This window comes from Diplotaxodon limnothrissa, linkage group LG23 (genome assembly GCF_057381915.1).
Source record: "Diplotaxodon limnothrissa isolate DT_005_m linkage group LG23, D_limnothrissa_male_GT1.1, whole genome shotgun sequence".
Taxonomy (NCBI): domain Eukaryota; kingdom Metazoa; phylum Chordata; class Actinopteri; order Cichliformes; family Cichlidae; genus Diplotaxodon; species Diplotaxodon limnothrissa.
Window position 1 is genome coordinate 2,771,832 of NC_140617.1, and position 71,595 is coordinate 2,843,426.

General features: G+C 39.8%; 4 protein-coding genes across 5 annotated transcripts; 2 read left to right on the forward strand and 2 right to left on the reverse strand.

Moving 5' to 3' along the window:
- Nucleotides 1-3,587: 3,587 nt before the first annotated feature.
- LOC146607245 (cytochrome P450 2J4-like) lies at nt 3,588-15,181 on the forward strand. 2 transcript variants are annotated; one of them, XM_085348832.1, is made up of 10 exons: nt 3,588-3,815; nt 6,920-7,161; nt 9,494-9,656; nt 9,752-9,901; nt 9,980-10,140; nt 11,354-11,530; nt 11,653-11,794; nt 12,039-12,226; nt 12,320-12,461; nt 12,667-15,179. In XM_085348832.1, the coding sequence occupies exons 1-10, from the start codon at nt 3,677-3,679 to the stop codon at nt 12,843-12,845; spliced, it is 1,683 nt and encodes a 560-aa protein (XP_085204958.1). In that variant the 5' UTR covers nt 3,588-3,676; the 3' UTR covers nt 12,846-15,179. The 2 variants fall into 2 exon arrangements, with proteins under 2 accessions (XP_085204958.1, XP_085204959.1); XM_085348833.1 differs by lacking the exons at nt 3,588-3,815; nt 6,920-7,161 and adding an exon at nt 7,187-7,789 and having other exon boundaries at nt 12,667-15,181.
- Nucleotides 15,182-24,404: 9,223 nt separating this feature from the next.
- Nucleotides 24,405-39,776, reverse strand: LOC146607246 (uncharacterized). The gene is made up of 22 exons (XM_085348231.1): nt 39,726-39,776; nt 39,165-39,296; nt 39,006-39,072; nt 38,703-38,879; nt 38,137-38,262; nt 37,852-37,992; nt 37,549-37,674; nt 36,697-36,819; nt 36,399-36,521; nt 36,181-36,303; nt 34,530-34,652; nt 34,094-34,216; nt 33,592-33,717; nt 31,111-31,239; nt 30,912-31,004; nt 30,648-30,743; nt 30,285-30,380; nt 30,008-30,103; nt 28,105-28,206; nt 27,922-28,027; nt 24,826-24,942; nt 24,405-24,487 (listed from the first exon to the last, which is right to left on the reverse strand). Exons 2-22 carry the CDS (start codon nt 39,285-39,287, stop codon nt 24,409-24,411), a joined length of 2,415 nt encoding a protein of 804 aa, XP_085204357.1. The 5' UTR covers nt 39,288-39,296; nt 39,726-39,776; the 3' UTR covers nt 24,405-24,408.
- A 2,994-nt stretch (nt 39,777-42,770) lies between these two features.
- Nucleotides 42,771-59,367, reverse strand: ghrhrl (growth hormone releasing hormone receptor, like). The gene is made up of 13 exons (XM_085347828.1): nt 59,347-59,367; nt 54,628-54,733; nt 53,970-54,077; nt 52,473-52,564; nt 51,551-51,654; nt 50,536-50,668; nt 50,201-50,354; nt 48,731-48,791; nt 48,366-48,435; nt 48,099-48,190; nt 47,252-47,381; nt 46,911-46,952; nt 42,771-42,872 (listed from the first exon to the last, which is right to left on the reverse strand). Exons 1-13 carry the CDS (start codon nt 59,365-59,367, stop codon nt 42,771-42,773), a joined length of 1,215 nt encoding a protein of 404 aa, XP_085203954.1.
- A 6,891-nt stretch (nt 59,368-66,258) lies between these two features.
- LOC146607248 (uncharacterized) lies at nt 66,259-68,303 on the forward strand. Its single transcript, XM_085347830.1, has 7 exons — nt 66,259-66,316; nt 66,480-66,566; nt 66,770-67,023; nt 67,190-67,318; nt 67,401-67,541; nt 68,033-68,156; nt 68,242-68,303. The coding sequence occupies exons 2-7, from the start codon at nt 66,524-66,526 to the stop codon at nt 68,301-68,303; spliced, it is 753 nt and encodes a 250-aa protein (XP_085203956.1). The 5' UTR covers nt 66,259-66,316; nt 66,480-66,523.
- The last annotated feature ends 3,292 nt before the right edge of the window (nt 68,304-71,595 follow it).

Genomic DNA, 71,595 nt, shown 5'->3' on the forward strand with positions numbered 1-71,595 from the left:
TGGTGTCGTAAGTCACCGCCTCTGTTCAAAGGTGGTCGCTCACAGTGGACATAGATGGGGGCAGGGACATCTCAGTAGGTAGGGTGGTGACCCCATGATCGGAAGGTTTAGGGTTCAAATCCATTCAACGGCAACCCTGAGGTACCTCTGAGCAAGGTACCGACCTTATATACTGCTCCCCGGGCGCCCAGTGGCTGCCCACTGCTTCACTGAGTGAATGGGTTAAATGCAGAGAGGAATTTCCCCAGGGGGGACCAATAAAGTATACATCATCATCATTAGATGGCTTCTTTCACTCCTCTTTCAAACCATCTTCTCTGTCCAAAATGTGAACAGTGGCATCCTTGAAAGAGTGACCTTTGTCCTTTAGATGCAGATGGACAGCCGAGTCTTGTCCTGTGGAGGTGGCTCTTCTATGTTGTGCCATGCGTTTATGAAGTGGCTGTTTGGTTTCTCCAATGTAGAGGTCTGAGCATTCCTCGCTAAACTCTACAGCATACACTACATTGTTAAGTTAAGAATGGCCATCTTTGAACAGAGGTGGTATTGTGCAAGTCTGGTGAGGAACTTTGTCGCATGGAGTCACACAAACCACCTGCAACTCAACACCTCAAAGACTAAGGAACTGGTTGTGGACTTCGGGAGGTCTAGAGCAGGTCCACTGCCGGTTCAGATAGAGGGGGAGGAGGTGGAGGTGGTCAACAAGTACAAGTACCTCGGGCTGTGGGTGGACAATAAACTGGACTGGTCATGCAACACAGAGCACCTGTATAAAAAAGCCCAAAGCCGACTGTACTTCCTCAGGAGGCTGAGGTCTTTTAACATCTGCAGGAAGCTCCTGAGGATGTTTTACCAGTCGGTGGTTGCTGGAGTACTTTTCTATGCTGTGGTGTGCTGGGGGAGCAGCACAGCAAAGAAGGACTCATCCAGGCTGGAGAAACTGATCAGGAGGGCTAGCTCTGTGGTCGGCATGAAGCTGGACACTCTGGTGACAGTGGCAGAGAAAAGGACATTAAAGAAACTGATGGACATTATGGACAATGCTAGGCATCCTCTGCACACGGCCATTAACAACCAGAAGAGTCTGTTCAGTGACAGGTTGCTTCTCCCAAAGACAAGAACTAACAGACTTAAAAACTCCTTTGTCCCACACGCCATCAGACTGTTTAACTCCTCTCTGGAGGGGAGAGGGAGGGGAAACAGGAGGACAAAGGAGGGGGGAACAACTAAGCTGTAGTGCCTCTTCACCTCACTGTGCAATACCTTTTGTGCAATACTTTTGTAAATAGTCAACAGTGCAATAGACCTCAATACTTTAAATGTGCAATTCACTTGTATTTTTATTTTTTATTCCTATTTATTCTATTTATCCCCTTCGTATATTTTATTTATATTGTCTCTGTATTATATATGTGTGTGTGTGTGTGTGTGTGTGTGTGTGTGTGTGTGTGTGTGTGTGTGTATATATATATATATAATATTCTGTAACTCTGTAACTTCTGTCGGTGCTGTGCTTTTTTGGAAATCGAATTTCCCAGAGGAACCCACCCGAGGGATTAATAAAGTTCTATCTAATCTAATCTAATCTAATCTAGGTTAGTGCAAGTCTGCCGTTAGGTTTTGTACTCACGGTTGCCTTTTGTATGCGTGTTTCCTCAGGAGGAATTGTGGCGACCAGGAGGCAGCACACGGACAGTACACAGGGAACGGAGACAGAGCATGGGATAAGGGAGAAGACACGGAACGGGAGTCGGGATCGCACGGGGGATTTATTGTTGTTTGGATTTTCACCCCTGTAAATAAACGCACTGCCTTTAGCGTCAAGTCCTGCATTTTGGGTCCTCATTTCTCACATCCCCACGGTCTGCCAGCCAGACCGTGACAGAACGATCCAGCCAACCACCATGGACCCAGCAAACTCAGGAGTTGCCACGGAGGAGAGATCGCTCGCGCAGCTATGGGATTATTGCCGGAGCGTAGTCCAGGCCGTAGATCCACACAGGAGACACATACAGGTAGTGTTCCTTGACCATCACCTCACATCCACTACCTTCACCACGAACATTCTGGACATTAACAAACTTAGGCACCTGGTCACTAGGTTAAGGGAGAGCTCGAGTTTTGAACTATTTGGCTTGGGTGGTCCGAGCAGGGACAGTTTGGCCGCTCTCCTAGAGACTCTAGCCGCTTGGTTTTTCACGCATCGGCGGAGGGCTTTCCCGTCGATGCTCGCGGCACAATCGTTTGATCCACCGTTACGGAAGGCATGCCGCACTCTCTACCATCATCCCATTACGCCTCAACCCACTCCTGCGGTTTCAGCCCGGTCAGCTGGCAACGGACCAACAGCGCTCATCACCGCAGTGAGTAAACCCGACTCATTTGTGTCTATTAATCATGTCATTGAAAATCAAAACCCAGATGAACAGCAGAAGACAGTTTCCTTTTTTTTTTTTTTTTTTTTTTTTAAGTTAACATGTTCTTTATTTCTTTTTTTCTTTTTTTTCTTTTTTTTTTTTTTTTTTGGCCTGTCCCGTTTGGCTCTTTTGCCATCAGAATTGTTGTCTAAAGGCAAAGAAAGATGCCCAACGGATTTACTTTACCAAACTGACCATCCCAGCCTTGCCGTAATGGTCCATTTGATTCACCTTTTATTGTTTATTTTATTTTCACTTACTGAATACGGGACAGACTTGACTGGGGGAAAGAAGGGGAGAAAGAAAGAGGGAAAGAGAAACAGCTGAGAAGAGGGACGGGGGAGAAGGGCAAAAGACAAAAACCAACAGAACGGGCAGAGAAAAAAAAATGCATATATCAATCACCTGGATCACCTGCTGAGAAAGAAAAAAGAAAGCAAGCAGAAGAGAACAAGAGTAATAGAATAAACAACATCACAATGATATATGGGAATATGACAGTAAATACTAAATGTTAAACATTATTGTGCAGCACATAAGATCAACAGAACACAGTGTGCTTTGAGGTAGGAGCCAAAAAGGGTGTAGTTTGTGGGTGTGATCACCCGTGTGTACACCTGTGAGCATGGACGCGCTTGTTTTTTGTTTTTTTAAAAGGTTCCTTCATGTAATAATCTGCTAGAGGGTGTGGGGGGGCCACAGCCCCGTCCTCCAGGGCGTGAAGCAGGTGTGGAGGAGATCAAAACTCCAGACATCCAGAGGCCCCCAGAACACAAGAGACCAAGGAAGACCAACAGAGGGGCAGCTGCGCCACTGTCCCGGAAAGAGCTGAGGAGAGTCCCAGATGAGGGCTCACTCAGCAGCCGCGGAGCAGAAGCCAGGGGGAGTTGCAGTGACGCGCCCGTGAGCTCCGCCAGCAGCCAGCTGCGCCTGAGTGACCGAGCCCCAGGCCGAGAGGCCGGGGGCACCCCACCTCCGAAGTGGCCCGAGCGAGCCCCAGGCTCCAGGCCCCGATAAGCGGCCGCCAAGGAGTGAGCCAGTGTGTACCTGGACGCCCATCCCCGGACACAAAGAACCACCAACGCACCGATGTCTGAGGGGGTCCGCCACTGGCAGGGGATAGGGGGGGTAGGGGGAGATAGGCCTCCAAACCTTGGAGGGCATGAGATGTCCCCAGAGAGGTGGCGCCTGACACCCAACCTGACATATAGACACAGACATACAGGCACACACAGATACAAACATCCATTCCCACCCTCATGCTCTCAGAAGACAGTTTCCATACACCCGGCCCCGCCTTCACGGAGGAGAAGGCGTCCTCGCAAGCAGCGTTCAACTACATCCACACTCACTCCTGTACTGGTCGAAGACTCAGGACCAGCGGCTCTGGACGCCACAGTGAGTAAAATGGACTCTGCCGGTGCTATAAATTCCCTTCCTGTAAACATGAAAATAGAAACTGTTTGCTGTACCTCCAAAGACTCAGAAAATATTCCCTCTGAGACTGTAAGCTGGGAGCTAGGGAGTTCCGAGCATACAGACCCGAATGACTTTTTGGCTCAGTCTGGCCGCATGGAGACTGAGGTTCTCCCCAGGGCTTCCCCAGAGACCGAACTGGAGGTCTCAGTTGCCTCTGGACCCCTGGAATTTGTTGAGCCGGCTGTAACATTTTCATCCTCTCCACCCTTCATAACAGCCATCTCACCCTCACTTCAGCCTGCTGCCCAGCTGGTAGCTCAGTCTCACAGCTGTATTTGTTTCCTGGGATTTCAATAGTCTGCTGCTCTTGACGTTGGAGTCTTGGATTTCTGTTCTTAGCTGAGTGGAATGGCACATGGTGTGGTCTTCTACTACTGTAGCCGATCCACTTCAAGGTTCACCATGCTGTGTGTTCACAGATGCTCTTCTGCATACCTTGCTTGTCATTAGTTGCCTTCTGCCTACAATTCAAAACCTGTACAACGCCAGGACCATGTGGTGGGTAAGAAATACTGGAGATGAACCTTTCACCATGGACATAAACTCCCCTGTACCAGGAGCTGTAGCCCATCAGGACCAGTACCCCTGGAAATAAGAACTGAATATGTGAGTGTGTGTGATATAACCATAACACACACTTAAACGTATTTACTCCAGATTTAAAAAGTTTGCTCACTGGATTCATTGCACTGAGCTGTGTACTTTGCACATTATGTTCACAGACTTTGCACAACTGTCCTTCCTAGTTTATAATGTTTATGTACCCTACTCTTCTAAATATTTCGGTTTGTATATATACAGTTGTGTGAAAAAGAACATTTTCAGTGAATTTGCTGCAGACCTGTGAAAAACTAAGCGTAACCTATCATTCAGGAACTTGTAGAACCATCTTTAGCAGTAGTAACTAATTAACATCTGAGAAATCATTTACAGTGTTTAGTTCACTGAGGTTGGCAGGCATTTGTTTATACACAGAATTCTTAAGTCCTGTGCATAAACACAGCATTTCACGCATTTACTTTTTCAACCATTCTGTTGTAGATTTGCTGCTGTGGTTGGGATCACTGTCCTGTTTCATAGGTCTTACTTACAGAATGCCTTACTTTGGTATGTTTGAGGAGTTCTTGGTAGACTCAGGGACTGTGACGTGCCCAGGTCCAGTGGCTAAATCATGTCCTCTCTACTACTGTGTTTGAAGGTTGATATTTTCTCTTTTTGGAACATTGTCTAAAAATAGACTTAAATAACCTTTACTATCCATTGTGATACACAGTTTGAACTTCAGTAGGTCATCTTGACAGTGTCAGTGCCCCTGAATGCACTGATATTTGCATCAAGAAGGACTTGAAGAAAAGGTGTACGTAGTGGTTAGAGAAAGAAACTATTTGCCAGAAAATGTCAGGTTGGAATACCCAAAAAAGACTCAGTGGATTAAAGGTGGCACTATCTATGTAGGTTTCTATTGAAAACACACAATTTGTCTCAAATGCCCCAAATAACTCATTTGCCTGTTGGTCCCCTGGAGATCTAACAGGACCTAACTAAGCCTTCTTCTCAGATTTTGGAGACGTTATGCAATCAAAAGGCACTGGGCAATAGGCTAGCGAAGGCACACACTAGACTTCCAGTTGCTTTACTTTCAAAATTAAACTTCAGTTCGTTACCTTTGTCGACTCATTGCCTGGGGAAAGGTGAACATACGTATTGCAAATTTTAAACAGAGTGCACGTTTAACATATTATTTAGAGGCCACCTCGAATCCAAGCGGATTATTTGGTGGCAACACAATTTGGGATCCTTTTTATACTTCAGAGGCAGGACACAAAATGCTCGATAAGCAAAACATTTCACTTCGACTCACAGATCAAAGCTCCAACTGTTTTATTTAAACGACCTGTATTTTATTTTGAAGTCAATCCTCTACTCCCCCCGAGGGTCGGATTTCCGAGTTGGGACGGCGTCTCGTTATCCAGACGGTGTTTATGAGTTTCAAGTTAGATTAACGTGAAAGCAACGTCGACGTTACAAAGACACTGTATTTTAATACCCATCGTTTAAACTCTGTGTTGATGTTTAAAATTGCTTTATCTCACTTTTAATCAGTCCGGGTCGCTCTTTATGGACAACAACGAATTTTGCATATTATCCTAACATAACAGATCGTGCAATCGATTCATTTGCAACATTAATCAAAATGTTAATGCATTGCTATTTGGAACTTTACTTTTAATACTCTATGCTACCACCTTGTGCTGAAAAGTGTTGCAACATTAAGGAAAATGAATTTGGCCATGTTCTTAAAGCCACTGTTTTTGTACTTGTCCTACTTTTGTTCGCTTTTGTTCCCACCACTAACACATGACCCTACGCTGTGTTCACTGCATCATTCCATGTTTGGCACTGATCACCAACTGCACTCATGTATATATCTAACAAATTTCCCACGTGTGGGACTAATAAAGGTTATCTTATCTTATCTATCTACTTAGCACTTTTAATTCTTATTTTTATTTTAATGTCTATTTTAGCGTAATTTATGACAGTATGTTTGCACTGAAGCACCGCCGCAATTTCCTAATGTTGTAAACCTGCTCAACATTTGGCAATAAAACCCTTTCTGATTCTGATTTAGAGCAAAAATCTCACATCTTCCACTCTGTCAAATGGCAAAACTACAAACTCATCTTCAAGATTCTAATGAGCAGTTTTTTTTTTCTGTGTATGTTAGTGTTGCCCCAAAGATAGTGGTTTAAAAGTGTTTTTTTTTATTCATTTTCATCTCTATTTCTTAAATCTAATCAAGCCACCCTCAAGCCAAAAAGATTCTCTACTGTTGAGCAACAATACTTGATTTTAGCATCCTAGATTAAAAATGTTTTTCACATTTTTTTTTCCCATGAAATAAGGCCAGAGTTCAGAGTAAACTTTATTTGCTTTGCCAAGTGATAGTAATACTGAGCTTCGCCCTCACTGCAGTGATAGCACTTGTTGCCTACTCTCAGACTGAGTCATCTGTCTTACAGGAGAAATCGTACCCACGTACAGTGACTGTATTTACAGAATGGATTCAATCATTTCTGTAATTGGAACCTATGTTTCCTGGGATCTCAAGAGTCTGCTGCTCTTCGCTGCAGTTTTCATCATCACTGCAGACTATATTAAGAATCGTCGGCCAGCAGGCTATCCTCCAGGACCCCGGGGTCTTCCAATTATGGGCAACCTATTCACTATAGATCAGAACAGAGCCCATGAGAGTATGACACAGGTACCTGTGAATCTTAAAATTTTACTTATTAACTCATATTTTCATCTCAAGCCTTGTGTGCAGTGTTGGGGAGTAACGGAATACATGTACCGCCGTTACGTATTTAAAATACAAAATATGAGTAACTGTATTCCGTTACAGGTACCGTTTAAAAAGGTGGTATTCAGAAAACAGTTACTTTGTTGAAATAAATGGATTACACTGCGGTACTTTCCTGTTTCATTTTGTCGCGGGTCAGGACTGTTTGGGTTTTGTTTGACAGCTACGTTCTGTTGTTCCAGGCGGCAGCGTTACAGTTGTTACAGGGCGACGCTCTCTCTCTCTGCGACTGTGTGTTTCCTGGGTGAGAGAGCGCCTTTTCGTTGTTGTTGTTGTTGTTGTTGTTGTTGTGCTAAGCTAACAAGCAGAATGCTACAAGCATAGCTCTAAAGAATGTAGCATCATGGGCAGTGTAGTCCGTGCTGCAGGGAGAATGGACTGCCATACACGTTATGGGTCTGTGAGCGCGAGGAGGGAGAAAAAGGGGAGTGGAAAGGTACGAGTTATCATCGAGCAGAAACGGGAGCTGGAAGCATGTAAATATAATAATAACCACTTCAGCCAAGAAGAGTGCCTGACGAGCCCAGTTGTAAGTAAGCTATTAAGACTCGACTGTACACCGTGTTCGTGTTTTCCTCCGAAAACAATAAGTTCCGTTGGAGCAGTCTTTCAACGCCTCTCTCTGTCTTTCGCAAGAAAAGTTGACCCACACAACAAAGTAAAGCTATTTTTCGGCTACGAGCCGACAGGGACCCCGCCGTATTAGTCAGAGGTCCCTTTACTACAGTTCGGAGTCGCGGACCTTCAGTAATAGTAATAAATCACACGGCAATAGTAGGGGAGACCGGGGATAGTTGTAACATTTTTGACATTTCTGTCTGTAAATTGGAGCTCGTTTAAGGTAGTGGATTCAAAATGTAATGGAAAGTATTTACATGTCTCTGCTATTAAATAGTGCAGCTATTTTCTCTGCAGCACAATTACCCATTGCATGGTATGGCCTCAAACACAAAGAGTGAAATGTTACAATTAACCCCATAGTCTGGGTTAGTTGTAACATATCCTGGGGTGAAATGTAACACAATGAAATAAGGGTACTGACAAAATATTAACATGTAATCTTTGTTTATTCAACACATGAATGCACTTAGAGCCATTTATGTAGCTGTGTGTGTGTGACAGAATGCAGACATCTAGCTTTTGAACATATTCCAACCCCCCAAAAAAGACAAATTATGGAATTTTCTGCAACTGAATATTTCATTAATTTTGGTTGGTCTTCCTTGAGTTTGGCCTCATTGGCTCAGTGGGCATTATAACCTACAACTCTTGCACCAATTTTAAACATAACAATGAAGCTGAAAAAATGTAGTTGTTCACCAGCATCGCAATTCCATTACTTTTTATCATGGCTTACCTTGGTGTGGTTTGCAAAGTGCTTCAGAAAGATGAGGAAATCTGTTTCTTGCACCCATCCTGACTTATTTCCACTACCAGTACTTCCTACTGGTCCATCTCTGACACAGTGGTCTGCATAATGTATGTGTGGGGAACACAAACAGTGAAGTAATTGTGTTGCCAATGGCATTAACCGCATATACAAAAGCGACCAGTGAACCTCTCTCTGCTGATGTCGTTGCCCCAACTTGTTTAATATAAGTTAAAGTAATAGTGTGGTAAGTTGCAACATCTGCATTATTGTTACAACTAACCCAGACTGTTGCTGTTACAACTGACCCAGACTCCTATAGCCATGAACTAGCTAACATTACAGCCAACGGCTAAAGCATTAGCACTAAAGACCTGCGCAGAATATATCCCCATAGACATACAAATAACATAATTTAAATTTGATGAGTTTAACTGCAAAGCAGATAATGCTATTAAACATTGAAATAAAGTAGAAAAACTTACTTTTTGGCATACAAATTACTTTTTTTCATGTTAAATTGTCTGTGTTTGACAAAATGTGCTGATTTTTCACATGTGATAGCAGAACTGAATTGGGCATCATTTGAAACTTAGCCCTGATTGGAGAAATTGGAAGTGTTACAACTGACCCACGTTACAACTATCCCCGGTCTCCCCTACATTCACGTTGTTGTAAAAAGCATGATAATATATTAAGTAATCCAAAGTATTCAGAATACGTTACTGTCATTGAGTAACGTAACGGAATACGTTACAGAATACATTTTGGGGCATGTATTCTGTATTCTGTAATGGAATACATTTTAAAAGTAACCTTCCCAACACTGCTTGTGTGTATCTTCTTTGATAAATCCTTTACCAGTTAGCAGAGAGATATGGAAATGTGTACAGTCTACGGATGGGACAGGCACGGATGGTGGTTTTAAACGGGTTTGATATTCTGAAAGAAGCTCTAGTGACGCAGGGAGACAGCCTGGCGGACCGCCCGGACCTTCCTTTACAGACTGATATAGCACATGGACTAGGTAAGACTACTATAGATCAAAACAGACCCAAAGCTTGAAAGTTCAAAGTTTTAAGGTTCTTTTTTGTTTGCTTTCCCCTCTCTATTTCTGGTCAGGTGTCTTTACCAGTAGTGGAAACCTCTGGAAGCAGCAGAGACGCTTTGTACTTTCGACCCTTAGACAGTTTGGATTTGGCAAGAAGTCACTTGAATCTGTGGTCCTGGATGAATTTACATATTGTGCAAAAAACATCAGAAGCTATAAAGGTACGTGCTTATTACACAGTGAGATTTTATAATGAACAAATTCACAGTTTACATAAAAGTTTCTTGTCTATTCTGGAGGTAAGCCATTCGATCCACACCTTATTCTCAACAATGCTGTCTCCAACATCATCTGCTCCCTGGTGTTCGGCCATCGCTTTGAGTACGGTGAAGAGAAGTTCATTAAAATGATGCAACTGTTTGACAAAGCGCTCCAGATTGAAGGCTCCATTTGGGGACAGGTACAGCATTTAAATATACTGATCACATCCTAAATTCATGTGCCGCAACTGTGAAATGTATTCGTTACTGTGATACAATTTATAGTAAGGTCAGTGAATGATGTTTTTTTGACACAGGTATGTAAAGTTTATTAATAATGAACTCTCACTACTTGAAGATTATGTAAGTGTCTGTCATAATTAAGACCAGTCACCATAGAGAGGTGTGGAGGTAACTGTAGATGGTTTATGTTAATGGACAATTGGACAAACAAAACAAAACATGCGATGAAGTCACAATGCTTTCCAAGAGCGTATGGGATCAAAATAAAGGCAGAGTCTGGAGATATTCTGATCATCTTCTAGACATATTACACACACATATTACAGTACGAGTGAATGTTTTTGACATATAAGTTGTAACAGTGTTTCAGTCATTTACAAAAACACAAAGACAAACGATTTTCCCAATCAGAACTTCACCTTATGGGCTTTATATTCAGCAAAATCATTGACAGCAATGATCAAAGTCATAATCCTGCAGACTTCTCTCCTGTTTCCCTTGAGCACTGTTTTACTTTGCTTGGTAAATATCATTTAAAATGCCACTGCGCCAACAAACCAATATATATCGTACTTGCCAAAAACCAAATTGCTTCATAGTTAACAGCTTAGGGCACATTTTCCACTTGGTACCCTGTCAGAATCTACACAGAATCTACAGAATCTACAGATATCAGGCTCTTGTAGAGCAAAATTGAATATTTTGGTCTAAATAACCCAAAATGTGATGTCCACATAGGTGGACACCAGGTCCTAGGAGGTTAAAGGTGAAATGTAGACGTCAAATCAAAAGTAGTTTAATGGCCAGTTATACCCTGGACCCCAGAGGGTTAAACCTTTTTTTTTTTTTAAGTAACGCAATAGTTGCTTTTCAAGTAATTAATTACTTTTAGAATCTTGTAACTCAGTTACTTTTTTGAAGTAGTAACTAGTAACTATAATCAATTACTTTTTCAAAGTAACTTGCCCAACACTGGACATAAACAGGTTGCTTTAGTTTAGACCCCCAACCGGTTACGGTAGATGGCTGCCCCTCCCTGAGCCTCCTTCTGTAGTATTAACCAAACTTTTGACTGGTTCTGTCTGTCTGGTTTTCAGACAGTTTATTTAGACTGAGGCATGGCATTTGCACTAACGTGAATGTATTGTTCCAATCTGTTTCTGTTTGTAGCTCTACAATGCATTTCCTGTCCTGATGAGACGTTTACCAGGTCCACATCAGACTGGCAAGCAGATGTGGAATGAAGTGAAGGATTTCATACGAGTAGAGCTAAATGAGCACAAGAAGACCTGGGATCCCTCAGAAACACGTGACTACATTGATTGTTACCTCAGTGAGATTCAAATGGTAGGAGATTAGACTTAATTTGCCATTATAAATTGCCATGTAATTCAGGTAACACTGCCAATAAAGGCACTTTTTTAAATCATTTCCAATGTTTTAAAATGTGTGTTTGCATGTATTTTCAGAATAAGGGGCAGGACGACAACACTTTTGATGAGGAAAATCTGGTTATTTGTGTTTTGGATCTTTTTGTGGCTGGATCTGAAACCACATCCACCACCCTGCGTTGGGCTTTCCTCTACATGGCAAAATATCCTGAGATTCAGGGTAAGAGTATTGACCAGGCCTGGAAAGCTCTCTGTTTTTATTAAATAATCTGGACATGTGTGGCACTAAAGGAACATTCTGGTCATAATTTAAGTGTAAACTTTACTATTTCCAGGTTATACTCAGCTTTTTAGATGTATAATGTATTGTGCAATGGTGCACAAATCTCTTTAATAATCAGCGCTGTTGCACTACGCTGTAAATTTCATTGCTGAAATACTGTTTTCTTTTGTCTTTTGCACAGAAAAGGTACAGGCTGAGATAGACAGAGAGATTGGAGAGTCCAGACAGCCTTCAATGGAGGACCGTGCAAACCTGCCTTACACTGATGCTGTTATCCATGAGATCCAGAGGATTGGAAACATAGCTCCTCTTGGCGTGCCGCATGTCACCAACAGAGATGTCGAGCTGGGGGGCTACACAGTCCCAAAGGTCATTGCTCAAACCAATTTTCAGTAAAAGACAAACATGGTTTATGTCATATTTCATTTTGTGTGTTTTATTTACCATTATTCCAATTGCCAGGGAGTTATAGTAATTCCCAATTTGACATCTGTGCTGTTTGACAAGAAAGAGTGGGAGACGCCTCACACCTTCAATCCAAATCACTTTCTGAATGAGGAGTGCAAGTTTGTGAAACGAGCAGCTTTTCTGCCTTTCTCTCTTGGTAAGGAACGACTCTGTAGATATTTTATTAATGTCTGTGCAAGATTTTTCAGCAGCCTCTCCAAACATGCACTGTAAAATGTGCTGTTTAAGAGATGGCTGGTGAAGGACAAAAAGAGATCCTAAGTAATTCTATTGAATCAGTAACTGATCTGTGCACAGTCATCCAAAGGAAATCTAGGACTAATGTCAGTGTCTTGTCTCAGGTAAGCGGGTGTGTCTTGGAGAGAGCCTGGCCAAGATGGAGCTTTTCCTCTTCTTCACCTCCTTCATGCAGCACTTCACATTCTCCATGCCTGCCGGGGTGAAGCCTGATATGGACTACCGCTTTGGGCTCACTCTGACACCGAAGAATTATGAAATCTGCGTAACCCCACGTCATTAGAAACTCTGATATAGTTCAGAGTTTAGAGAATATGACAAGTTTAATAGTTGATTGCATATTTTGATCTGAATTTCACTACGCACCAGTGAAATTTCTCTGCTTTCTTTAATAATAAGTGCATTATTTCCTTTAGTTGTTTTTGTTAGTTACATCAACGTCATTGTCTCCATACAGTCTTTGGTTTTGGTCCATTTTTTTATGTCAGTCCTTTTTTAGGGATGAGTACCGGTTCTGACATAAACGGTAGTAACCAGACCGAAAAGCAGCGCACATTTCGGCGCTTTATTCCGGTGCTTTTTTTTACTGAGATGTCATACACTTTGGATTCTAGCCAATCATTTTACCTTTGCAATCGTAGTAGGCGGGCCCAGGTACGTACGTTCTTTTAGAGCAGAGCTACAGATTAAAAATGCCCAAGGCGAAGCAGTCAAAGTCTGGCTGTACTTCACAGCAAAAGATGCAAACTCAGCAGCAACAAGTGCTTTAAGCTGATACTGTGATACTGTCAAAGGAGGTAACACCTCGAATCTGATGAAACACCTGGCGACGCATAGCGGGGGTTTTTTAAAGCCAAGAAATGCACCGTATTTGATAGCTTGCTGCAAGCCCTCACACCGAGCACATCTACTGCGGGTGTGGTGCCTGTTATCAGACCTGGAGTTAGCAACATCCCCCAAGAACCCGAAGAGGAGAGTCCTGGCCCCTAGCCCTGCCAGTGTAGCAGAAATGATGACGGATGATGATGGCAGCAGCAGCCGTTCTTCTCTGCATGAGTAGCTTAATGTTGTTCGTGTGTAATTTACATTGAGTGGGCTAACCACGTTATTACATTAATGCATGTAAGGTGAACTAGCAAACACCGTCGTAGTTACATGCGGCTGTCTTCTTGTTTGATGGCAGATACTCCCTTCACCCTGGCCAAAAAGGCTAAAATGACCAAAGAAAAAGAGGGAAACAGCTAAACATGAGAGGGTTTTGGACAAAGTTTGTGTTTTTCATTCTTTAAGCACTGGTTCGAGCACTGTTTAAGCACCGGCACCGTTTCAAAAGTACCGGTTTGGTACTGGTATCGGATAAAACCTAAATGATACCCATCCCTATCCTTTTTTCTTTACCTTTTTCTTTTTGATGGACTTTTATTATGCAGCTAAAGAGAGGACAAACAGGTAGATTGGGTGTCCTTTAATGGCCTAAAAGCAAAACCAGAAAACAAAAAGTATAAAAATTAAATAGGAACCAAATTGGTAGCTAAATACGGCAGCATGCACAGTGGTTAGCTGCATGTTCTCAGAGTCTTTGTGTGGGTTCTGTCCAGGAGCTCCTGCTTCCTCTCACAGTCCAAAAACATGCAATTAGTGGGGTTAGGTGAACTGGTGATTCTAAATTGTCCATAGGTTTTCAAGACTCTGTCAAACAGTCTGTGTGCATCACTACTGTCGTACATACTGTAGTTCCTAAGTTATATTAAAATGGAAATTTTACTCACTGCGTGATAGGAGTGTTGTTTATTCCTCCAATAAAATTCTGCTTACTTGACCTAGATGAGATGTAGTATTTACTTTGACTTGCTGTATTTGTTGTATAGATTCAGTATTTTCTGTAATCAGATCCTGTCTTTCCTGGGATTTCAGTAGTCTGCTGCTCTTTAATACAGTTGTCCTTGTCATAGCAGACTACATCCAACACATAAAACTACATACAGCACACACTTGCATTTAATTTTGGTGAGCCCATGGAAGTTGGAGTCTTGGTTTTCTGTTCTTAACTACTACTGTAGCCGATCCACTTCAAGGTTCACCATGCTGTGTGTTCACAGATGCTCTTCTGCATACCTTGCTTGTCATTAGTTGCCTTCTGCCTACAATTCAAAACCTGTACAACGCCAGGACCATGTGGTGGGTAAGAAGTACTAGAGATGAACCTTTCACCATGGACATAAACTCCTCTGTACCAGGAGCTGTAGCCCATCAGGACCAGTACCCCTGGAAATGAGAACAGAATGTTTGAAAGTGTGATATTACTATAACACTGAGCTGTGTACTTTGCACATTATGTTCACAGACTTTGCACAACTGTTCTTCCTAGTTTATAATGTTTATGTATTTTTGTACCCTACTCTTCTAAATATTTCGGTTTGTATATATACAGTTGTGTGAAAAAGAACATTTTCAGTGAATTTGCTGCAGACCTGTGAAAAACTAAGCGTAGCCTATCATTCAGGAACTTGTAGAACCATCTTTAGCAGCAGTAACATAGTCATTTTATCTGAGGAATCATTTCTTATATATAATTTACAGTGTTTAAAGTTGGAAGGCCTTTGTTTATGCACAGGTTTCTTAAGTCCTGTGCATAAACACAGCGTTTCATGCATTTACTTTTTCAAACATTCTGTCGTAGATTTGCTGCTGTGGTCAGGATCACTGTCCTGTTTTCAAACCCAGCTTCAGCCAAGCTTTACCTGTTGAGCAGAATTCCTTACTTTGGTATACAGAGGAGTTTATGGTATGGTCCTTTCTCTAAAGACAGTTTGCCTTGATATCTGGTCATCTGTGCAGTCATCATTATACCTCTTCAGATCTCTGGTTCTCCTGCTCTCTGGTAATATTTGCTATGCCCCTAAAGCGTCATATCTTTTAGAGCTCATTAACTGGTCAGAGACCAATAAAGTTAAATTATTGTGAAGTTAAGCAATAATTGTGGTTTGATAGAACTGTAGGCTGGATGCAGTTATTGTTTCCAGGATCATCTTGGAGAAGGACTTTGTAGGAGAATATATTTTGCATTGTGAAGATTGAACTTCTTCCATCAGGGGCAGGTGTGTTGTATTCATTAGTACACTTTTTTATTTGCCTGTCTAAGACTGGGGGTAGATTTTCATCTATATTACACAGTAACAAGAAATCCAGGTCATTAAAGATATAACTGCAATTAATAATAGTTTTTTATAGCACCTGGAGCTGGACTGAACTGATACACACTACTCCTCATGGTACACCCATCTTTGGATGAGAGTAGATAAGAGTCCCATCAAAAATATCAAACAAAAATGATCAAAAGAAAAAAAAGATTAAAAAAAAGATAAAATATTTGCATCTAAAATGCAAAAATGTAATCTTGTACAAGTGATATACAAGAAAAACAGTGAAGGAGTACATAAATATTATGCGTAAGCCAATGTTATTTTTACTTTCCGCTATTGAGCATCGTGAAAATCAACAACAACAACAAAACGTCTGCTGTACCTCCAACTTCAGCTTGTTTTTTTCTTAGCTTGTACTAATTTAACTGGATTTTATAACACAATGTAAATTAAAATACTAACTCTCTAAAACACACTGTCCTCAGTACATCGGACAAAACTAAGTCATCATTCTGGTACCTTCTTTGTTATCTGCACTTTAGTGCAAATTCTCAAAGCTCTCTTAGTTAAATCAAAAACCAAACTGTAATTCATGGAGCGCGAGGCTTTTGTGTCCTCAGCTGTCTGCTGCTAATAGTATGCTAGCAGACAGCACAGAGTAAAAGGCACAGTATGAATGTGAGTATCAATGGAGGAATTTTGCTTTTAGTGGAAGAGCGGTCAATAAGAAAAAGCTCTAGAAAGACACAAGCTGATGAATGCCATTCAATTTAACACTCACCAGTTAACTGAACTCACCTGAGTTAGTAGTAGTATTATAGTAGTAGTACAAATACGCTAGTATTTGTTCTGGTAAACAGAACATAATTATAAACATACAAAGTAAGTACTAATTTATTATGAATGAATGAATTAGGAACATGCTCAAGGTTATTTGTCTCCAATTGACTCCAATTCACTTCTTAAAAACTGTATTAGATTTATTGAGAACACAGGAAAAAGAGTCCATGTGTAGTATAGCTTTGATGTTTGACATCGGTGGTGTTTATTTTCATCTTTAAGTAAATCTACCTGCTCCAACTGAAGCTAAGTATGTTTGTTGCGTGCAACGTGTAGCCATCTTGTTACTGGTTAATCTTGAAGGCTGAAGCTGAGCCTTTTTGATGTATACATGTTGTATACACACAAGCCCCCAGGCTCAATGCAAACTCAAGACTTTTCCCAGCTTGCTGCAATGAAAAAGCATGTGCATCAAAATAAACTATTTCCAATAGTGTGATTTGAGTTCTAAGCATCCCAGAAACGATACAGAAAAGCATGAAGTCAAACATAACTTTTAAAAACACCAGCATAGGCTTATAAGGCCCTGAAGGTAAAAAAATTACATTTTCCGCGCAAACGACGTCACTTCCGGTTTCGGGCAGATAATGGCGGACACGCGATAGTTCGCGCTGACCTATATTCCAACGTAGGAAGTGTTATGAACAGCTGATCGGATCAGCAAAGCGTGTTTCTGGAATATTATGTTTTTGTTGCTGCAAGCATTTTTTTATGCAATTTTTGCAAAGCTATATGTGCAAGTAACCCGTGACCTAGGACAAGCTAATGGCATAAGACGTAAGTACAACTCCTTCGGTTTAATATGCAAAAAAAATTATTGCGCTAGCTTACGTGGTTCCAGTTCTACAGGGATTTAAAAATAGTTAGGCAAAACGGAGCGTGCTGCTCCGACCAGTTTTAAAGGGTTAATGATATATTTTATGTCATAATTTATAAAATTAGGTTAGAAACGATAGAAGACAAATGGCACGATAGACACTTTTCTATCGTCCACAAGATATATATCGTCATATCACCCAGCACTACTGTGGTGATGTGCAGAGGACATTGTAGTGTCAATATCCAAAAACTTACTGACCTAAGTGTACTTGTCAGGGGACTGAGTGAGCCATATGTCGATCACCAGCAAACCCAAGCAAACAAACACTATCAGTCAGATAGCTGGTAATTTAAACTCTTGCCAAAACCAGTGGAGAGAGGAAAGAAAGCCTTCAAGTAACATTAATCGATCCATTTTCTGTAAGGATATTATGGTCCACTTATGAAATAACAGATGCTGTAGCAGCATGACAGCATCTAGCCTCTTTACATGATCATCACACCAAAATCATGACTGTGGATCCTAATATACAATAGGATCTCATATAGAAAGAAAACCCTGACAAAGATGGGTTATGCCAGATCTTTTAAGTTGAAGTAATAAGATGGTGTTTGAAACTATACACGATATGTCTGATGATTACAACTTTACACTTCATCCTACTTTAGTCACACCGTACAACCAATTATAATTCCTGCTGTAAATGGGAATAAATATTTTTAGGATCCATTTTTCAAATATTATAGGTCATTTTATTTAGGAATTATGGAACTTCCAAGAAGTGATCCCACAAAGACTGAAATTGCCTCCTGCATACACAATTTGTTTTCTCTGCTTTACTGTAGAACCTCAGTATTCGTGTCTTGATGCATCCTCAGTCATCCAGGTAATCCCAAAAGTTGATTCTGTTTATCTGGAAGAAGCATTTTCAGTTTTGTCACTTATCCAAGTGACTGAAGAAGTCACTTGGACGAGCAACAAAACGTTTCTCCCAACTCAGTATTCATTTAGCGTAACTGTATTTGCACGATGGTTTCAGTCTTTTTTCTGTGATTGGATCTGATATTTCCCAGGATTTCACAAGTCTGTTGCTCATGACTGCATATTATATTAAGAACTTGCTATTTTAACTTCCAAACAGAGAGAATGGGTATTCCAGATATCAGTGTAGCAGATTGGAAAGAGGTAGTCTGTCCTGAACTAAGCCAAATGATCAAACTCACCAAAATGAGTCTACATGGCACAGTGGTGATGACTGGCCTGATCTAAAAAGAACATCAGGTATTAAAGTTCCAATTAAAGTGCTAAAAAAGAGAAAATGCACCATTCTTTTTTGTTTTTTTGTAATGTTAAATTCCAGTTTCACATCATGAATTGTGTTTATTGACTTGGTAAAGATAATTTATTCTACTTAGAATGGAAATACTAACCCATAATTTACATGCATCAAGAAATTGCTTATTATAAAGCAAATTATAAAGTTAATGAAACTGTCTGTAAAAATCTGTAAAAATCGCATCTGCATGAAATAAAACCACACTCTTCATGAAAATGGTGAAAATCACTTAAGAAAATAGCAGGAGTCTTCTGAGTGCAGGGATTTACAGGCAGTTGATTAAGTTTGTGATGGCAGGAAAAACAACAAGTAAATTAACAAGCAATTTCATTTGATTATTATTATAATAAGATTTTTTTTTGGGGGGGGGGGTAACAACAATAACAATAATAATATTTATATTTATAATAATTAATGTAAAATAATAACAGTGTGCAATACACATACACGTATTCTTCATTTTATTACTAAGTTAAGTTACTGTGTCGTGTTTTGTGTTGCACGTAGTGCCAATGTGGGACAGTTTTTTAATTTCATTGTACTATGTATGACTGTGCAATGACAAAGATAAAGAGACAGCTGGAGCCTATCCCAGCTGTCTTAGGGCGGCAAGAATTAACCTATCCCCACTACCTTGAAAGAACCCACGCAAACATGGGGAGATACCACATACCACGTGAACAGATCCACAGAAGACGCCATCGCCGTAGTTCTCCACTTTGTGATGATCCACCTGGAGCAGCGACAAAGCTACATTCAAATACTCTTTATGGATTACAGCTCAGCTGTCAATGCAATCATTCTGGATATCCTCATCACCAAACTGGTCGTTCTTGCCCCCCTCCCTCTCACATGTGCCTGGATAAATAACTGTAAGACTTGGCCCCCATCTCTCCTCCACTTGCATGCAGAGCACCAGCTCCCCACAGGGATATGTGTTGAGCCCCTTCCTGTATTGTCTCTACACCCATGACTGCAGTCGGACCCACAACAACAACCTTATCATCAGGTTTGCTGATGACACCACAGTAGTAAAATTAATCTCAAAGGGAGACGAGGCAGCCTACAGAGAGGAAGTCCTGAAGTTGGCAGTCTGGTGTTCTGAGAATAACCTGGCACTGAACACCAAGAAAACCAAAAAGATTGTCATTGACTTCAGGAGGCACAGCACTGACTTAGCCCCCCTGTACATCAACGGTGAGTGTGTGGAGAGGGTCCACAACTTCCAGTTCCTCCACATCCTCATCTCTGCTGACAACATCATAGCAGTTGTCAAGAAGGCCCAGCAGTAGCTGTCCTTCCCGAGGGGCCCCAGGAAGCACAAACTGGACCCCAACCTGCAGCTGACGTTCTACTGCTTGTCCATTGAGAGCCTGCTGACATACTGCATCACAGCATGGTGCGGACGTTGCACCAAGAGAGCGGGGTGAGACTTCAGAGAGTAGTTAAGGCAGCTCAGAAGATCATTGGCTGCTCTCTCCCCTTCCTGATGGACATTTATACCTCCCGCTGCCTCAGCAGAGCAACAAATATCATCAAGGACAGCTCCCACCCTGATTTTGATCTGTTCAACCTGCTTCCAATTTAATTCAATTCAATTTTATTTATATAGCGCCAAATCACAACAAAAGTCGCCTCAAGGTGCTTTATATTGTACAGTAGATACAGAAAAAACTCAACAATCATATGACCCCCTATGAGCAAGCACTTTGGCGACAGTGGGAAGGAAAAACTCCCTTTTAACAGGAAGAAACCTCCAGCAGAACCAGGCTCAGGGAGGGGCGGGGCCATCTGCTGCGACCGGTTGGGGAGAGAAGGAAGACAGGATAAAGACATGCTGTGGAAGAGAGACAGAGATTAATAACAGATATGATTCAATGCAGAGAGGTCTATTAACACATAGTGAGTGAGAAAGGTGACTGGAAAGGAAAAACTCAATGCATCATGGGAATCCCAGGCAGCCTACGTCTATTGCAGCATAACTAAGGGAGGATTCAGGGTCAGCTGGTCCAGCCCTAACTATATGCTTTAGCAAAAAGAAAAGTTTGAAGCCTAATCTTGAAAGTAGAGATAGTGTCTGTCTCCTGAATCCAAACTGGAAGCTGGTTCCACAGAAGAGGGGCCTGAAAACTGAAGGCTCTGCCTCCCATTCTACTTTTAAATACTCTAGGAACAACAAGTAGGCCTGCAGAGCGAGAGCGAAGTGCTCTAATAGGGTGATATGGTACTACAAGGTCATTAAGATAAGATGGGGCCTGATTATTTAAGACCTTGTATGTGAGGAGCAGGATTTTGAATTCAATTCTGGATTTAACAGGAAACCAATGAAGAGAAACCTTTACATGCACAAACTGGAGTCTATTAGATAGATATGATACAAACCACTGCAGCACAGTACCTGTAATACCTACAGCATGTTCTAATCGCTCTAATAGGATATTATGGTCGACAGTATCAAACGCTGCACTGAGGTCTAGCAGGACAAGCACAGAGATGAGTCCACTGTCAGAGGCCATAAGAAGATCATTTGTAACCTTCACTAAAGCTGTTTCTGTGCTGTGATGAGCTCTGAAACCTGACTGAAACTCTTCAAATAAACCTCTGCAGATGATCTGTTAGCTGTTTGACAACTACTCTTTCAAGGATGTTTGATATGAAAGGAAGGTTGGAGATTGGCCTGTAATTAGCTAAGACTGCTGGGTCTAGAGATGCTTTTTGAGTAAAGGTTTAACTACAGCCAGCTTGAAGGCCTGTGGTACATAGCCGATCATTAGAGATAGGTTGATCATATTTAAGATTGAAGCATTACTTAATGGCAGGACTTCTTTGAGCAGTTTTGTAGGAATGGGGTCTAAAAGACACGTTGATGGTTTGGAGGAAGAAATTATTGAAGTTAACTCAGAAAGATCAATTGGAGAATGTGATCAGGAGATATTTTATTTTGTATTCTCATAATCAGTTATCATTGATTAATCATTTACCATTGTGGAATCTGATGACAGTATAATCTTTGTTTTATATCTATGGTAATCTGAGTAAAGATTAATGTATGCATATTATCATCATTGTAATCAAGTCTCAAATGGTATCCACAGCATTGTATTCACCGTCCATAATTGGAGGGTCCAGCAGGACCTTGTTCTAATTCATTTGCAGGCCTACATCAGAACATGCACATAGAGAGTTATGTAAACACGCACGTTCACCCTTATTTACACAGGGAGGTCATGTCAGGACATTCTCTAGTTGGACACACAGGCTCACAGAACTGCACAACATGACATGTCACACACTTGTTTTTCTCTAAAGTATCATCTGATGTTTGTATAAGGAGAACTTTGGACTATGGGGAGACTGTTATCATTTCCAGTAAGGTCTAACTGTGTGATGTCATCATGGGTTATATAAGGATGGGGAACGGTCCACTCTTTGGAGATTGTTGCTGTACGTCAGTCTTCCCATACTTCTGGTTCAGAAGTGTGTAATAAAGATCACCATTCTGACATCTACTGAGACCATGCAGTCGTTTGTCTTCTCCTCAAAACTCGAATCATGACAAGAAAAAGAGTCTAACTTAACATCAATGGTACTAAGAGTAGCTGTAGATAATATTACATCTGTGGGATCATTATTGGTAATTCTTTCTCTAATGATTAAAATTTTATTTGTGAAGTTCATGAAGTCATTACTAGCTAACGTTAAAGGGATGGTTGGCTCAACAGAGCTCTGACTTTTTTCAGCCTGGCTACAGTGCTGAAGAGAAACACTGACAGACTCAAGTACAGTTTCTTTCCTAAAGCAATAACCGCCCTCAACTCACACATGCACTGACAAAACAGTTTCACCCCCCAAGGACTTCCCTCTATACACAGACTATGCAAACTACCATCATTACTGTGCAATATTTAATTCACATGCAATACCCCACACTGTAAATACATAACCCTATTTATTTCTTTAATATTTGTATATAGCGCCACAGAAACGGTTGATGTCTATATAGTGCTGCAGAACTGTGCACCTTCCCCCCTCTTTTTTTTCCCTACATGTCTGTACTGGGTAGGAGTTGCTCTGAATCTCATTGCACATGTGTATGTATAGTGACAATAAAAGGCATTCTATTCTATTCTTTTCTGTTGCATAGAAAGAGTCCTTGATAAATTCATAAATGCTCTCACAAATGCCGATCCAGTTAAAGTTCTTGTGGATAATGTCAAATGTTAACTACTTTTAATGGAATATTTCAATAATCATCACTTGCATCTGTATGTAAACTTTCAAAACAAATCTTTTTTTGTTTGGTTTTTTTTGCAAGATTTTTGTAAGATTTGATCAAATATAAAAATATAAAAATATATTTTAAAAAAACCCCACACAAACATTGACCATATTTAGTGCCATATTTAGTGCCATACCATATTTAAAGCAGCTTCAGCTTGCTTTTGTTAGCAAACTGAATCTGAATCTACATGGAACAGAATAGAGCACAGACTTCTTGGATGAGCTGTTCCTTGCAGAAGGCCTTATTACTTGCCCTAATAGACACTAAAAGGCACCAAGACCACAGTCGATAGGTCCAGTTCAATATTCGCAGGGTCGAGCTTAGCAGGTGGCAATCAACCATGAGGGTCTGTGATGACCCAGCTGTCAGTCAAAGCACTCAGAGGCCAGCCGTGTTGCTTCAGTTCAGTTTGGAGGGATTCATTTATGCATAGATCTGTCCTGCCCCCGCAATTCAGTCAAGTTCAGGTCTTAACATCGACCAGGCCATTGCAACACCTTGATTCTTTCCTTTTATAGCCATTCTGTTATAGATTAGTGTCCTGTTGCATGACCCAGTTTCTGCCAAGCTTTATCTGTCAGACAGATAGCCTCACATTTGACTCTAAAATACTTTGGTACACACAGAGGTTAATGGTGAACTCCTCGTCTGGGTTTATGCCGTCTCCCCACTTTCCACTCTCCTCTGCTACACTTCACAAATATCCCAATAAAATCATTAATTTAATTATTTTTTTAGGAGTTTTGATCAGTTAGGAGTATAAAACACATGCTTTCCTTTGTCAAAAGAAGGAGCAGTAATATAGGCAATAGTTTATTTTGAATTTGTCACTTTAGGCATTTTTTATGTTGCTATCATTGTTAATCTAGATAAAAAAAACATGAGTAGAGCTCAAAACAAAAAAAACTGGCTGGATGTTAGCTATCTGAGTAGTGACCGATCCATGGAGGTGACTGGGTTCGTTTGAATATACGTTCAAGCTGATTAATGTTTTACAGGAATTTCAAACACTGAACTTGTGCTTATTTCATAAAAGGTTGATTATCAGTACTACAGTGATAACATGGCTTACAATAAAACTGCTGCTGTCATGAGATCTACTCTGAGATGACTACAGAAAAACTGTCCCGTTCGAACATCTACGTGCTTGAAATCTTCAAATATTTGTTGATGTGAACTCATTTTTATTCAATCGCTGACATGATTTCACAGACATTATAAACCTTCTTTATGACAGAAGTGTAATTTAATTTCAACACAGAGGCTGATAATCAGGTAAGACTTCTCCCAGAGAAGCTGCAACACCCTCAGCACTTTACATATGATGTTACATCAGTCCGTTTCTATCTTCCTGTGTTGACCAAAAGATTGTCTGGAGGATGACATTTTCTTATGACAAACCACTTTCACTGTATCCAGCGCTGCTTATCTGCTCTTCCCCTGTGGACACTGGATTTTGTAGCCCACCCTGTAGGCCTGCAGGTATACACGTGCCTGGTTTATCCTGAAAACACAACCACAATCACACAACTGTGTGATATTGTATTCTAATCAAACTGGATTAACACAACCTTTAACATATGTTAAATCATTTGCACATCTTAAACTCAGTCAAGCCTCGCTTTTCATTGCGTTATTGGAAACGCTTTAAAAATACTTTCACAGCATATTTAATCCAGTTAAGTGCAAAAGTAATTACATAAAGAATAGCTGACAGTAAAGTCCTTGAAAGTTCATTTCTTTGACAGGAAATTAAACCACGTTGTGATTAGGAAAAACTGCAACTGCTGCCAGATACTTCATGAATTAGTGTTGGAGAATCCAGGAGGAAAAACAGCTTACCTGTATTTAGTACAAAGCTGAACTCCGAAAGGTCCACAGCGGTCAACGTAGCTTTCCCTAAATGCTTTCCTCACCCCTCGAGCCATACTCACTACTGTAGTGACCACTGGGCATGTCCTAGGACACAAATAAGCACAAGACATGTATTGCAGTAAAGTGCTGTACCTGAAAAACTTGAGAACAACAGATGACCTCACATTTGACCCAAGAACACTTTGGTACACAGAGAAGTTTATGGTGAAATCGTCACCTCTCCACCACTGTGCTTGACAGTATCACGTGTTTGTTCTGATACACTGTGATTGTTATGTCAAAAGTGGTGCATTATCACCAAATATTTCCATTTTGAAATCGTCTGTCAAAAGGACACTGTTCCAAAGGTTTTCTGGTTTGTTCAGATGCAACTTTGCAAACCTAAGCCGTGCTGCCATGTACTTTTTGAAGAAACAGACATAAAGAGGGTTACATTTCTCTCCATGTGAGAAATCCTTCTCATAAATTTTAAGGGCTTGAATAATCAGGCCCCATCTTATTTAAAGACCTTATAGTACCGTATCAACCCATTAAAGCTCTGAGAAATGCACAGACTGACCTCAGTATGAATTTCTATAACTCCTGGGAAGATTGTGGCAATGTGTTAACACATGCCTGAATGCTCCAGACAATAATGCTGGTAACGCTGATTAACAGTTAATCAAAAGGCCTTTGATTAACAGGGCCAGGCTACTACTTTTTTTATTTTATTTCTGTGTTCACAGAGTCCTGTGAAAACTTTCTTTTGCATATGATTTTAGTTTTGTCCTGTTGGTTTTTTGTGTTTATTATTGTTTAATTACTTCAAGGCACTGATTGATGTTTTGGGGCTAATTTGCAAGCTAGTAAAACTCAAATTTGGGGATTTCAAATCCTCGATGAGATTTCGATTTTTTTTGTAATGCTGAGTTTTATATGGGGAGGTTTGTTTTTCCAAAAAGAATATTGATAATGTCGAATTATGAAATTTGCACCAGGTTATGTTTGGACAAATTAGGTCCACTGAAAATAATTAATTTTAGGAAAGATTAATATTTTGTTTGTAAAGGAAAATAGGAAAGTTTGACCAACAATGTAAATGATCTTGTACCACTTTGAATGACAGACTTTAACTGAAGCTAAACAGCGCTTACAGTTTGGGGGAAATGTTAATCCGAGACATTTAATATTGCTTGTGTGAAGGTGATTTGGTGGCATCACGTTACAGCACAGAGGACCCCATAACACTGGAGGATCTGCGTGACAGCAAACAAACCCAAACACCAGGAAGGACACTAGCCAGCACAACCAGGCCGCCAGGGCGCATGCCCAGCAGCACAGGATGACCCAGCCCCCCAGCCCCCCCCCCGTTTTGTGCTGGGTAGATTAAGTGAGGAATCATGTTTATTGGGGTCAATTAAATAACCAATTGTGAGGTGAATGTTTTCAATATAAATGCTGATGAGTACACATCTTCTTTCTGGGTCTTTCTGTGATTGTAGTTTTGTGAGAGAAATTAATTCTGTTGTTAATCAAAATAGCAGCTTCTCTATCCGGTGTTACAATTAGCTGTGAATATGTGGGGAAACTGCAGTGACTTCAATGCTGTACTTTTGTGTCTGTGTTTCTTGCAGTAGACTTGCATCTGACCATGGATTTATTAACTCTCTGAAAAGCCTTCAGTTGATACAATATTCTGTAGCAAGAGTACTGACAGGGACTAGGAAGAGGAACCAAATTTCTCTCATATGGTTTCTCTTTGTTGGCTCCCTGTTAAATCCAGAATTCAATTTAAAATCCTTCTCATAAAATACAAGGTCTTGAATAATCAGACCTTATCTTACCTAAAGACCTAATAGTACCATATCACCCCATTAAAGGCAAGGCAAGTTTATTTGTACAGCACAACTCAACAACAAGGTGATTCAAAGTGCTTTACAGAGACATTAGAAACAAAAACAAATAAAAGCATGATTTAAAATTGATTAAAACAAGCAAACAAACAAACAAACTGATTAACAAACAAACAAACAAACAAAACAGGATATAAAATCAAAACAGATAAAATCAGAACAGTAGATAAAATCAGTAGTTAAATGTAAGTTTTGAAATTTAAGCTTAAAAGTGTGGATTTGGTGCTTTATTCAAATGCAGCTGAGAACAGGTGAGTCTTCAACCTGGATTTAAATAAACTGAGTGTTTCAGCTGATCTGAGGCTTTCTGGGAGTTTGTTCCAGATATAAGGAGCATAAAAGCTGAATGCAGCTTCTCCGTGTCTGGTTCCGACTCTGGGAACTGATAAAAGACCGGATCCAGATGACCTGAGGGATCTGGATGGTTCATACTGGGTCAGGAGGTCACTGATGTATTTTGGTCCTAAACCATTCAGAGCTTTATAGACCAGCATCAGAACTTTAAAGTCTATCCTCTGACGGACAGGCAGCCAGTGTAAAGACCTCAGAGCTGGACTGATGTGGTCCACTTTTTTGGTCTTAGTGAGGACTCGAGCAGCAGAGTTCTGAATGAGCTGTAGTTGTCTGACTGATTTTTTAGGTAGACCTGTAAAGATGCTGTTACAGTAATCAAGCCTACTAAAGATGAATGCATGGACTAGTTTTTCCAGGTCCTGTTGAGACATCAGATCTTTTATCCTTGATATATTCTTGAGGTGATAGTAAGCTGACTTTGTTATTGTCTTAATGTGTTTTTCTAAGTTTAGGTCTGCATCCATCACTACACCCACATTTCTCACCTGGTTTGTGGTTTTTAGATGTATAGATTGAAGTTCTCTGGTGACCTGTAATCGTTTTTCTTTGGCGCCAAAGACTATTACCTCAGTTTTGTTTAGCTGGAGAAAATTTTGGCACAACCAGTCATTAATTTTCTCAATGCATTTACCAAGAGCCTGTACAGGGCCTCGGTCTCCTGGTGACATTGTGATATATATTTGTGTGTCATCTGCATAGCTGTGGTAGTTTATTTTGTTGTTCTTTATAATCTGTGCCAGTGGGAGCATGTAAATTAAAGCACTTCACTCTGTGAGATATGTTATGTATGGATGCTGTAGAAGTTACTGATACTCACAGTCTCTCACAGCGCAGGCCTGCAGTGCCCTCGGGACAGGTACAAGTGTTGTGAGGGCTGCATGTGCCTCCATGTTGACAGGGTGGCACACAGGGTGTAGTCACCGCTGCAGACACAGCACACAGCATGATCCTTTGTACACATACTGTATATGTACACATTCTTCCACACTCATGGACTAACCTTGTTCACAGAGCTCTCCAGTGAAAGCTTTGGTACAGCGGCACCGGTTGAGGCCCACACACACGCCACCATTTATGCAAGGTTTCTGGCACACAACAGGCTCTGATCAAGACAGAAAAAAGAATGCATAAATCCAAACACATTGAGTCTTCTTATTAAACATGGAGCATAGATTTGTTAGAGGATTTGGGCAGTTATAAATTACACAATGAGCAGAACATACATTTATCAACAACAGTGTAAGAACAAAAGGCTGGACGGTGTTTCCACAGAAGTGGTCTGCGCTTTGTGTTTACGTCCTTTTTGTGCTGATTCTGAAGCTGCAGGTTTTTATTTCTCTTGAAACAATATTGACTGAACCAGCAGCAAAAGAAGATCCAAACTACGCTTCACATAAACATCGTCATGAATTCACTCTGACTTTTGCTGTTTTGCTTCCACCACGATAAAAATCACACTTCATGCAAATCTTTTTCCTGCATTATTCGCACAAGTCTACCGTTGTTTACAGGCTGTCGGCCGCTGTTTTTTTCCTTTTACCAACTTCCGAAAACAAAGCCTCATTTCTGCTGTTCAATACTGAACAAATTTAAACTTATGCAAAATTGCGAAACGCTCAGCTGTGTCTCTAAAACCTCTGTAACTTTGCTCTGCTTCACTTCAGCAGCATCAGGTAATGTTCATATGTTGATTAATGGTTTTCTTTCGTTTTTGATCTACTGCAGAATATTTTTATATTTATTTTTATGTGTTTTATCCTCAGCTACTTTGACACAAAGGCATCTGCTGTGATGCTCACACCTTTGATAAAGTCTCACAAATGTCAGCTTTCTTTTTATAGATATAAAAATCTGGAAATGTACTGATGCATGATCTGAATTATTATATTTCTGACTGTCTGAGGCAAAATTTCCCCGAATCAAATCAAATTGAATCGAATTGTGGATCGAATCGATTCGAGACCTTGTGAATCGGAATCGAATCAATTCTAGAAATCAGTGACGATACCCAGCCCTAATGGTGAATCACCGGTGCATGATTAGAAGCAGGTGCGCGGGCCAAAAGCAGAAGCTCTCAGTGAGCTCCGCCCAGGCAGAGCGATGAGAGAGAGCAAAACCAAAACACATGTAGCCTTGCAGGGCTGGCCGGGTAGACACAGAGACCATGACAGTAATGACATTTTCCCACTTAAAAACACTGTTACTGATTGGAGAAATAAAAGCTCCAGATGAAAGTCTGGACATTAGAAACGTGTTGATTATGAAGCTATGCACTGGCAGACACCGCCGCATGTTATGATTGAAGGGCTTAGCTCTACACCACTGACACAGAAGAAAAATGTGAAGATTTTCAATAATTACTGAATATGCTCTGAAATGCCAGGTGACAAAACAGGATGGAACAATAAACGCTGCATATTTGTCGGTGTCTGGTTTCAAATATAAGAGAAAGAGTCCAGAAATACGTCACATGATTGCTTCTCTCCACCCATAAGCACATCGAATGAAAAACATCTCATCTTATTTGGTCAACGACAACAACAACAGCAGAGTAGTGCAACAATGGAAACAAACAGCAAGCAACAGGGAGAAGAAGAAACCACGGGAAACCATGCTGCATCCACTGGTGTCAACATCTAATTTCACATCCAATATCACACTAAAGCCTCCAGCTGCACAGAAGCAAATCCCACTCACTGCATAGAGGAAAGTAATCCGAAGACATGAGAAGCTTTATATTACTGTTTTTTTTTAAATAAACACAAGTGGTTGTTAAAATTACATCCATGATCATTTGTAACTTACTGTGTAAACATGGTTTGATCATATTTTAGTCTGAATATATTTTAATTATGCAGGAAAAGCTACACAGAGATACAGTAACAGAGAATGACTGATCTCACCTATCTGGCATCGAGCTCCTTGCCATCCACCAACACATGTGCATTTGTTGACGTCCACACATCTTCCCCCATTTTGACAGGCAGGAGTGCAAAGGGCTACAAAATGCAAAATAATATAGTAACACGCAGTCTGTGCAGAAAAATGTCTTCATGCTTTTTTTGTTTTTCTGCCATCCTATAGCCCATATTTTACCAGAAACTGTTTGGAGGCAGGTGGATGGGTAGATCTCGGTGGTGCCTACACACCTGGGATAATTTATTGTATTACATTACTCACGCAAGAGGCACTGGGGGCCAGTGTAGTCGGAGGGACACTGGCAGGTGTCAGGTCCCACACAGCGACCACCGTTGGCACAAGGAAACTCACACACAGCTGAGAAGAGACACGAAGAAAAGTCAAAGCTAACAATCAGATGTCGAATCCAGAAGAAAATGGCATTGTGACACACACGTCACCTGTGCACATGCATTTATACATGCATGGATATATGTACCAGTGCCTCTTTGTCTTAGGTGAGTGCAGAACATCTTATAAAAGCATTTTCTGGGCAACACATTGATGTAAACAGTGCTTCTAAACACTGTCCACTCTATTTATTTGATGTAACACCTGTCCCTCTGATCCCCAAAGGCAGTGTACCTGTGTGGCAGCCTGCTCCTGTCCAGCCGCGAAGACACAAACACTCGTTCCAGCGCATACAGGTACCTCCATGAGCGCAGGGAGGGGAGCACATGGCTGAAACATGCAACGAAAAGGGCTATAATACTCCTCTTTGCATTAAAACCTTATACTAACCTCAAAGGACACCGAAAAGTGCACAAAAAAAGAGACACAAATTAACTTTAATATTCCTGTGAAAAAACATTTTAATTATATATATTTTATGTGCAACGTTTATTGTACCTGAGCAGCCCACTCCAGGATAGCCTGGAGGACAGTCGCAAATGTTCGGGGCAACACACACTCCATAGTTCTGACAAGGGGGGTCGCACACAGCTGGAAAGGCAGAGATGCTAATAAAGATAAGTGAAGGAATTGAAATAAATCTATTTTTAGATTTTTAAAAAGTCCTTAACACTACATAAGATTATGTTTGACTCACGCTGGCACTTGGTGGGGTCATCTTTTCTAACTATATAGCCCTCCTTGCAGGTGCAGTTAAACCCACCAGGATGATTCACACACAGCTGCTCGCAGCCTCCATTAGTGAAGTCCTCACACTCGTTCACATCTCATGACAGAAGACAGAAGGAGGGCAATTAAACATTAAACCTACGTGACAGTTGCTTAATTTATGGTTGGCTAAGTGACAAGGCATGCCCGCCTCTGTATTCATTCAAGGGAGTCGTTAGTCCATAACAGACTATCAAACTATCAAATTTCCTTTTTTATGAATAGCTTCATGAAAAGAAATCACATGGCGAATGCAACGCAAATGAGAAGCCGATCTAATCTCTGAAAGCCTCTCTGGCTCTTTAGCCTTTACAAAATTGCTGTGTGGATAATCTACAGTCATCAGCCACTTTTGCTAGTACTGGGTTTTGCCTTAATTCTTCAAAGCACAGATTCAACAAGGTGCTGAAAACGTTCCTCAGAGATTTTGGGTCTCAACTGGCATGACTGCATTGCACAGTTGCTGAAGAATTGTCCGCTGCACATCCTTGATGTGAAGGGCCTATTCCACGACATCCCAAAGGTGCTCTATTCATTATGATTATGTATCATGACATAATCTGAGCTTTCTCACATAGCGCATCATCCTATGAGAAGCAGCCATCGGAACATGGTAAGCCTGTAGTCAGAACGGGATGGACATGAAAAAATACTCAGGTATACAAAACAATGCTCAGCTAATACTAAGGGGTTCAAAATGTGCCAAGGAAACATCTTCTACACCACTGCACCGTCACCAGCCTCAATTACTGATACAAGGATGGATCCATGCTTTCCTCTTGTTTATGCTAAATTACTCACAGCAGAAATCAAGATTTATCAGACGGGTGGTCTGTGGGAATTCTAGCTTCAGTTTCCTGTTGTCAGCTGACAGGAGTGGCAGAGTGATGCCCTTCTGTCGTAGCCCATCTGCTTCAAGGTTACACGTTGTTTGTTCAAAGATGCTCGTCTGCATACTTTGTTTGTAACAAGTGATGTTAGATTATTCTGTTATTATATGTTACCTTATATATGTAATCAAAGTAGTTGAATTAGAATACTGCTGTAGATCACATTATACCCTTTAATATAGAGTGTGTGAGCTGTATGTAGTTTAGTTCTCGTTATACTTTTGAGTTAACAGAACATATTCACATATTAGTTCATTAGATAAATGTGCATCACTCTGTATCCTTGATCTGCTGGGAATGTGTTACACTGTTTTCTTGACATGCTTAATTGTTGAATCATGAAGAGAAGGTTGTAAGCAGGAGACTCTGTGTCTAAAGACAGGGGAGATAGATAGACCACATTCCACACCCCCACCTTACAGAAAGCAGAGAAACAACTGCCGAGGTCATAACTTAGGCGCTGTAACAGAGAAAGAATGTGATGTTTTGGCTTTTACGACTAGCTGGGGGCCACTAGAGACTATAAAAAGCTGAGCAACCCGTCACCATTTTGAGACATGTGCCTGACCCTCTGGTAGCATCTCTCCCGTCCGGACGTTGTAATGCTCTGACTGTTGAATTGTATGGAAATAAATGATTGTTGATTGAGCATTGATACACCGAGTATTGTCCCTCCTTCAGCCCAAAGATTCAAAGAATTGGGAGATTTCAACAACTTGGTGCCGTGACCCGGATTCGAACCGGGGTTGCTGCATTATTTCAGTTACTGGTGTCTTTCAATTAGTTTAAAGCCGTCTGGCCATTCTCCTCTGACCTTTGTTATCAACGTGGCATTTTTACTGCCAAGAGAACTGTCACCCTCTTTCTCTTTTTCAGACCTTTCTCTGCAAACCCCAGCGATGGATGTGCTTAAGAAACCCTCAGACAAGTCTGTCTGGCACCAACAACCATGCCATGTTCAAAGTAATTTAAATCACCTTTCATCCTCATTCTGATGCTCAGTTTGAACTTTAGCAGGTTGTCTTGACCACATCTGCATCCGTGAATGTAAAAAATGTCTTATACAGTCTTTGGTCTACATGCCTAGAAGCACTTAGATATTTGCATTAATGGGCAGTTAAAGAGGTGTACCCAATAAAATGGCTGGTGAGTGTATTTCTGCTGGATTCAAGAGATGGTAAAGTCATTTTAATTATTATTTTGATATTAGGCGTTATATGAAAAAGGATATCAGGGCTTGTTGCACTGATACGATCTCATAACTATGGAAGCCTGTTTCCATAACTCAAAATCTTTCTCAAAATTTTGACTTATAAACTCGAGATTTTGAGAAAAGTAACTTGAAATTGTAATCTATGTGAATGACATCATTTTCTTATTACCCAGAAGGATATGGCGCAGAGGAATGTGCACACAAACCAGATCGCAACAAATTGGTGCTTTCGAGAGTGCGTTTGCTGATAGTAACGCCATGTGATTCAGCTAATAATAAAGTGCTGGCAGTGAACATGAACTCTCACCCACACAGCTCCTCGCGTCTTCGTCCAATTGCCAGCCAGCTTGACAGCTGCACTGAACGTGGCCCTCAGCCCTTACAGTGCACATATGGTCACAACCACCATTTCTCAGCTTACAGGATGTAGCATCTTTTTGGGTAAAAAAAAAAAATAATAATAATTTTTAGCTTGGTACACAGAAATACTGAACAATAAAGAAGACTGCGTGAACTTGCTATTTCAGCTTTTAAAATGGGAAATTTGGTGCTATGCTTCTTCTTTTTGATAGAAGAAGCAATGTTTTGACTGCTGATCAGAAGGAAAAAACATATTTAGCTGTGTCATGTCACATTAAAAGATTTGATCTTGATGAAAAATCTGTGTTAAAACACCAGGACAAGAGTTCTTAATAAGATTTTTTTATTCAGATTTGAAAGAAGTGCCTACCTTCTGTTTTTTTTTTTTTTAATAATTATATATTTTTGTACACAAAAGACTGTAATGTCAACTCTGTAATCAAACTTACTCCTGCAGTTTAGGTTGTCTATGTCTAACAGCAGAGGAGGGGGGCAATGGCAAGTATGTCCCCCTGGAGAATTAGTGCAGGTGTGGGAACAGCAGCCATTCTGGAGTTTACATTCATCGATGTCTATGTACACAAACCCACACACAGAAACACACAGATCATAAACATCATGTTTGGACAGCTCTCTCTTATGCATGCAACAGATTCCTCACAGTCTGGCTTTCTCATCTCACTAATTTTCCAAAATGTGCCCTCAGGACAACTACTTCCAGAGTGTCTGCACAGAAAATATGCACAAGAAAAACCAGAATCACATGCACCAAAATAATTAGCAAGAGATAAGACATATTCATGGCAGATTACTACTGATGCTTGGCATGTTTAAATGACCGAAAATGATTGGGTAAACAGCAGTGAGTGTTTAAGAGGGACTGACCCACGCAGGTGTGGCCATCAATATGCAGCTGGTAGCCGGGTCTGCAGGAGCAGTGGAAAGAGCCCTGAGTATTGATGCAAATGTGCTCGCAAGTCCCATTTAGTCCCACACACTCATCCACATCTGGAGAGATCAGCAACATTTAGATTACTCTTGCGCCATGGCAAAACATGAAATAGATTCAGCACAAGGACTCATTTAGACTTGAAATAAACATCTGAAATTCTATTAGCACAAAATTGCACAAACCTGGAATACCAGCTAAGTGCAGAGTGACTGAATGGAGAGAGCAACAATGGCTATGTCTTTTGAGAATGATGCAGAAGCCCACAGAGATGATCTCTGCTGCCCTCTGTTGACTAGCCGCACTATGACTTGACCTTAGAACCTCGTCTCTAGGAAATACAGCAACTGTGTTTAGGTTTCAATTTAATGGTTACTGTGTGTAACTAATTAAAATGAAGAGGACGGTTACATTTTAACTACTGTACTGCCCATCTGATTGGCTGTTATGGTGGGTGGTGCAGCACATTTTAGACTGCAGTTTGTTTTACTTCACTCATCAATAATAAAGGCAGTTTAAAGGTCTCACAGCCATGCACTGTGACACTTTAGCAATTTCATACATTTACTGCAAGCAAAAATATGATGCAAGGATCTAATAAAAATGTGTATGACATCAGATTTGACATATACAGACTGTACAATAATAACAATAATAGTAATAACAGAGGTCTTGATCCATAGCTGTAGTTCCCGATCTATTTTTTTGCATGCTTCTGCTGCCATTCCCGTTTGTTCACTTAATCTGTTTGGTTTGGACGGTGTTATATCATCATCATCATCATCAGAGGTCATCCTAAATTTCTGAATTTTGTCCTGGACTACATTTGGTCACAATAACAAATAAACTCCTCTGACAGTAGCAAAGCCCACATTTTAGAGTTAATGCAAACAATATACCCAATACTTGGATTATATGGAGCTTTAGAGAATAAGCAGAGGGGAACAGGTAGACACAATCATGTGACAAATAAAATTTTCACAAGACTATGCAGTCAAATGAAAAAGTAAGCAAACCCCATTATTCAGCAGCTTGTAGAACCGCTGTTAGCAGCAATAACTTCATTTCAGCACCTCGATTCTCTCCTTTTCTCTCCATTGTTGTAGGTTTGCTGTTCTGCTTGGAATCATTGCCCTGTTTCATGACCTAATTTGAGCCAAGCTTTAGCTGTGAGGTCGACTCAGGTCCTGCGGCTGCAAAACAAGCCTAAATCATCAACTCACGTATACCAACTGTCAAGCACCATCCACCATGGTGCTTGACAGTTTGTATTAGCCATTTGCACACATGGTGTGTTTGATCTTTACCAAATGTGGCACTGTGCATTACGGAGTAACATCTCAGGAATTGGCCAGTATTTACATTAAGGGTGTGCTTACTTTTTCAGTAGATCCACAAACGAGTTGATTCTGATTATTTATAGAACACATTTTACAATAATAAAAGTTGTACAACTGTTAACCCACAGCAAGAATTAAGAAGCCTATTTTCTAAAAAGTCAAACTTTTTTTTTTTAAAGTAACATAAGAAAAAGTCATGCTTACTCATGCCTACTTTAATAACATCCTACTACAGCCTGCCTTTTACCTGTGCAGCTGTGTCTGTCCGGGTCCAGCTGGTAACCCGAGGCACACTGGCAGCTGTAGCTTCCTGGCTCATTGGTGCAGTTGTGTTCACAGCGACCATTGTTCACAACACACTCATCAATGTCTGTAAACAAGCACATGTAATGCTCATACAGAGAAAGTAATGCTTACATGATACAAGTGGGTAACAACAAACACACACACCCACCCCTTACCCACCAAAACAAGAGTGTCCATCGCCGTTGAAGCCCTGGTAACACTGACAGAAATACGACCCGATGATGTTACCGCACCGAGCGTTGGCGTCACACGTGTGACCACCAGATACACACTCATTCTCATCTGAAGACAGACAGAGAGCCGGTTCATTTCTATTCAGTGAAGCTTGTACTACCACTTGGGATAATTTTAATGGAAGGGATAACAGCAAGCATTAAAACACGCGCACACAAGGAAGCTGACCCCGTCCACAGGAAACAGAGTTTTCCACGGAGGGACGTCAGCACTAATTGCTTACCTTCACAGTGTGTGCCGTTTCCCCGGTAACCCGGTCGACAAACACACTCGTAGCTCCCAAGCGTGTTCTCACATACGCTCCGTCCATCACACGCCACGGGACTCTCTATACATTCATCCACATCTGGGACAGAGACAAAAGGACAGAATAGTTTAGTGACATGGATACAACATATGACTTCTTCTTCTATGCATTGTTGACGCAATTTGCAATTAAAAATTATTTCATCTAGAGAAAAGGAAATTTAATTCCTGCAAAGCACTCCCTTAATTTACTGGCAAGCAATAAAGGTACGAAGTCATTTTCATGTCAACAACCTTGTTTTAAATAACTGTCACTGAACCACTTTGGGAAGCTGTGGTAATAGATTTTTTTTCTTTTTCTTCTTTTAATTCCCCTTTAGTCCATTTAACATTGCTACTTTCTGACAGTAGTGGTAAAATCATAGTACATAATCAAGCACAGCGCAGATGTTACTATGAAAATTTAAGCCATGAAAAGCAGGCACAGAAAGCACATCATGCCTTGGCACACAGAGTAACCTGGGTACACAGGATGTGCTGGAGGACCAGGGGCGCAAAGAAGTCGAAAAGAAAGTGAACAGACTTCTTTTTTTTTCTTTACAGAACAAAAGAGGAAATCAGCCTTTAACGTGAGGGTGAAAGAGGGACAGGAGCATATATAAGCAGGCAAAGCATCAGATTGAAGCTGTATCTTGCTGCAAAGCATTTCTTTCTGTCAGACAAAGTTCTTACTTTGCAGAAACTCAAATGAAGTATGTTAAAAATTCAAAACACCAGATCAAATCTGGACATCGGCCTTTTTCAGTCGTGGTGATGTTTAATGATTTACCGACACAGGCAGCAGTCTCTGCTCTGAAGCCCAGCTGGCACTGGCATGAAAAGCTGCCAGGAGTGTTAACGCACACATTTCCCAGCTCGCGGCGACACAGCTCCTCAAAGCTGCACTCATCCACATCTACAGAGGAGTAACACCAATAAATTATAAGATAAATGGCCAAGTTTAACAGATGCAAACATTTAAGTCATCCCGGGTTATGATGTAGCGTGTCAGCCTGTATTTTATGCTGATATACATTTGGATGTACATGCATATTTTATCAAAACGCACACCAGACTTCAACATTAACCTCACCTACACAGCCTCGCCCATTTGTAGCCATTACATATCCCTCATGGCACGAACAGGTGAAGGAGCCAGGTGTGTTTTTGCACTCAGCCTCGCCTTGACAGGCCTGCAGGCCTGTCACAGCGGCCAAAGCACACTCATCAACATCTGCAAGACCCATAAGAAACACGTAAATTATGATCATACTAAAGAGGCGCTGTGAAAAATTTCTGAAAACCTGCATCGGACATTTCTTTTCCCCCCACAAACACACACACACAAATAGAAAAACACACACAGAGGTTGACGAACCCTGGCACCCGTCAGAACCCATCAGGTAACCACGGAGACAGCTACACGAGTAAGAGCCGGGGTTATTAATGCAGCTGGCATGGAGGTCACATGGTCCTGGTCTCTCTCCTTCGCACTCATCAACATCTGTCCAACAGAGATAATACGCTTAATCTAACTCAGACACCTGCAGTTTTACATGGTGATGTCAAGCTGACAAAAATATATGAATAATATATAACACAGCTCTGAAATATTAAATGCTAAAGTTTTGTAAATAAATTATAATGCAGTTAGATCAGCTGGTAGCTTGTTTCTCATCACTCATGCTTGCTTCTGAAAATTTGCGCAGTACAGTTAAAAGTTTAAACACAACCGTGATACTAATACACATTAATATTTTCCAAGAGAGGTTTAATGAGCCTGCGTGCAATTTTGTTCACTGGGCTCATGTAACGTAGCGTACCTTTATGTTGTGTTGCATTGCTGTAAATGTTAAAAACTCAAAGATGTCAAAAGCATTTTTATTTTTTTTGTGATTTTACAATTCTACAAAAAGCACTTTCCCAGTTTTGATCACTTCTTACCTTTACACTCAGCTGCTCCTTCCAAGGTGAAGCCCTTGGGGCAAGTACAGTTGTCACCATCCTTTACCATGATGGATGGACAGATGCAGACATTGCTGCTCTCATGCATCAGCTGGTTTCCTGGACACTGTGGAGCAAGGCTAGAGTTTGGGGAAGTTGTAGTGGTCAAAGGAGCTGCTAATGCAAAGAAAAAGAGGGAGCTGCTGAAAGGAAATGCTGAAATGTAAGACACAGCACAACAAAAGAGAGAAAAAATAAACACAACAAAAGACAAAATGACCAAAAAAACCCCAAAAAACTCACAGGTTGTAGGTGTGTGGCTTGGTGTTGGTTCACTGACATTTCTGAGTGCACTCTCGTTCACCTGGGTCTGCAGCAGGAAAAGGCAACAAACTGAGATTTATTTATAGTCTGATGCTGTCAGACTAACATACATGTAAGAAGCCTTCCTAAACCACTTGCCTGGCTCTTAGTGAACACTGTGTGTTTCACTAACTTGTTGTCATTTTCCTGAGGGCTGCTCAGAGGTTCAGCCACAGACATCAGCAGCAGGCCTGCTGACAGGAGAGTCCAGAGGTGAGCCATCACCTGAATCTGTGTGGAGAGGAAGAGGAGAAGATGAGGTTACTCAGCCATCAATAAACCAGAGTTTAAAAATAGATAAAATGACACAGAGCATTTCATAGTTACTGTAAAGGTGCTCACCTATTGAAAACACAGAGGCACACAGACACACAGTGCATGTCCGGGCAGGCAAAACAACAGCACGAGGGGGGGAAAGAGCACTCTGTTATTAAGTTAACCCCCGAGGCTGTCTGCACTGAACAAAAGAGACTTACATCACAGATCACACTGAAATGTGTCTAATTTAACTGAGAAGATCAGTTTTGGCAGCATCTGTATTATCCCGAAACTCTTTGCGAGAACAGCTAAAAGAAGGCGATAAAAACAAATGCGGGACTAACTGTTTCTGTGAGTTGGTGCGAAGCAAAAGATGCGTAGAAGTCGCGTAAATCGACGTACCTGGGTTTAGATTTACTCTTAAGTAGAGGGCTCGGGAACACTGAGGTTTCCAGAGGCCACAAAGCGATCCGGTTCTACAGTGTATCTTCTGCAGAGACGAGGTGCTCATGCAGACGCACGCCAGCTCTGTCAAGAATAGGGGGGCTGTACGATCCTGCAGTGACTCCACATCCTGTCCCGGAGCTCTGCACTTCCCATTCCACAAATCCCAAATCACCGCAAACAGGCAGCAAAAGGCTGGCCTGGAGGCTGCTTTAAACCCTGGCGTGGATGTCATAAACGAGCCCCGGAACAAGGGAGGCCAAATCCTTGCAGCTCAGCTTCCCTGGGCGGTTCATACAAACACGCCAAAGTAGAATCAGACTGATCAGAGCGAAAGATGAAAGCTCAACCGCTTCAGCTCACCTTATGCAAATATCAGATGGTTTAGAAATAGTTCTGTCATAACTTGGGACTGTGATAAGTGGGGTTCTCAAGGGGTCTAATCATTTGGCTTAACTGTAAAAAAAAATACCCCCTACAGGGCATTCCACATAGGCCACTGCACCCTGCACCTCACAGGAGAGTGAAGCACAGACCCCCCCTTATTAAAAAAGCCTTTTCCTTCAGGATATTGAGTGAAAAAAAACCCTCACAAATCACAGTTCTCTGAATTTCACTGACTCATTGTTATTTTTCCCATAAAGCTTTTTTCTTATTTTTCTGTGCACATTTCAGTCACAGCTTTAAAAAAAACGTATTTTTACAGAGCTCATCTTGTAGCTCACATCAGACCTACTACTTTAATGTCTCTCCTGTGAGTGACAGACAGACATGATAAAGAAAACCTTTATGTTCCTGCTTCAGTAGTCACTTTAATAAAGGGTGAATCTAACGAATCACAGAAACTGTCTCCTAGTTTCTTACTTTGTTCACGCTTGGTGTTACTTTAAAATAATATTTTAACTTAAAAAAAAAATAGAAAACTGTTGTGTTTTCTATTAAAAGAAATCTCTATATATCGATAATTGGAGACAACTTATCTGGACCACCCCTCATACACCCCCCTTCTGGTTCTCTGTCTACGACCCTCCTGCTCTACAATGTTTGTTCTCTTTTTTTGTGTCCCTCCCCTCTTCCGTTCATTCACCTTTCATTAGCCCATAGGCTTCTGCCCAGTCAAGTCTTCTCTGAAGCCATTACTACACTGCAGCCTTAATTCACAATATATTATCTACAGGAAATGCTGCCAAGTGAGGATGTAGTCCCAGCTAGTGAAATTAAATTAATTAAATTGCTCAAGGATGCCGTAACTGTGTTTGGATCAAAGTCCATTATTTGGGATCCTCCTCACCCATTCCCACTGCGTAGAAAGGACTGCATCTTTTGTATGTAGTTGAAATAATGGAAACCATCAAAGCAAACACAATACAGCCTGTGATAATGTGAAACCTCTAATGGGTCATGATTATTTGAATTGTTTCTCCCAACTGGAAACCATCAGAATTTTTCTAATGGTTTCTGTTGATTCACTTCTCCACCCGCATGTGAACTGAACACATACTTCTACACATTTTAATGGCTATATTATAACAAAGGTGAGGACATAACATACAAGCTGCACTGCAAACCAGATCTAATTATTTAAGTATTTAAGCAAGTGGATACCCCATCATCTTTGCAGTGGCGTAAAAGTGTTAAAACATTTTGTAGCTGGCAGCAGATGTTTTCTGTCATTATGAAAGAAACTGCAGAGTCATAATTACACAGAGTAAAAGTGTTTATGCTGTAACCTACAGAAGTCAGACATGGTACAAGGTTTTAAAAGATCACAGAAAGAGGCTCAGTTGAAACAGTAAGTAAGAGGTGGTGATAAAGGAACAGTCTCACAGTTTATACATTCACGTCAAGGATAAGAGCTAATTTACATAAAATAAAATGTACACATTGCAGGCATGAAAAGTAGCGGTAATTATTATGTTTTCATCTTACATTTGATTTTTTTTTCACTAAACAAGATGCAAAAAGCATATTTATTTGTGCAGTATTAATATTATTCTTTTAGCATGTAGGTGAAAGCACTCGACAATACATTAGCATGTAAAGTTAAACATTATATTAAAAAAAGTCTTTTTTCACATTTTTGTGCTGATAGCAGATGGCAGTGGAGATCCAGATCATTTGTTCACTTTGGCTGACTGAACAACTTGCCAGAACACAACATGCTGCATTAACTTTAACCTTCAAAGTCTGCAGAGTAGTGCATTTCAACGACGTGCCATTTAAGGTTGAGTGTGCAGGTTTTCATTCTTAAATAAAAACAGGCCGAGTGAATACATAAAAGAAAGAGGCAAAAAACCAAAGAAATAATCATAACTTGTACAATACCTCTCCCCCATGTGCCGAATAATATTTAAATACCAATGAACAATAAGAAAGCCATTAAGAATAAGACATTTTAATTGTCATTTGAGTGATTAAAGAGGTGAGTCATGTGTGCGTCACCTGGCAGTAGGCTACAGCTTCATATGTAGTGTCCTGCAGGCTATCAGATTTCAATATACTTGGTCTTATTTAAGCATCTAAAATGCAAATGCTAATCATAATATGTAGTTTCCTGGTTAATAAAAACAACAACAACACCTAATGACTTGCTAACTGATGGTTACGTAATTGATGGGCTATGCAAAATTATTATTCTTTAATTTGACCTTTGATGCCTCCAGGGATGTTTCAAATTCTAATTCAGTTGTCATAGTGCCCTTTGGGAAATGCAGATGGAAACTGACAGGCTCGCTTGTAGGATGTGTAAAATGTCAAGGGATTTCAGAATTATTCTCCTTTTGATAGTTCACCCCAGTTCATTCAATCTGACTGAAGGAGAACAGTCAGTGAATCAGCTTGAAATGACTTCCAGGCCCCGGCTTCACTGATGCATGTTCGACAACCTCTTTTTATTGTGTGTGCTACGTACAGCTCGTTAGAAATTATGATGTGCACAGAAGCAATTCTCTGCAAATACTCAGCAAAGGTTCTGCAGGAAGGAGCAAAAAGCATCTCGGGCTTCTAGAAAGGCGTGTCCATCTGACTGCCTTTCGGAGCGGGAGACACTACCCCGTAACTCCTTTCCTGCCACCTCAACCACTGCATGTGGACCTCTTTCTGGACCTATCAAGCAAACACACAGGCATAAATATCTGTTTAAATCAGTGTTTAGATTGTATCATTATGGTAAGAGCAATAGCTTAACATTTTGGGAAATTCATTTATTTGTTTTCAAAGCCTTTTGATACATGTGCAGTGCTTAGACCACCACTCAATGTAAGGTTTATGCCAAAGCCGCCCTAAACTAATAGTAATGGTCATAACCAAAATCATCTTTTATGTTTCTGTAAAGGTTAATCACAAGTATCTGTAAGCTCTTTGAAATTCTTAATGGTTTTCATTGTAGTTTCATTTTAGTTAACCGTGAATTTTCAAATTTACAGCTTTACAACAACAACAACAAAAAAATAGTTGAAAAAAAGTAAAGCACACTCTTTTTTATTGACATGCCAAATTAAAGTTAATTACTTGCATTCCTGATTGGGAAAATAAGTTTTAGTGTTTGACTGCTGTGCTCGGTCTCTCATAGAAGTCCATATTTGGGTATAAAAATGTGCATTCAATTTGTTATACACAACATAATGTCTTGTTTTACGCAAGTTTTTCACATATTTATAAAATATTTTCCTTTATTTTTTATGACAGTTGGTTCTGTGTGTTAGCCCTGCGACAGACTGGCGACCTGTCCAGGGTGTACCCTGCCTCTCGCCCTATGACAGCTGGGATAGGCTCCAGCGCCCCCCGCGACCCTGAAAAGGATAAGCGGAAGCGAATGGATGGATGGATGGTATAATAAATTTGTTAAGCACTATATGGCAAACTGGGAACCCATAATCTGGTATTTTGACTTAGCCTCTTATTACAACAACCATTTTTGTGGTTGGCAGTGCTCATGAATATCCGAGCCAAGACAAAAGCTTAACTGACATCAGACAATGCCGATGGCTTGAGTGCATTTTGGCAAAAGCAATCCCTCATTTAGTCTCCATCAAGCCTTTTACCTGCAAGCTTTGATGGCATGTGCACTACAAATGGAAATCATGTTCAGTGCCTACAGGTTCTGCATATTCATATAAAGATATCTGTTTATTCTGGTTAAATATACAGGGAGCGCAGAATTATTAGGCAAGTTGTATTTTTGAGGAATAATTTTATTATTGAACAACAACCATGTTCTCAATGAACCCAGAAAACTCATTAATATCAAAGCTGAATGTTTTTGGAAGTAGTTTTTAGTTTGTTTTTAGTTTTAGCTATTTTAGGGGGATATCTGTGTGTGCAGGTGACTATTACTGTGCATAATTATTAGGCAACTTAACAAAAAACAAATATATACCCATTTCAATTATTTATTTTTACCAGTGAAACCAATATAACATCTCCACATTCACAAATATACATTTCTGACATTCAAAAACAAAACAAAAACAAATCAGCGACCAATATAGCCACCTTTCTTTGCAAGGACACTCAAAAGCCTGCCATCCATGGATTCTGTCAGTGTTTTGATCTGTTCACCATCAACATTGCGTGCAGCAGCAACCATAGCCTCCCAGACACTGTTCAGAGAGGTGTACTGTTTTCCCTCCTTGTAAATCTCACATTTGATGATGGACCACAGGTTCTCAATGGGGTTCAGATCAGGTGAACAAGGTGGCCATGTCATTAGTTTTTCTTCTTTTATACCCTTTCTTGCCAGCCACGCTGTGGAGTACTTGGACGCGTGTGATGGAGCATTGTCCTGCATGAAAATCATGTTTTTCTTGAAGGATGCAGACTTCTTCCTGTACCACTGCTTGAAGAAGGTGTCTTCCAGAAACTGGCAGTAGGACTGGGAGTTGAGCTTGACTCCATCCTCAACCCGAAAAGGCCCCACAAGCTCACCTTTGATGATACCAGCCCAAACCAGTACTCCACCTCCACCTTGCTGGCGTCTGAGTGGGACTGGAGCTCTCTGCCCTTTACCAATCCAGCCACGGGCCCATCCATCTGGCCCATCAAGACTCACTCTCATTACATCAGTCCATAAAACCTTAGAAAAATCAGTCTTGAGATATTTCTTGGCCCAGTCTTGACGTTTCAGCTTGTGTGTCTTGTTCAGTGGTGGTCGTCTTTCAGCCTTTCTTACCTTGGCCATGTCTCTGAGTATTGCACACCTTGTGCTTTTGGGCACTCCAGTGATGTTGCAGCTCTGAAATATGGCCAAACTGGTGGCAAGTGGCATCTTGGCAGCTGTACGCTTGACTTTTCTCAGTTCATGGGCAGTTATTTTGCGCCTTGGTTTTTCCACACGCTTCTTGCGACCCTGTTGACTATTTTGAATGAAACGCTTGATTGTTCGATGATCACGCTTCAGAAGCTTTGCAATTTTGAGACTGCTGCATCCCTCTGCAAGATATCTCATTATTTTTGACTTTTCTGAGCCTGTCAAGTCCTTCTTTTGACCCATTTTGCCAAAGGAAAGGAAGTTGCCTAATAATTATGCACACCTGATATAGGGTGTTGATGTCATTAGACCACACCCCTTCTCATTACAGAGATGCACATCACCTAATATGCTTAATTGGTTGTCTACTGGTTGTAGACATACACTCCCTGTATGTCTACAACCAGCAATCGCTGAGCCACAGTGACTAGGTACCAGCTAGCTTGGCAAACCCTGCCTACAGCATTTTTTTTTATCCAATGTGTTTAATGATTAACAAAAAAGACCAAAAAAAACCCACAAGTCTGATTGCAGTTTGCATCATTATGGAGCATTATATGCCAACCTACTGCTGGCAAGGAGAGGCAGGTAACCAAACTGCTTGGATTAAAAATAATTCTGGATTTTTCGCTTCTACACTTACATTTTTGCAGAACTAAACAAAGTTAAATGAACTAGAATATTAAATTACGTTTTTAAATTAGTGCAAGGATAAGATAGGGTTGCAGTAGTTTTATATAACAGAGGTGCAACTTGTATCAATTTTCTTAGTAACCAATGAAGAAAAAAGTTGTAGAAGACAAACATCTATATTTAGCAAAATGTCAGACTATTTCTTTTATACTTTAAAAGTGAAACAAGAATCACCTCACTGTTGACAGATGAAAGCTAAACACAGTGTTTTATATATGTATATATTTATATATTTCTTGCTGAGAATCAATGCATTCATTCTGTGTATCAGTGAAACAATTAAATAGGTTACATAGGTAATCATACAAATAGTACATTAAATGAAATAATTCTCATGACCATTCGGTGACTCTAACGTGTTTCTTGTGTCTCTAAAGCATGTGAGTCATATAGTGTACACTGTCTGCTTCTGCCCCCAGTTTTTTGGAGGCTGGCCTTACATTAATCTTGCCAGTTACATAAGCATGCTGGGTCCTTTCCTTATGCAATGCTGGGAAGAGAAGTGGAAAATATTTTTTGCATTTTTAGCACTGACAACTCTAAACCAGTTACCTCCTGCTGGAATACAGATTAGCCACAATATTAAAATGCTCACTGAAGCGCCTGGGGAGCAAAGCCTTGCCACACAGCAGCTACTTTAGCACAAACTGCTCAAAATCTTAATGATGGGTATGATAGGGGTCTAGTGGATACATAGCGCATAACAGCTTGCTGACTATATGAGCCATGGCCTGCCAGATACATTGTGAGAAACAGACAAGCAATGTTCCTCTGGGAAACTCCCCATGTTCCTTTGTCATGCATGACATGCCTAAATATTGTGGCAGACCATCTGTCACACTTCTCCACGGCAGCACTATTCCCTGATGGCATTGGGCTCTTTCAGCCAGTGAAAATGCTCCGTCGCAGTGCAAAAAGCTGTTCAGGAATCGTTTCAGGAACACGAGAGAGTTCAAGGTGCTGACTTGGCCTCCAAACATTCCTCATCTCAATATAACTGAGCCTCTTTGAGGTTGCGCTAAGTGTGACCCATGCTTCTAGAATAACAATAATACTATGCTTCTGAGACACCATGGGACAGTTTTGCGCATTGTGGCTGATGTGTATGAGTCTCACGTGAAGGCTAATTATGCACCACAGTGTGTGTAAATTGTGTGTGCAATTTTCTGAACACTTTAGAGTAGTGTGGTTTGTGTACTGACCTCTTGATTTAGAAAGCAATACAGAATGGCCACAAGAAGCCCCTGTGAAAGAGATGGGTTTAATCATTAATATTTATGATAATAATAAGTGACACTTTCATTAATAAATGGAACATGCTGCCTAAAAGGACAGAAAGTGAAGCAGATCTAATAACCAAACTGACTTTCAATTCTAGGCCTGCAACACAAAGATCTAATGTCGTCGAGATGCTGTCTCACACCCATAATGCTCAAACAGTGGAAGCCAAGTTAACATGAAGGATTATCACAGGATGCTGAAGAGACTATGGTACAGCATGTACAGTATGTGCCATTAGTGTTGATGCAATCCATGTGTGTACCTGGAAGGACCCCATACAGAGCTCGATACAAAGGCGCAGGTTAATATTGAAGTAGTCGGGCAGAAAATTGAAGAACATGTAGTGAGTTCCAAACAAAGGGATGAGGAGGAGGGTGGATTTAGTCAGGCGCCTGTTGCACAAAAGCAAAGGAAAAAGAGTCTGCTTATACGTACCTCATTTGAATGCTGCACCTGATATCATCATGCATGCAGACACAGTAATGATCAGATGCCAATCAAGATGATCTTTGTCTTTGTGTGTGTCATTCTGTATGCAGCCTCTCTTTACAAGAGGAAAGGTAAGCAGCGGGGGCATGATTTCAAATAGGGCTATTAAAATGTAGCTGCAGAGATAATGTCTTTATGTGTCAGGGAACATGTGAACTTAACTGGTGCAATTAAGTCAAGCATCATTTAACTTACTGTACCTATGGTATTTCTTTTATGAGATCCGGATTTACGTGATGTGCCTGAACATTTTCAGTTAATTAGTGAGTCTATTTCAATTAGAAATTCTAATGAGCCTCTTGGTAAGCGGAACTGCAGACGTGGCCAGACTGAATTACTGAATTATTCATGGCCTACAATAGTTTTTAATTTTTGGCACAACTTGCAATGTTCTCAGCATCAAACGGTAACTATCAGAGTAAAAAAGTACCAGTGAGTGAAGAAAAGTATTTCAAAATGTCTGAAAACGTTTGCCAATTGAAGATAAACACGTCTTGTATCAGAAACGAGATGAATTTGATCGTTTCTGTGTTCAAAATGCAATAATGACTAAAATATGAGATTCTGTATCACGGCCGAGTTCCCATTGTCTACAACTGTGTCTGCACCTAAAGGATTACCTGTACTGAGAGGAGTTATTGAACTGGATCAGACGTGGATTGAGCTTTTGTATTAGAATTCTGATGATATTCATGAAGAGCATAAAATTGACCTGTTGAAAGAAAAAGCAAGAATGCAAAAATCAATACTAATACTAATAATAAAAATTTTAAAAACTGTAACAAGTATTACATCAAATGCTGCTTTCAGCAACATGATTATTGAATGTCATGGCAACAATATGAGCAGCCAAGCGTATAATTAACTTAGGCTGGTGTGGCATTTACCGCTATAGAGACAACAATCGGCCCCTTGATGATCCACCAATAGGGTGAGTCCTCATTGATGTCCCAACATCTGTGCAAGAAATGTGCACTTTAGAAGATTTCTTCAAGCATTGCATGCAGTAAATTTAATCGACGTCCTAAAAATAACACCCAACAATTACTGCTGAGTACAAAGTGAGTGCAAATTATCCATGTAAATGCACTTACAATATTATGTACAGTAGACTCACGTTCACATTCCCCTCTAATGCGTTTATATGCATCATTTTCATTAATTTAGCACAATTTAGCATTTCACCTATTGCTGCTTATGAGAAATAATAATGATTGTGGCTATAGAAGCTGTAATTCAAGTTTATACAAACTCTGTGTCCTCAAAATACACCCTGGATCCAATCCACAGGACTATGAAGAGCACCGGCACACCTGTTACAGAAATCAAAACTAGTGTCAGTGAGATGCAATCATTACACACGAAAATGGCTGAATCAGAGTTAGGAAGCTACCAGTGTGTGAACTGATTGGACGAGTATCAATTTTCCTAATATCTGCACCATGCAGAAGGAATAAAATGTAAATGAATTATTTTAAAGGTTGTGTGCACTACAGTGTACATCTTACAGTAAGTACAATGAACCCACATAATTCTATCCAAGATCTCATAGTGTGAGAGGCAGGTACATTCAATCTATAGCAGATCTAATAAATTATCAATATAAACGTTAACCTCCTAAGACCCGAACAGCATGCATTTTTAATTTCTCTTTGATATTTGGGCTGATTGTATTTACATTCATCAGGTCCCAAAGAATTACCAGGATTTTTTTTTTGCCTAATTTTTGTTTCTAAGAAAAATGAGAGACACTTATGAGGATATTCATTTAAAATTTCGATAGAACAGTAGCAGTACAATGTCCTCGTAAGAGGATATCAGGCCCTTGTAGAGCAAAATTGAGTATTTTGGTCTAAATAACCCAAAATGTGATGTCCACATATGTGGACGCCAGGTATTAGGAGGTTAATATAGATCAATGCTGCACATGCCACTGAACCAGGAAACTTTTTAGCTGTTATAATAATATGCACATGTTGGCTGATGTTACCGTTTCTGGTTCTTTTTGACCTTGAAGGCTGCTGTGAAACTTTGCTAATCAGCACTTTAGGTGTGATCCAAATAAAATCCCAATGGGAAAGTAAAAGGTAAAAATGTTATTTTGGTATTTGCTATGCTTTATTTACAGACACTTGAATATTAACTGGGAAAAAATGACAGCACGAGGCAGAAGTTTTCCAAAATGAAATAAATGCTCCAAACTACCTGCAAGTTTGATGGAGTTAAAAATTGAAAATCCCCACTGCCAGTATTTGTTCAATCCAAAAAGAGCAACAAAAAACAGGGATTTTTTTCAGATTCCTCTTTGTATTCATGTATTTTCTTCGTTTAAAAACACACATACAACAGTACAAACAGGTGGAGTAATTTACTGAAACATGCAAACACAAATGGAACAAAAGGTAATTCAGGCCAAATCTGAGTTCTAACAAGCTCGAAAGGTAATATTTGGTATCTTCAAGCCTTTTGAAGACTTATTGCTCAAGACTTTTCACAGTATTGTAAAACTTTTTTTAACCTGATTCTTTCTCTAAAGTGTTTTACAGTATCTCTAAAAAAAGATGAGTTATAAAACTGTAATTTTTGGAAAATTCTAATGTTATCATACATGTCTTCTCACTATTGTTAAATCTGAGATATTGCAAAGTAGGGCCATGTTCTTTAATTTGGTAGGCGGCTCAACATAGCAAATGTTGGGGAAATTGTATGTCAAGGTCCTCACCCCATCCCAGCAAGCTGAAGCCCCACAGGCATCGGCGGCTATGATAGAAAGAGGAGAGCAGCAGGGAACTGAGGTAAAGTGCCTCCACCAGGAGCCAAAAAAAGTTTGCCATTACACAGTAGTGACAGAAGACCACAGAGGCTTTACAGGCAAACTGACCAGAAAGAACAAGAAGAGGGGAAAGGACAGAGAGCAAAGTGTAAGGAGGAATTAGTGTGGTAAGGCGTGCATAAGCAATATGTGATTATGCATAAATACATGAGATCAGGGAAATGCACCCAGAGGAATTTCTTAATACAAACAAGAAGCACTTGTCCCGAGCATCATTATCTTACTGTGGAAAGGGTGCAGTGGTTGGTGTCGTCGCTTGAGAACAGAGTAGCATCCTTTATAAACACCGCCACAGCTTTCAGGATGAACGTAAGAAAGAGCTGGATGTGAATAAAGTTCCTGGCACAACGCAGTTTCCTGTAAAAGAGCAGGAATACATTTATAACCAATACGAGATTTTGCATTGTACTGTATCATGAACAGCAAATGCAAAAACATCACATTTCTACAACTGTGCAAACTGGCGCAGTCTGTGGTTTTAGTTCATAGTTTTGATCAGTGAACAAAGAAAAATGTGAGTGGCAGAGAACAAAAATAAAAAAGAGACAGAGATGTAACTGATGCCAGTGATCTTGTTCGTGAAGCAATTTACTGGCAATCAGATTAGATTCATAAACAATCAGCTGGAAAGAGGAACAAACAAACTGTAACCCACAGAGCTGGTGCATAAGTTTTCAAAACGCTGTCTTGGCATTTGGTTACAGACTTGGTGAGGAGACTAAGGCACGTGTCAGGCCTACAAAACAGATAGGTGTTGGTCGGTGGGCTTATTTAAATGTGGAAAGAGCCAGGAAGGTTATTTCATCTGTTTCCAGTTTTCATGCAACACGAGCCTTTTATGGCACCACATGCACTGTACAGACATCACAGTGTTATCAGCTGTGTAATCTAAATCCTACAAAGAGTGTAAATTTCCCAACTCCCTTATCTCTTACACATTCCATCAGATCTAATTCCAAATGGGGACACAAAGACGTGGCAGAGTTGCAAAACTGCCATGTGCTGTGTGAGTGTCGATGAGTATCAGGCACTGGTAAAAGTTTTTCATAAACCCAGACTTGAAGAGAGTGCCTTGAACCCATCAGCAATCCCACTTTATTGTTCTGTGAACAATAAAGTTGCATCCTTTGTAAAGCAGTTCATCTGAATTTCGAGCTGTTATTTCCATTGCTTATGTCACCCAAAATGTGCTTTTTACTGACAAAAAGCTAAATAAAAATCAGTATTTTCGGTTTATACCTGAAGAGTAGCAGGATCAACACAGCAACAGCCAACACCACTAGAGAGATGCTGTAGCCAATGGTGTATATGAGCTTCACTGAGGCAAAGTAAGACTCCTCCATCTGGAAGCAGGATGAAAATGAAGATTTTGAATGAAAGGAAATTATACTCAAATATCAAAGCTTTTCAAAATGATGTCAGACATCAAAATGAATGTAATGTCTTAAAATGAGTCTAAATTACAGGCAAGATTGAGACTAAACTGCACTGAGGAGATGACTGTGGAATAACTGCAAGAAAGCTTTCCATATTTTGTGTCTTAGCCTAATGGCAGAAAGAGAGTTGGCTAAGCACATAGCTAAATCTACTATGAAAAAGCTACTTAATTACAATACACTGTCACATTTAATTACTAATGTTCTACTTCAGCTATTTGGAACATTTAAGACGTCTTTTTAAAATAACAATAATAATAATAATACAAAAATATGCTCTTTTTAGCATCAAATATGGAATCTTTCCAAAAGAAAAGACTTCATGCTCTCTTTGTGAGCTATTATGCAACGGGTCAAATTAGATCCACTCATTCTGCAAAAGTGTTTATATTTGTATGATTTTTCATACAGCCAACTATCATGTGTTAGCTGTACCTGAATCTCCAAAGAAGCAAAAGTAGGAACATGCACAGTGGTTCAACTACAGTCCCAAATGTGTCCTGAAACATGGAATATGTTAATAATTTTGCTAGCTTTTTTTTGTTTATTTCCACAGGTGCATTTCTGTCCTTCTGTTTTGTTTCCCCTTTATTGCTGTTGGTTGCCTCTTTGTTCCTGGTGCTTCTCCTCCTGTTTCTAATTTTCTGCCTGACCTCTGTGCTCCCAATCTAGTCTCACATTCCTCAGTCTGACATCCCTAGCTGCCTCGCTTCAGCAACTCTCACCTCGGGAATGTCATCATCCACATTGCAGGCAACATGGTATGGTGGGAACGGCCTCGACCAACCTCCACTTGTACAGTTTCGGCTCACTGACCCTAAAGACAAAAGATGTGAGCTCAAGAGTCAGTTGTGCAATGCTGAGACTGACTTTAGTAATAATCAGGGTTACATATTTATGTGTGATATTTTGATGCAGACTGAAATGTCAGAAAAAGTTCTCGTGGATTGTCATAAAATTTCTTACTTTAGTGCTGACCCCCCTGACTCATCATCTAGACTTCATCTGCAAAACTGACATTCTCAACTGTAGCTTGTGTGCAGTGGTAATCAGGAGCATGACAATTCTGAAAACACCAAAACTGCAATACAAACATCTGCATTATTGTATCGCAGTTTCATTTGACCATATCCTGATACGTGCGTAATTCTGTTGAAGCCTAGTTAAAGCAAGCTAATCTGGTGAAATCAGTCAAATTTAAAAATCATTCAAGAAATTGGTGAGCTGAAAATAAGTTTAATAGAGGTAAAAAAAATTCCCCATCTTTTGCTATTAATCCCCTTTAAAGAAAACCAGTGCACTAACGACATAGTGGCTCCTCCAGCTAATGATGATCACAGTTCACATGTTATTGTACAGTGTGAAGAACAGAACGAAACTGATATGTTTATATCATATCATATATATTGATTACATTTTCAAAATAAAGCAACATCAATTCCTTAAGTATTTGCTAGTGTTAAACATAACTATTATTAAAAAATGTCAGTTTCTGGGGGGGACGTATCAAATGTGTTCAAATTCATTCACCATGACTGGCGCCACAGACGCCTCCTTTAATGGAAACAAAATGGTTTCACAGTTTAGCACCAGCAGTGTCTGTAGCTGGGACTGACCAAATACGTGGTTGATCCTACTGAATCCGTAGGAGGAGTTTGCTTGTTGGGGTTAGAGCAGGGCTTTCACACTGTGAGTGCTCGGGCCCTAATAAATCAAATTTCAGATATTGCTACTGTATGTCTGAAAATGCTGATGTTTTCAATCCTTTTAAACCTCATGTCTGTCATTGTATTAACCTTTTTCAGTTGTTAGATTTCGCTCGCAAGTTAAAGTCCTGCTCACCGACTTGACATAAAGTTAATATGGCGCTTGAATTTTGCCCAGGGCATCAATGTACTTAAGTATGGCTTCACTGAGCTGCTGCCTCTTAGTGGTGGTCAGAGTCTGTTGAGTATGTACATCTTGTTTGCTCATTTTGGGTTTGACTATCTGTGCACACTTTCAAACTTGCTTATTTATCTGTTAGTGAAAATTTAATTGGATTGCAGTCTCCTGTGACAACACAAATTCATAGCCTGCCCAAAAGATCAATTTAATCACCGAATGAAAAAAAACACGCACTTTATGAAGACATCAGTATTACAAAAAACACCCTTTGACGTCAGAGGATTAATAATTTAGCTTAATAATGGCCCGTTTCCAGCATGTGATCTGGCACTCACCTGTGCTATTTCTGAAGAGGGAGAAGACTGCAGGACAAGCTCTGTGCACAGTCTCCCCAACAACTGCATGAGGCCAGCAGGTGACCGCATCCCAGAAGGGCCAACAACCTTTTCGACAAAGGTTTAGGAGGAGAAAGAAGGTTAGAAAAGGTGAGTATCAGAGTGCTGAATCGGAAGGAAAGACAGTGAGATTCCATAAATCATATCTGAAATACACAGTTAAAAATATATAGATAGAGTGTAAAAGCAAGTGGTGTAAATCATGAGCTTGCTTCCAACTGCAATCTTCAACGGCCTAGCGCCCACCTCCTTGTACATTTCATAAGGACAAAAAAAGTACTGTAGGTCCCCAAGCAAAAGCCTTATCTTGTGATAGATTACATACATAAACCCTTATGTTGCTATCCTTATTGGTCTCATTTACTGATGCATCAAAGTGATATATCACCTAGTTTGTTTTCATTCTGCAGTTAGAACGCCAACAAGAATATTTCCCGATAATGGATGGTTTTCTGTGAAGCTTCTATTCCAGCTCAGACCCCTGCACTTAATGTGAGCATTACTATATTTCATAACACAACTGCAACCACCCATGAATTCATATAAGCAGTTGCAATGATGAGAACAGGATGGTTAGATTTCAAAAAGGAAAACACACCTTCTGTGCTTCTGTTCTCCTGTTCTGCAATGTACTGAAGGCAGTGACGCTCTTCTTTCTCCAGCTGAAAAATGTATTCACATTCAGGATGCAGACTTGAGAACGCCTAGAGGTACAAAACAAGGCAAGGGGAGAGATGTTTAGTACACTGAGAGGTATAAGCTGTGCTAAGTTAGTGTCTCATTACATGAAAGAGACTCCGTGTATGTGAAAAAAAATTGCGCCTTCTTTTAAAAGAGCAGTGACTCATTTTACTTTCTAGCTAAAACACAACAAAACAAAACAAAACACATACTTATTTCCATTGATGGCATTTACCAAAAATATCTTTTAATACATCACACAGAAGACGTTTGAAAATGAGCAACTATCCATCCATGCTCCGACTCAGACATTCTTCTTTTTATCGGTGTCCTAATTTTTCACTGTGATGTTTTTTGGGAGCCCAACAAATAAGGGGGTAAAGGGTCGATGTAAGGCAAGTGTTGGATGGTAGAGAGTGCAGGGAAGAAAGCAGCAGAGTGGCATGAAACTGTAAACTTAAAGTGCATGAATTTGTGTGTATTGCTGCAATCTGTTGCACTAAAATATATTTTTGTAAAAATACATTGTTGTTGTTGTTGGGTTGTTTTTTTTTGTTTTTTTTTAAAAGGTCAATGCGCTCTCACGCCAGCACATCAAATAATATCCTTTTGTCAGATGCTGTCTGGGTCCAGCTGAGTCCTGCAAAGGTCAGCTTGAGAGGTAAGTCACTGTTTATCCATCGGGGGATTGTGGTTCCCATGCTGCTTGGAGCTTTGGAGCTTTGCGTTTTGCACCTTACTTTGCTGTTATCCCGCCTCTCGCCCTATGACAGCCGGTTTAGGCTCCAGCTTCCCAGAACCTTGAATTGGCAGTTAGGAAAATAGATCGATGAATGGACCGTGACCCTGAACTGGATAATCGGACGTAAATGGATGGATGGATGGTTTAGGCACTAAATGCTGATTGGTTAGGTTTAACCAATCAGAGTTTTGGCTACATTTTGCTTTATAGCAGTACTCTTTAATATCAGTAACCCTGCACATTGTAAAATGAAAAATGGGAGCCATAAACCTGTAAGTCAGGGCAAAGACTCCAAAGAACAAATGCAACATGCAACCCCCTTGGACTGAGAACGCACTACATATACAATAAACCATTCTCTGTGATATGGGTAACATACCATAGATAGGCAATGCTGGGTGAAAAACATCCACTATTATTTTATAGCCTAACATCCGACCCTCCAGTTAGGGTCAACATTAATGTTTTTTATGTAATCTATCTTACAAAACAAGCACACATAAATTTAACTGAACATTTTTTTAAATATACTGCACAACAATTTCTCTCTCTGCAGGAATGCAAATGGTCGGCAGTGACTGAGGTAGATTTGGGGGGGCTACAGTGACAGCTATGGGTTAAATCAAAAAATCTATATATCTCATTATTTTATCCTGCCAGCAAACTTATGTGGTCTCAATCTAAAGGTCAGAGCAGCAGAGGGGGTCTTGTTGAGCTGTTACAAGATACTGCAACAGTGTGCTTCATATTATTGCTACCCACCTGTACATAGATAGCTCAATATGGTGCCTCACCATATGAAGGCAACAGAATCTCTTACTGTAAAAGCTTCCTTGACGTCAGTTACTACATTCCTCAGTTTAATAATCTCTCTACTAATTCCAAAGCAATATGGTTATTTCCATTTAGAAATGGAAATTATCTGGAGCATCTGCCATAAAAGAAGAAAAACATTAAAGCAGAAATATCACAGATGGAAGAGATAATGAGTCAGTCCACCTGACCGTGTGGCGCTTGCAGACACTGTACGTGTCCACAGGAATAACACTGGTAAGTCACACGACTTACACGTGTGTGGTCAAGGTACAGCTCTTGTTTTGCTGACCTTAATCTTAACTTTATGAGGATGTGTTTTCCTTATGGGGATAAAAGCAAGTCAAAACATAATGTTCTCTGAATTAATGGATATACAACTCGTGTGTGTGTGCGGATTATAGTAGTAGAACTATCTTTATGAGGGCTGGTTTGAGTCTTAAATCATCAGAGTGAGGGTATTTTGGCCTATCCTCACTTTCTCACACCCGCTTTAAAGCACTGGTTGAAGATGAAGACTTGTTTTTAGTTTATTCTAGAATTAGTTTTATATTAGAGTTAGGATAGAGGATGGGAGCAGCACTTATTTGTGATAGTTAACTTCAAGATAAGGCACTAGGAAATGTATTGTGTCAATGAATGCCCTCATAAAGATAATCAAACAAACGTGTGTATGTTTAAAACATGGCACAAGGACAAAACAAGAAAACGGAGGCAAATATATCATAACGCCCCTCTAATTTTAACATTTTGAGCCTATCTTGCAATTTGTAACTACCCAATGCCGAGTAGTTACAGGGCAGCTCTTTGAGCTGTTTCTTTACTTTGAATCCATTTAACCTCCACAGATTAAGACAGCAGGTCACACAGCCCTAAAACACAAAACATCTGTTACAGATACACACATATTGCTAAGACTTTTGTCCTTGTTTCAGCTCATTTCCATCTCAGTTTAAAAATCCTTGAGGGGAAAACAAGTGTCTTTCTGACAAGATGCTACCAAGCTCTTAATGAAACAAACCCTCAGAGGCTAAATTCCTGTGGGACGACAAAGACTTCCTGTGGAGAACCCTGATTAGTCACCACCTTTCTGAGTGCCATCCAATAGGATGAACTGTTTGTGCGCCACAAGCATTTGCCTTTAAAAAGACGGGTTTTTCTGTAGGTGAAACAGCCTCATTTGAAAGGCCACCAGGAGTGATTTCATGAAATTACATGTGCATACTCGTGCACAAATACAGTGTTTTTAATATCATAAACCTGTGCTTTGATTTGAATTCAGTGAAGTGTAAAATTATCGGGGGGGAAAACACCGCAGTTTCATTTTACTGAAAAATATTGGTTGACTTTCAGGGTTGTTGCACCAATTCTGCTGAAAGACATGAAAATTGGTTTGGAAATGGAAAATAAAATGATGAATGAGTAGCAAAAGACCTGATTTAAAAAAAAAAAAATCTAATATATACGTGTTATTCTAAAGTTGTCATTTAAAGAAATGGTGAAATGGTGCAGTTATGAATCTCCTCACTATCAAACACTAAATAAGTGTCAGTTTTACATGTTAGATAAGATATTTATGATCAGGTCTGCCTTTGAGATTCTTATCAAAGGCAAACAGAAGGTTGTTTATCCAAACAAGAAGAAACCTGTACCTTAGAATTCATGATTTATTTAAAAACAGATATCTAAACTTGGGGAATGAAACTGTTCATTTCTATTACTCATCTCAGCCATTTTCATCTCACTGTGAACAAGTTCATCATCTCTCTCTCACACACACACACACACACACACACAGATAATGATAGTCTTACAAATAACAGACCGCTTTAGTATGTATGCCAAAACCACCTACAGAATAAACACATACAGGAAACTCGCTGGAAATTAACACAATCTCACTGACAACTGTTGGACACAAAAAGTGTTTCCTCTTCATTTTCTTTAAGTAAGTGGAAACAAACATGCAAGCACTCAGTACTATCCCCCCTCCATCAATGATATGTGGAAATGTTAGAAACAACCAGAGCATACATATCCCTGCCAGTCCTCTTTGTTCCTAATGCAATGCTAATAATATAATGAGAGGTGTTATGGTGAATTTTACCCAACAATTACTACTCTTCTCGTTCAAAGGCTGGCAGGGGATTTTTTTTTTAAAGGCTTCCCTTGTCTTCTGCAGATATAATGAATGCAAACAGAAAGACTGTGCAGTGTGTTGTGCTTCAGTTTGTATAGCGCTAAATTGTTTCCTTCTAAACCAGGGGTAATTCATTGTAAAATTAGTTCTAGGGCATTTATATTCATTGTTGAAAAATCATAAATATGACTAAATAGCTGTTTCTCATGCAAAAGGGTGCTGTGAGGACATTTATTCTATAGGAGTAGCGTGCAGGTTAGGGGAAGTAAGACCCGTTTTGAATGCAGGGGGTGAAGAATACAGCAAGTCAAGACTGGATGGTTACAGGCACCAAGGGTGCATGTCGTGCTCATGCATTTCAAGAGCATGATGGAGACAGTATGCTGCAGTTAAAAGACAGAAACAGTGGGAGATTTAAAGATGGGTGGGTGGCTGCACAAGGTAAGTCTGAACAATATGAGCCTTGAAACTAAATGCAAAGCCAGTGGTCCATTTGCGTTGCCAGGTTAGCATGCTGCCTGCCATAAAATATGTTCCCTGAGAGGTGAAGCCTATTATCCACTAACTACCCAAAAAGGGGCCATAGGAATGGGCTCACTTTGCAGATGCTGCCATCTATTTTCAAAAGCAAATGGGGTGCACTTTTATGCTGCTTTACGCAGTACTCAGGCACAGTGCAAAAACATAACATCGTCATTCAATCAGAAAGATAGAACAAACAAGGTCAGCCTCTAAAGTTCAGATTATGTCAACAGAAAGGAACAGTTTGACTTTTTTTCCCTTTTTGTTTTCTTGCAGGTAAGATAGATATGAACGAAAGAGCTGGTGTAGTTTAGCATAATTGGATCAAACAAAGTCCGTTCTAGATTTTCTCTTCTCTTTTATAGAATGTAAATCTACACGTAAGCAATCAATCTAATAGCAGAATGAACATGGTTTACCTCAGAAGGGGTGCCATACATTTTTTATGTGTGTATGTAACTATGCAGCCAAAACTAGAGTTCCTTTCCACCCTTTTGTCTTTCTATTTGTTTTTCACTCACGTCCTGATTAAAATGCAAATTTTCAATCATATCTGAGCTTTCAGCAGAATACAGACCTCCCATACAGTACTGTAGCACTGGTCTTGTTTGTCGTGATTGTGTGCGTCTATGTGTGTGTGTGTAGTTCATTATGATTCTCAGCAGTCCTGAGTAGCGAAAGAGAATGAAGAGGTACACGGGGATGAGTGTTTGCCCTGTTCCCATTCTCTCTTTGCCACACTGAGCATCACACCACCCGTTTGTCTGCTTTTCATATTTCTAGTCCGTTATGGAAATTAGCGAGGTGGCCCTATAATAATATCCCCATAAAATCTGATTGGAAAGAAGAAGTGTTGGCATATGAATGTGCACAGATGTGTGTATGGTTTGTTGCCTGTATTGCTCCTTCACAGTTGACCAGACAAAACAAATTGAGCACTAAACACAGAGTAAATAATTTATAATAATACTGGCAAACAAAAGTCACTCAGTTATTTTGATCTCACTAGATAATTTTAGTGGTGACTATGATAAATCAGATAATATATAATAATATATTATCTGATAATATAATAGACTGAGGGTCGCAGATGCCAACAGACTTAATAAACTAATCCGTAAGGCCAGCAATGTTGTGGGGATGGAGCTGGACTCCCTCAAGGTGGTGTCGGAGAGGCGGATGCTGTCCAAGATAAAGACAATGTTGGATAACACCTCCCACCCACTCCATGACATGCTGGTCAGTCACAGGAGCTCATTCAGTGAGAGACTGAGATTACCAAAAAGCACCACTGAACGACACAGGAAATCTTTCCTGCCTGTGGCCATCTCCCTGTACAACGCATCCACTTAACACACTGTTTACTGCTACAACTACACATGTTTCTTTTCCAACTATTTATTTATGAGTGACTTATGTATGTATGTATATATATGTATATATTGTACTATTCTTAGTTAGCGTATTGTCTGTCTTGTCTTAATGTTGGTTTATAATGGAGCACTGTAACAAAAAATTATTTCCCCCAGGGATCAATAAAGTATTCTGATTCTGATTCTGATTCTGAATATACTGTACTTAGTCCCTTAAATACACCAGCAACACAATATATACATGTTTCCATCAATTACTACCTGACTGTTTGTTATACTTACTATAGCACCAAAAACGACAAGTGTTCAGTGCAATGGTACACTGTTATTTTCATTATCATCATCAATCTATTTTTTTCTTTAATCAAATTAAGACTGAATTGTTTTATGCAGAATATACAGAATGTAAAGAAAGCTATATTGTTCAAACTACAGGGTGGGCCATTTATATGGATACACCGTAATAACATGGGAATGGTTGGTGATATTAAAGTCCTGTTTGTGGCACATTAGTATATGTGAGGGGGCAAACTCCTCAAGACGGGTGGTGACCATGGTGGCCATTTAGAAGTCGGCCATCTTGGATACAACTTTTGTTTTTTCAATAGGAAGAGAGCCATGTGACACATCAAACTTATTGGTAATGTCACAAGAAAAACAATGGTGTGCTTGGTTTCAACGTAACTCTATTCTTTCATGAGTTACTTACAAGTTTCTCTTTGTTCACAGCCATTGACATGTCGAAGAGGTTAACACGTGAGGAGCGGATCGAAATTGTGTTGATATCTGGTGAACGCAGTAACCGGGTCATTGCAGCAGATTTCAATGCAAGACACCCTACGAGACCACCCATCTCCCATGCTACAGTCAGCAAACTGCTTGCTAAGTTTCGTGAAACTGGTTCAGTGTTGGATTTGCCAAAATGTGGACGCAAGAAAACTGTCACTAATGAAGAAACATCAGTGGCTGTCCTAGCTTCATTCAGCAAGAGCCCACAGCGTAGCACTCGCCGCATGTCACTGGAGAGTGGCACTAGTCGTATGGGCTCAAAATGTGGTCATAAATATTTTGTACTTGTAAAAAAGATTTGTACTTGTAAAAAAGATTTGTATGTGTAAAAAAAATTTGTGCGTGCGTAAAAAAGATTTGTATGTGTAAAAAAGATTTGTGCGTGCGTAAAAAAGATTTGTATGTGTAAAAAAGATTTGTGCGTGCGTAAAAAAGATTTGTATGTGTGAAAAAGATTTGTGCGTGTGTGAAAAAGATTTGTGTGTGGACTTAGAAAAAAAAACCCTGCAAGTTACAAGTACGAATTTTGACCCTATTTTTCTTCCTTTAAGCTGATTGGTCAATGTCATGTCAATCACAAATTAAACAATCCAATCAGAGAACAGATGGGTTTGGCTGTCGGGGGGATGCTTTACGGACCTTCAGGTCCTGGAAGGGTTGCAGATTGAAGATGGAGGACAGCGGTGCCGCTTCTGCGGCGCAGGTAAGCTTTAGTTTATGGTTTACTGGAACAAGCTAATTGTCCAGACATATATTTTTGAATATCATGTTCGTTTACTACACTGTAATTTTTCACGGTGCCAAAAGATAGCTTAAAAAGGGCTCTCAACATTAGCCCTAGTGTTGCATGTGTTTAAATAGTCTCCTGTGTGGCACGGTCTGTCTGCTTAAACATCAGCATCGTGGAGAATTATGTGTTTGGATTTAAGTGTAATCCCGATGAGATGTCGTTTTGGTAATAATTGGAACTGAAATGCTCTGACTTGACCTTAGCACTGGTCCCAGGTCACCCCCGAGTTTGTGTTAGAGTAATACTACAGTAATTACAGTATACAACAACTTTCAGCAGCTACTGAAAGTTAGGGGACCTAGCTTAACTTTCAGTAGCTGCTAACGCATTAACGAGCAAACCGCGCTAACGTGTTATGCTGCGCTAACGGAAAATCGGTTAATGTCATTTTAAGGAGATTACTGCTGACAGCACAAATATATGTGTGTGTATAAAGTATCTGATTTCAGTTTTCTTCTACTACTGTAATTATGGCTTAACAAGCTTCCTCAGTGTTCTTTTAAACTCTCACTCATGACTATTAGTTATACTGTTAACTATTTTAATATTAGGTTAATAAGGGAAAAAGGGATATATCGGGAAACCATATGGTATTGTTTAAATGAAGATGCAGATGTTCAATAACATATAAATATATTTTCAACAGGAGCCAAAGACTGCAATAGAGAAGGCTATACTGAATCTTGTGGGAATTCTGTCAACTTCCCAGTCTGATATTAGGAGTAGAACTGCAACCACATCAGTTACTGCGACAGTGCCTCAGTAAACCCCAAGAGTGAGCACCCAAATAGAAATGCAAAGGTAAAAAGAAAAAGAAAATTGCCAGTAATGCTACTCCTTTCTTTTTTTTCGGGGGGGGGGAGGAGTGTTATGGAACAGTAATCAAAGATATTCAGTAAAGAAGAAGCCCAGATAATTAGGTTTGTATTTCAGTTGTTCATATTTTTAATATTCTTTTCCCTGTATTCTGGAGAAGACATAAAATCTGTACTGACAAGGATATAATGAATACTGGATTCAAGGAACCCTTTTGGTTTTGAGTTACTCTTTGGTTTTGGTTTAAAAATATAATTCATAGGCTTTAACCTGGCATGCACAAAAGTAAAATGCTGCATCCAGGATTTGTCTCTATTGTGTGTTCAGCTTTTACTCTTACTCTCTTTTATGTAAGTCATCTTTTTATTTAAACAACGTGCTCTGCAAATTACCTATGCTCTTGGATCCTCCTTAAACATCATTATGACATTTCACCTTAACAGTAATGCAGTACTTTTCCAATCAGATGAGTAGTCTTGCTTTAATTTGGAAGAATTTGGCGCAGTGTTTAATGCCTCAAATGTATAATCTTATTTACAGGTCATTTCCAGCAATGTTTCAAAGAAGGCAATCCAAAGGAAAGAGGCCTTTCCCAGCTCCTAGTAATGTCATACATGCAGTTCGCAACCTTCAGTTGCAATTCTGTCTTTTGCCTGACTCCACGACAAAAACCCCAAAGAATGAAATACGGCTTCTTCAAGCTGGACTTGGAAGGCGAACTCTCAGCATAGCTGACAATGCTGATCATGAAGAAGTACTTTTCTCAATTTTAGATGCCTTTATCTTGTCAAAAAAAAATCTAATTTTAAACTTTAAAATTAAAATTGAAAAATGTTACAATTTGATTTGACAAACTAATGATGAGGAAATGTTTGATTTCTTTTAACCCTAATTTAGATTACTGTAGCTCTGCATGAAGAGTATCCGAAGATGAAGGCCCTAACTGGTGGATGGCTCTTGTATAAAGCAGGAGGTAAGTCATTTTAACTCCCCGACTTTGTGTCTGAGTTAATAGAAGACATTTACTTAGAGCCAAAAGCATCCGGATAAGTTTTACAAGAAGCTTTTTTGTCTAATTAAAACATTTCTAACACTTCTTCCGAGAATAACTTATGGAACACTGATATGGCTTTTATTATTTATTTTTCAAATTTGTAGGCATGGTCTTTTTTTTCGATTAACTCACTTTTTTTGTGCATTGTGATTGAAAAGCTATAAAGGCATAAGATGCACATCAATACACTTCCATTGTTTACAGGTATAAGATCAACAGTACAGCACCACTTAATTAAAAACTTGAATATTCGGAATATGTTTATGGATGAAATATTGTTTTGGTCTAGTGATTCATTCAACATTTTAAGCATTGTTTAAAAATGAAAAGCATAGTTTGCTACAAGGTAGTTTTTAAAGACATTGCTATACAAGAGTAGTGTTCCATAATGTTATGGATTTATTTGTACTTTATGATCTCAACTTTTAGAACATTGCTGTATTGCGAATGCATTATTTGGTTTTTGTTCCATATTCTAGGTGGTAGCGGACAGAGAAATCTCTCTCTAGTATCTCAGGGAACACAAGGCTACACAGCCAAGACGCTCAAGATGGCCACCAACAATGGAAAAAATACTCTTTATATTGTCCCTCTCCAAGAAAAAATTGATACTACACCTCTTCCACATGATGCTGCAGAATTCAGCAAAATGCCGAAGTCTCAGTGCAAGACCTGTGGTGTGACTATGCCTCTTCAGCTACTTGTTTGTCACGTAGAAAACTGTGTACAAGTAAGCCAAATTCAACAGTAAAACAAACATTGCTACCACCTTTGCTAAAAACTAAAACTTTTTAAGTTGTATTCTTTTTACTACTTTCAAAATGGAAGGACAGAATATTATGCTTTACCCAAGACTACTTTGGGTGAATTCCCAGAGTCAATGTATGTGCTGAAATCAGTTGTAAGTTTTGCTCTAAATGTCTGTGAAGTTTCTCAGTTATCCCAGTCATTGTAGTCTAAAGAGTTTGCAAAGAAAACATCTGGACTTCTATAAGTTTTCTTGAAGATGTGCCACCTCTCATCTGAGAAGCTTCTTCGTTTCTTTAGAGCATAGGTGTCAAAACCTGTCCCGCAGCCTAATTACATTTGCCCTGCGAAGCCATACCAAATTACTATTAGAGTTGGCCTACTGGTATTATACAGCTAATATATATATTGTTTAGTATTAAGCTTTGCTTGTTTCATATTCCGTTTTTTAGCAAAACGTGTTTGAGTCCATAAGAAAAGATTCATTCTTATATCTGGAGGAACAAATATATTTCAATAAATATTAATGTTAGCCTGCGACTTTGTTCCAGTTTTGAATTTTGGCCCACTGTGTATTTGAGTTTGACACCCCTGCTTTAGAGCAATTGGTGGAGAGTCCAAAACTTTATGCCCTATTGGAGTGTCCCCATGAGGGGCGTTGATCCCCTAGTTTGCTCTAAATGACAAATCGTGAGCAGCATGTAGCTACCATAAATGTGTAATGTAACATTAGATTCCTTTACCAGGAAGCCGCGTGTGAAAGCATAACTGACCAGGCACATCAGAATGAAGTCCAATTGGAGGTGAGTTCCCAGATATATTTAACATTGTAATATGGACAATACAAAATTCCAAGCAGATCTTTCTTCAACTGTTTCATTATTTGCTAATTACCTGTGGCATTCTGTGCTAGATTTGGACTGTTCATCTTTGCTAGGACTAAAATAAATACACTTTTTAATTGCAATATCCTCTTCAGCCTTCTTGTCCTGTTTGTGGAAATCATTATCCTCCAGATGACTTGGTCTTGCATGCCAGTACATGTGGTGATCGGTAAGTTCATTTTAGTTGGACAACACTAAACAAATGCTATGTGTAGCACATTTATAGTTGCTCTTGCTTCTGTCTTTGCATCATGTCATAGCAGGGGCTCATCCTTATCTAACCTGTTCATCTTCTATGATCATGTTGACCACATGGATGAGCTTTTATCAGTGTTCATCCTGGCATTTTAACAATATACTTTTGCTTCTTTAGAGTGCATTGTTTAGGTGACCTTATCTTTTATTGACAGTATTCCTGCATCCATCTATCGATCGATCGGTTTAAACACTGATGTTTTTTTTTTCTTTTGCAACACTTTGGGTAAAGTGAAGTGGATGACCTGCATCACGCAGCACATGAAGTCAGAGACACACTTCTCAATTTTGCTGCTGAGATGAACACTGACATCCCAGCCAACAATAAGGAAGGTACTTTTCATACCAAATGTCAGAGTATATTTAAAATTCCAAATTGACGTGCTTACCAGAAAGTGTGCTGGGCCTTAATTTTTTGGCTTACTGGGTTTACAGTACAAAATGTTATTTTTGCATACAATGTACTTTATCTTTTAGTAGAACAGTGGAAAAAGGCCAGTGATCCCCAAGATGCTGCAGTTTTGTTTAAGAGGCATCTCTTAAAGGAAAAGGAGGAGAACCCCAAAATCACAGCTATCATTGACATTCGACAAGATCAAACATCCCAGAGCCGAGAGATCATTGCTTTCTACAAAAGACCACAGATTGATTGGGCAGGACCTTTTCGTTGTTCTTTACAAGGTAATGCTTATGGTGAAGCATAGATTCAGTTACTTTCTTTAAAGGCTGTTTAACATTCCAACTTGGTAAATGAGAATTTTCCATTAAAGGGTGCTGTAAAGCAGTTTGTAACTTTACTTGTGTTGTTGTTGTTGTCTTTTTCTTTTTCCCAATTTTAAAATAGGTGACACAGCTGTTGGCACTGGGGTCCAGAGACATTTTTTCAGCATGGCAATGCTAAAGTTGCAACATGGCTTTAACATCCATAGCGGTATGTTTCTATATCCTTTTCTTAATTAATGTGAGATGAGTTTTTAAAATAATCCATCGAGAAATTTACTCCAGAAATTTAAAAAAGAAAAAAGAAAAAAGATTGAAGTATTTGCATCATGTTTGACCACTTCATTAATCAACTACTTACGTCAATAGATAACGCTATACCTTTTTTATTTTTCTTGTACTGTTCTTCTCCAGGTGCAGCCAACATGACCCTTCTCTTTGAGGGACAAGAGAACCATCTAGTGCCTTCTACTTCTCAGATTTTGGCAGACAGTGACTTATTTGTGGTAGCAGGCAGAATGATTGGGCATTCATTTTTGAACGATGGGCCACGATTGCATGGCCTCAGCAAGGCTATTATTCACATGTTGGTCCATGCTGATAGAGACACTGTCACTGTACAGCTCGATGATGTGCCAGACCTAGATATTCGTTCTACAATTTGCATGGTGAATACTAATTTACTTCAAGCCTTTGTGAAATCATAATTTAAATTAACTCATTATTTTTATATACGTGTAAATACCCCCCCCCCCCCCCCCCCCCAAGAAAATGCAGATTTTTTATGCAATATATTTGCAACATACTAAAATGGAATTTTTTTTCCTCTATAAGCTTGATGGTAATAAACACCTCACTGAGCAGCAGAAGGATGACATTAACAATTTGGCCATTTCCTGGGACTTGCCACCCGTTAGTGCAGAAAACCGCAGATGGCTGTTCCAACAGCTTCTCCATCATGCAGTAAGATTGCCCTTTAAAAAAAATTTTTAGATTGTCATCACCTAAGCAAATGTCATGTGGTTATTTTTAATTATTGTTTTAGGTGATAGGCCGAACTAAAAGGCAGACAAAACACATCAGAAAAGGTCTGAAGGACACCGGATTGTTGACTATGCTTCAACAAAGACCTGACACAGCCTCAGTGGTCTTTCCCCAGCATGAAGACAGCATTCTTACTGCACAGGTATTTCAATGCATTTCTAATATGCCGACTACAGTGACAAGGCTAGATGGCATGACAGTTAATGCTGCTTTTAGGGGAGGCTGTAGCTCAGGAGGTAGAGCAGGTCATCTACTGATCAGCAGTTTGACCCTGGCTCCCCGCTCTGTATGAATTTTTGGTAGGAAGTACAGAAAATAACAATGTGATTGTGACAATGATAATTGTTGTAGAAAAAACTTTGAAGGGTCTGGGAGAGTAGAAAATTAAGAATCAGTCCTTTTACCATTATACTTTAAGTGAGACAAAATGATTGATTGATAATACTTTATTCATCATGAGGAAAATTCTTTTAAAGGCTGCCAGATAATCCAGTGCCATCATGAGCACCCCCTAGAATACACCATATATAAATGCCAAGTGTCGGAAAAAAGTCCCTTCGCAAATTTAACATGTAAAAAAACTGTATTTAAGGCAGTTGCATTCTTAAGTGTGTCTCTGAAATCTCATTTTAGGCTGTTCTTAGCCACATTGTTTGGCCAGGAGATGAGGGCGATGATGAAGACGATGATGATCCACCTTACCCACAAAGCATCCAAATGCAAACAGTGGGATTTCTGAAGACCTACATTGAAACAGGCGAGTGTAATTGCATTGTGATTCAAAATTTGAATCTAATTTAATTTCTAATGCATTGATTATTTTTACAGCCACTCCATTCCAGCTCAGCCAGCTGATGAGGTTTTGGGTCGGGTGGGAAATTCCGACTGGTACCATGAAGGTTGAAGTAGTCGAAGCAGACTACCTCATATCCTCTACATGTTTTGGAACGTTGCGTGTGCCTGGGCACTTCCACGAGTACAATGTCTTTTCCAAACATGTTGATGATTGCATTGCAACTTGTGCCACAGGTTTCGGCCTTATTTAAAAGCAATTTGTAGACACTGGATGTCGAATAAACTTGCTAAACCATGCTTGAAAAATGTTTTACATAGCCAAAAGTTTCACTGTTACTTAGGCTTATTGATTTTTTGTGAATATTGTTATGCGAGTTTAAATATAAAAATTAAAGTTACAGTTCCCACCATTAACATTTATATTTGAAGTTAAGGAACTAATGATTGTGTTATTTAGGTTTCAGTCATTGTCATGCATCCGATTTACATCATCTCTTTGTTTGAAGAAGTTTCCTGGATTACACGATTAATACCAAAGCTGTATTAAATGTTACACACAGTCCAATGATGTTGAATATAATGTTAATAAAAATCTGCCACACTGTCAGCTGTGGTCAAGCTATTTAATTACCGCATGCAGGACAGCTAACACACATCAAAACATTACAGTTCTACAGTCATGAGAGTTTTTGTCACTTTCAAGCTGTTACCAATAAAGTCAAGTTTTGGGCTATGAAAATTGGATGATAATTTTCCGGATTATTTTTGAGGTTGTTTGAAATCATTTTGTAAATCAAAGGAAATATGCTTGAACACCCCAAATTGAAATCCAGAAGTTGTTAAGGACATGGATTTGGAGCAGCAGTTATTGGACTTAAATACAAGTTACATTCTAGACTCCATCACAGTTAAGAAAAAGAAATCTTGTCAGACTGTAAATAAAGTATATTAATTGAATCTTGCCTTTAAAATTAAATAAAAATATAAATCAGCAAGAATAGGCATGATGGCACCTAAACAAAATTTTATTGAAGCTATTATTAAACAAAGGACTTACATGAGAACAGAAAGCATTTATCATGTTACCTTTGCATTAACTGACAGATTATCAGGAAAATATGGTTTAGTAAACTCATCAAACACAAAATGCATTAACATTAAAAACTGAAAATAAATATTGATGCAGACTTTTAGTAACTGTCCTCAGATACAAAAATTGATAATTCAACATAATGTAAACATCTGTTAGGGCATATTATTTTCAACTATCACTAGATAAAGCTATAAATCCTGCCTGTTCTCAAGAATGCCTTCCACATACTGGAGAAGGGAACTGTAAATGTCAGCCCCATAGGACATAGAGGGTTCCATGGGATTGAAAAGGTGTCTCACTCTTTCCAAATCCTCACTGTCAAGTGGAGACACAAGTTCTGGAAGGTGAATACCAGTTTGGTCCAAGTCTGCAATGTCCACATCTGGATACTCTGCCTGAAATTAGACGCCATCAATTCAGGAAGTCTTTAAAATACATGCTTTATTAATTTTGTCAATGATATACATTGTTACAGGAAAAATGATTCTATGTTTCTTTACCTTCTTTTAAATGTGCAAGCATGCCCTTTTGTCTATGGTTAGATTAGTTTAGAATTATCTTTTTAGACTTTCTCAGCAAAGACATACTGTTTTGGGACATATTGTTTTAGATTGTTTTATCTCTCACAGCTCTCTGCTGACGAGACTAGCGCCACATATGGAGTTGTTTATTTTATCTGTTTTGTATTTTCTTATCCTGTTCTCACTGTCTTTCCTATAAAAAGTGCCCAGCCTCTGTACACGGTGTGAGTTGTTCTGAACAGCTTACCCGTGTGCACGTTAAAGCATAAAAAGTGATCTTGTCTCATTGTGTCTTTATTTCTCCTGGGTCTTTTACAGAGTTTTCCCCCAACATTTCTTGGTCCTTCGGAGCCGGAGCGCCTCCATCGTGTCCCATCTCCGTGACCAGTCCACGTTGTTCGTCTGTCGACAGCCCACACACTAGGTGTGTGGTCAAAGACCAAGGGCGTTAAATTCGAGTCTTGGCCAACGTTCTAGAAAGCGACTATTAGATTATTCTGTTATTATATGTTACCTTATATATGTAATCAAAGTAGTTGAATTAGAATACTGCTGTAGATCACATTATACCCTTTAATATAGAGTGTGTGAGCTGTATGTAGTTTAGTTCTCATTATACTTTTGAGTTAACAGAACATATTCACATATTAGTTCATTAGATAAATGTGCATCACTCTGTATCCTTGATCTGCTGGGAATGTGTTACACTGTTTTCTTGACATGCTTAATTGTTGAATCATGAAGAGAAGGTTGTAAGCAGGAGACTCTGTGTCTAAAGACAGGGGAGATAGATAGACCACATTCCACACCCCCACCTTACAGAAAGCAGAGAAACAACTGCCGAGGTCATAACTTAGGCGCTGTAACAGAGAAAAAATGTGATGTTTTGGCTTTTACGACTAGCTGGGGGCCACTAGAGACTATAAAAAGCTGAGCAACCCGTCACCATTTTGAGACATGTGCCTGACCCTCTGGTAGCATCTCTCCCGTCCGGACGTTGTAATGCTCTTACTGTTGAATTGTATGGAAATAAATGATTGTTGATTGAGCATTTATACACCGAGTATTGTCCTTCCTTCAGCCCAAAGATTCAAAGAATTGGGAGAATTCAACAACTTGGTGCCGTGTGACCCGGATCTTTGGTGTGCTGAGGAGGTGCAGATTTGACCTTTGGTGAGATCGTGAGGCGAGGTGAACAGAGGACCGGTCCAAAAATAAAAAGGTAAGCACAGCCTGTTGTATTATAAATACCAAATGTGCATATTGGGCTTTCCAAATTAATCTGTTCGCTGAGTCACATGTATTTTCACAGTAAATTTGTCGGTGTCTGGTTTTTGGCGCAAGATACTAACAACATAAGTTGAGGCTGAATTCCAGTGTGTTAAATAAACTGCTTCTACCGAGATACTAATAACATACTACGTTGGACTAGTTGCAGTAATCTGCTTCTACCGAGATACTAATAACATACTACGTTGGACTAGTTGCAGCCACTTTACCTTCCACATTTAATTTTGTCTAATACTGGCTTCTGTAGCAATAATACATTAGAATTTATTCTGAAGACGCGGCCATTAGTCCAGTACATTGAAGTCGAGGTTTGTTTATTTTGTTTATGGTGTCAGTGACGTCCTGGCTTTTGCCGGCTATGAAATAGAAGTTGATTTAAGGAAAAGCAGATGCTGGCTTCACGGTGCAGTTGGACGCTGGCAACGCGAGAGCGAAACACGTCCGTAGGTTTGGTTTATGATACGGCCGTGTTCCGGTGGTGCGGCCGTGAAGTGCAG

Coding starts and splice junctions, on each gene's coding strand:
- LOC146607246 (XM_085348231.1), bottom strand. CDS start 39,287: ATGGCTCACCTCTGGACTCTCCTGTCAGCAGGCCTGCTGCTGATGTCT. Junction 31,005..31,110: donor TGACCCCACCAAGTGCCAGC/GTGAGTCAAACA, acceptor CTGCCTTTCCAG/CTGTGTGCGACCCCCCTTGT. Junction 30,381..30,647: donor AGGAGCAGGCTGCCACACAG/GTACACTGCCTT, acceptor GTCTCTTCTCAG/CTGTGTGTGAGTTTCCTTGT.
- LOC146607248 (XM_085347830.1), top strand. CDS start 66,524: ATGGCAATGCTAAAGTTGCAACATGGCTTTAACATCCATAGCG. Junction 66,567..66,769: donor TGGCTTTAACATCCATAGCG/GTATGTTTCTAT, acceptor GTTCTTCTCCAG/GTGCAGCCAACATGACCCTT. Junction 67,024..67,189: donor TTCGTTCTACAATTTGCATG/GTGAATACTAAT, acceptor TTCCTCTATAAG/CTTGATGGTAATAAACACCT.
- ghrhrl (XM_085347828.1), bottom strand. CDS start 59,367: ATGTATGGCACCCCTTCTGAG. Junction 51,655..52,472: donor TGGATGATGACATTCCCGAG/GTGAGAGTTGCT, acceptor TCCTGCTTCCAG/ATGGAGGAGTCTTACTTTGC. Junction 50,669..51,550: donor TTGATCCTGCTACTCTTCAG/GTATAAACCGAA, acceptor GCTCTTTTACAG/GAAACTGCGTTGTGCCAGGA.
- LOC146607245 (XM_085348832.1), top strand. CDS start 3,677: ATGCTCTCAGAAGACAGTTTCCATACACCCGGCCCCGCCTTCACGGAG. Junction 9,657..9,751: donor TGATATAGCACATGGACTAG/GTAAGACTACTA, acceptor ATTTCTGGTCAG/GTGTCTTTACCAGTAGTGGA. Junction 11,531..11,652: donor ACCTCAGTGAGATTCAAATG/GTAGGAGATTAG, acceptor ATGTATTTTCAG/AATAAGGGGCAGGACGACAA.